Source organism: Epinephelus moara, chromosome 7, assembly GCF_006386435.1.
Source record: "Epinephelus moara isolate mb chromosome 7, YSFRI_EMoa_1.0, whole genome shotgun sequence".
NCBI lineage: Eukaryota > Metazoa > Chordata > Actinopteri > Perciformes > Serranidae > Epinephelus > Epinephelus moara.
In genome coordinates, this window is record NC_065512.1 from 18,216,933 (window position 1) to 18,289,021 (window position 72,089).

The following is a 72,089-nucleotide window of genomic DNA, read 5'->3' on the forward strand; positions in this document are numbered from 1 at the left end:
AAAGACTTGTGATGTTGTCAAGTATAAGGTCTGGAGCTGCTCCATGCACACAGAGAAGTTTTATTCTATTGTAGTGTTCTCAGCTCTGAAACAGAAAATGTACTCATATACTCAGAACATTCCCCTGTGTGCTCTCAATGTCATCTAGAGCATCTTTCCCCAGTCATTGTCTATGGAGCAGCTCCAGAAATTTAGGTTTTAGCTTTATAGTTTTGGGATTTTGGAGAGTTGTTCATATTTGCCAATATTTTTGGACTACCTTAGACCATATGAATAGCATGCATATTTTATTTTTCTTTGTTTGTTTTAAAATGAGTGCAGTTCCCCTTTAATATACCGTATTTCATTATAACGTAAGTGTTGGTCAGAAGAAGGAAGACCTCTTGGATGCCAAACAAAGTCTCTGTGCCCCTCTCAGAAGATGCAAGCTAATTCTACTGTTAAAGTTACAGCAGTTACTCTACACTGACCGTAACCTGTTCTTGTTTGTGTTGTGTGCTTGGTTGTGATGAAATGCTCCATGAAGTATATACAGTATCAGTAGTGTTAACAAACTTGATCACAGTGGGAATAATCTTGACTAATAAACAAACAGAACGGAACATCGACATTTTATATTTTCCAGATCCCATACTGTGTAATTCCTACAATAAAGTGATTTCTAGAATATTCTTTTGAATTTATGATGGTATGTTTCAAATGTTTTCAAGAAGTGTAAATTTCTAATGCAATACTTGGACAACACCACAAGAGGGCAGCACCAGCGCACTTTGTTGGTACAGTAAGTTGCTCATGAGTCATTCTCTCAAAGCTCTCCATTCATGCACATGGGAAAAGCTTCCCTTCAGCCCTTTCTGGCAGAAGCCTTTTCATTTTAACCCAAACCATTAACTCTTCTCTAAATCTAACAAAGGAAGTGCTCTCTTCTCTCAAAAGCTCCATCCATGTGGTTCTCAAGCACTCTGTATTTTTCAAATTTTACTACCACTGGCTATTACTCTAACCAGAGCCAGCAGAAGCTGACCTCAAATTCTTGAACCCTAATTTAAGTGCAGCCTCTGCACCAACACTTCCACAGTGCAGCCGATACCTCAGCACTTCTGCCGGGACTGTGGCCAACAAACCCGTTCAACCCGTGAAAACACAAACAGATCGATACGCTCTGCGAAGAACCAGATAACCCCTCCTTTCATCTCCACTCTCGTCTTTCATCTATTACCGGAATCCTATCCCTTGTTTCCTCTCTTGTCACCAGACAGACAAACACAGTCCTTGACCCCCCCGGCTATCTTCATAAACATGTCTTACAAGGCCTCGACCTCTGACCGGCTGATGCAAGGTCATTCAGGTGGGCGTCACACTGCATGCCCATACAACACCAAAAGGCCAAACAGTCAAATGACAGGTACAACTGAGAGCCGTGGCCTAATGACCACCATCAGGATCATTTGCTGCAGGGCTGGGATGTCTGTAGGTTAGGGCAAAGGCTACACTAACAGACAAATGGCTAGAGACCGTCCCTCTACTGATACAGGATCAGCAGACATCTTTTTTTTTTTTTTTTCAACTTTATTGCCCTTAACAGCAATGAACATACAATTAACATTGCAGAACAAAATCACCATGAGTGTAGGTTTTACCTGACATAGATGTGCATGTGGCTGAAGATTCATCAAACAGCACTAGAGGACACACAGTTACCCATGTGCACACCCTCCATGGACATTATTACATGCATCCATCCATATATAAACACAAATTACATGCTTACATACATATTAAACATATACATACATATGTGTGCATACATATGCTCGAATCCACCGAGAATTAACCTTAAAATAATAACATAATTAAAAAAGATTTCCAACCATATTAATTAATAACTGGTGCCCAACTCCTTTTGAAAATTGGGAGTTTTAGCATTTGTTCTATACCACATTTTTTATTTTCCTCATTTGTAAGCCTCTTTCACAGCTGTATTTAGAGGAATTACTGATGCAAATTTGGATTTAGTTGTCGTCATTTGGTGTTGGAGATTACAGTTTGGTAGTGGGTCATGTCTAATAAATCAACTTAAAGAAATAATGAGATATTAACTTAAAGACTTCATGAGGCATTTTTTCCATTATAGAGCTCTAATACTTTCGGAGCCAGGCAGTAATTATAATATTTATTGGGGGGGACACATGGTATTCAAAGTATTCAAATCTACTTAACATGTCCCTCCAAATATATTGATTAAAAAAATACTTGTATATATATACAGTATATAAAAAAAAGCCAGGCTATGAAAGGCAACCGTGCACCGCCACCTAAAAAAATCATTAGCAAATGTTATCATAGTCATAAATAAGCATAACAAATTATTATTATTACTACTGGCTCGAGTATGACAGTGTACTGCACTTCTGTATGTGGTTTGTGCAAGTGGCGGTGCTGTACCCCACCAGAGGCCATAACTCAACTGTTGTGGGTCGGTACAATTAGTGTCAAACACGATACTGTCTATTTCATTCCTTTAAATGTATTAAAAAGTGGAAACGTGTAATATAAGTGTTATGTATGTAACAGGGTCAGTTATACAGCAATAATATGAATAACAAAGTCAGATATTAAGTATTGTAATCACACAAAATTAGTTTCAGTTGATATTGCCTGACACACTTAGGCCTCCATAGTTAATGTGTGGAAGGTTTGATACTCAGTTTCTGTGCCCCTACGTTCACCTTTGGGTGTACCCCACCTAAAAAGGGGTGTCTCCCGCCTTACCTCTCCCCTTTTGCTGTTGTGCTCCATGGGAGAGGTAAGCAACATTGCTCTTGTAGCAATTTCTGTGTTTTAGCGCTGTTAAGCTAAGATAGCATTTTTCAGCCTAAACTTATTGTATAATATGCTAGCATATTCTTGTGTCACTTAATTTGTGTAGGGTCAGTTGTAAGGAATAAATGGAGATCGCCTCCAAACAAATCCACGGTCTGGGCCTCTTCATATCAACACAACATAGACAACACTAGAGTCCACCAGTGACATGAAGGCTACATCACTGTCGATTGTTATAGTCTTTTGAAGTATTAGTATGTCATAAAAAGGTCGTAAAAAAGGTCATAAAAAGTCACAGTATAGTATGTCACCAAAAGAGTCATTAGAAATGTAAGAGTATGATATGTCATAAAAATGTCATAAAAAATTCAGAGTGTGTGCACTGTTACTGTGTGGCCCTCAATCATTTGCTGGCTTCCTTAAAAACACTCAGTGATGAAAACTTTGAGAACCCCTGATCTAAGACTTTTGTTTCAAAATGCTCTTAAATTGTCAGTTTAGCTGTTAAGCCCCTAAAATGTCTCCTGGGGGAGAATTTTCCCCCTAAAACCACATATAGGTTTGGGTTGTCCCCCCAAAATGTTAAATAGGTGATACGGCCCTGCTTTGGAGTGAAATGCTGCAATTAAACAGAGCAGATAAGGCAGTAAGTCTGGGGATGTAGTTTCTTGGCAGCAAGGATGAAGGAAAATCTACATTTCACATCTACAAACCATTTACAATCAACAAAAACAATGTTAAAGTTAGTTAAATTAGGAAGCTTTCAACTATGGTCAGTTGTGTATTCAGGTAAATATGAAATGTAAGTACTTACAGCTGAGTCATACCCTGAAAACAAATTTAAAAAATCCCATTAAAACTGTACTGTAACCTCAAAGTAATCTTAAGTGTGTAAGTGTGTAACCTGGGTGTAAATCTGCCCATGAAGATGTGATTTAAGAAATAAAGCTCATATATGGCTGACATACACATGCACACATGACATAAATGCCATGTGATTAGGGTCAACACACAGCCTTGCTTAGGGGCTTTGGAGTTCAAAACATTAACCTCTAAGTATTTTAATCCTCTTGGTTGTTTGCTAACAGTGCTAAGTTGAGACCTGACTTAAGAACTACAATCACCTTTGGAGAACTGGGGATTATGCTCGTAAAATTGTAGTGCAATATTCTGGCCGTAATGTTGCTTGTGAAAAGCGCAGAGTCACTGACTGGCAGGAAATTCGTTATATAATAATAAATAGAATTAAATTCTTGATAAGTGTTTTTTATCATAAGAGGTTGCGATGAACAAACAGCATTTCAGTTTAAGGTCTGGCCTTGACCCTTGCCTAAATTTGAAAAGAGTAAATATACATGTCAAACTGAAAATGAGAGCTTTTCTAAGTTCCTGTCAGTGAATACGTCATGTTTTCCAGAATGTGTTTACGGTACAGTGCAGGAATGCGTCAGGAGGTTAGTATGACCCTGACCTTTCTCCTGAGTGGATCAAGCGCAGAGGCCACAACCTCAACCATACCCCCTTGACCTGAGCCGTGCTAAATACAGATTAGCTTGCAACACGGTCGCAACACAAAACCTCACAGGAGCCACGCAAGCCAAACACCCACAAACATACTCACACACAACTGTAAGAAAGGGACTTTGCATACCAGTGCTTTTTGCATCAGTCTGAAATCACACAAACAGCTACAAATAAACAGAGGTGAATACAGTGAGAGCTTTACTGCAACAGCTTGCCTTTCTCTTTCTTACACACAGCGTGACTACGCACTTTCTCTTTGTTACCACTGTGTCCATTCCATATAAAGCAGAATGGGTTGATACCAGCAGCTACAGGCACCAACAACATTGCTGCTGTAGTTAAAGGGGCAACTAAGAGCTGCTAAAAACATGTATAGATTGGCTGAACCCTAAAAATTGGATCTACACAGTTTCAAAAACTTGACTTTGACTTGTCTTTGATAAAGGCCCAGAAAGATATAATATATAAACAACAATCAAACTGGCTTGACATTGGATTTTGTGCCAGAGTTCAATCAGATTGAACCTGGTGCAAAGCGAACAAATTGGTTTAAATTTGTGATCAAAAGCAAATATGCCTCACCCTGTTCAACACTGTGACAAATGGGAAGGGAAATCTAATGTGACCAGACCTTGAGAGGAGTTAAGTGAAAGCAACTATGTGGGTGGAGCATGGGTGGGAAGGGGAGTACTGTGCTCTGATAAAAGGACAGAGAATTGACCTTTCTCTAAGCCCCGCCCCTTTGTGATGGTTCGACAAGCTGTCGCAGTAAACATGGAGCCCACACTGTAACAAACTGCACTCCCTGGAGAAATATTATCATATTTTTGGAAAAATGAAACAGTGATTCCAGAGAGAAGCAGACAGAGGGGTCTACAGTCTGTGTTTGAAGGATTTATCCAGGATGTCAAACTGACTGAGATAGTTAGAAGCTAAAGCCGAACTATAGGCTACAGATCACAGATCACCACCACATCACTGCTGATCACCACAGAAGACAATGAATATAAAGGGAAGCTTTGCTGATACTGAACAGCTGTGTGGCATCGCAGTGTGTGCAGATGAACGGTGTTTGGCTTCACCCTTGCGCTGCTGCCGGCGGTCAGACCTCTGCTGCTGAGCAGGCAGGGATCTCCGGGGGAAGTCAAACAGCGACAACAACAACAACCTCAACTGACCCCTTTCAACCCAAAGGAGCAGCGTAACCTCAACTGACCCCTTTCAACCCAAAGGAGCAGCGTCTCTACTCTGAGCTCACTCTGGATGCCTGAGCTCCTTACCCTATCTCTAAGACTGAGCCCAGCCACCCCATGGAGGAAACTCATTTCGACTGCTTGTATCCACAATCTCATTCTTTCGGTCACTACCCAGAGTTCATGACCATAGGTGAGGGTTGGGACGTAGATGGACCAGTAAATAGAAAGCTTTGCCTTCTGGCTCAGCTCCCTCTTCACCACAGTGGTCTGACACGGCGCCCGTATCACTGCAGACACTGCACCAAACCGCCATCTCATGCTCCATCTTCCATCTCCCTCACTCATGAACAAGACCCCGAGATACTTGAACTCCCTTGCTTGAGGCAGTAACTCTCCTTCAACCCAGAGGGGGCATCCACCGTTTTCCAGCAGAGAACCATGGCCTCTAATTTGGAGGAGCTGACTCTCACCCCGACCGTTTCACACTCAGCTGCAGACCCAGTCCCTGCTGGAGGTCACGGTGTGATGAAGCCAACAGAACCACATCATCTGCAAAGAGCAGAGATGCAGTTCTGAGGTTCCCAAACCGCTTTCCATGGCACTATCCAGGCAGGAAACACAGCAATGTCCAAGTAAAAAACACTCACTTTTTGTGGTACTATCCCCATTGGAAAAACAGTGATGAGTCACTAAATAATACCCACGTTTGGTGTCTAAAAAGCTGCTGGAAATACAACGAGGACTTGCTGAAATACAACTGGTTATGTTGTTTGTTGATCTCAAACAGTGGTCTGCAGCTTGGCAGGCATCTCGCCTAGATGTCACGCCATCCACAATCCCCTCCACCTTCTGCTGTCAATGTTAGCTCATATACTACATCACTTTAGAAACATTGATATGACAGGTATGAAAATGTAACATATTCATGGTTTGCAGAAATGTACAATACCAACATTTTCTTCTGGCAACTGGTCTGTCTCACTTTACCACAGACTGCAAAAGTGAAATAGAGCCAAATTGGCAAACATCTACAATACATATAAAATAACCTTATATTGTTGTGCTGAGGTGTACACATGCCATGTGTCTCTGCAGTTACATTACTTTTTTCTTCACGCCTTTATTTTTGATGTGACCTCACACAAATAATTCAAGATATTAAGATAATGGTTATAAAAGATGCAGCATAATAATGGGAGCTTTAATGGTTCCTGGACATGCTGGGAGTGGGCACACATGCTCGTCTGACACCTTTTTCACTATTTATCGCACCTAATTGTCTGGAAAAAACACAAGGACAATATCAAGGCTTTCAGTTTTTTTTCAAAGGATAATACCAGTGTAATTTGCTATTATCATCCTATAAACAGCAAAACAGCCTATTGTCCTGCTACTGTCTTGTTTTGCTGGTCGCCTCGAAAACAATGCTCCAATTGTTGTCGGAAAATGCATTCATAGTCACAGCATGAGGAGACATACTGCTGCTTTTACATCCTGTTAGACATGACTGAAATTAATGATACCACTAATTATATGCTGGTGTACTATACTGCTAATTATCATGTTTAATGTAACTGTTTGGCTTTTGATAGCTGTGCATTGTTAATTCAGCTGGTGGAAAAAGGTTAAAAAAAATAAAAGACAGAAAAAACAAAAAGGCAATATCCAGCTATAAACCTTCACTTTGCTTTCCTTTGCTCCTGATTGATGTTTCCATCCTTCTGCAGCTCCATTATTAGCTCTCACACACAGACCATTAGCAGCACCTCTGAAATGGGTTCCTCTCTGGTTTCCCCACCAGCTGGTTTATGAGTAAAGGATCTAGTGTTCTTTCTGACTGGACATGGTGCTACTACCGCTCAGTCCATGTTGGACTTTTTAAGCTGTCTTCCTCTATGTGGAGACATGCCAACCAGTGGGGCTGAATGGATACACATAACTCATTGAAAGCAGTTATTATTAAAGTTCCTTTGGAAATACTTCTTGATAATGTGGCCTTGAATGGCGACTGCACTGCAGTGCTGTTGTACAACTAATTTATTAGTCTGCCAGTTTAATGATAGCAACAAGCTTGGCCCTGTGGTCAAGGCTTCACACTCTGGTGCAGGAGATTTTTTGATATATTTTTTTACTTTTGTGCTTTTTCTATTTTTTACCATGTTCTGATCTAAAAGAGGAACATAGGTACTGAAGGACAAATCTACGATCAACAAAAAGAGAAAAAATCTTCCAACTGCATAAAGAAATGTTTGTTTTTGAGTGTAAAGTACGTTCATATGTCCATTAAAAAGTAAAGAATGTTTAGCATTTAAATGAAGTACATCAGTCATCAGTGTCAAAATGCGTTCTTTTAATTTTCAGGGTTTTTTTTCCTTTTCAACAGATGAAAGATTTAACAGATGAATACTGTGTAAAGCAGAATCAAAGTAAACATGAGGCTTTTTCAATGCACTGTTCAGGTCAAAATGTCATGTGTCAAGAACCAGAGCGTTAAATATAATACATTACACACAAAAATAACCATTTGAACCACACTGCTTTCATTGGTGAAGGCTATAATTGTAACTTGAGCAGTTTGCAGCACACATCCTCCCTAAACTTGAAAATGAAAATAGCATAGAGGTCTTCACGGGTCCAAAATTACGGACCCAAACCTTAAATAGGGTCAGGAAATTTGTTCCAAGATCCAATTGGATTGGATAATTATTAAAAATGTATATACCCAACCTGTTTTTGCTTGAGATATTAGAGACCTGATTCTCTGTATGTATGAGAGGAGAGAGACTCGAGACCCGGGACCAGGCCTGCCCCCAACTTTTTGGCACAGTTGCTCAGCCTTTTTTTCACTTTTACTATGGATCTTGTAATCTGATCCTCAGTCAGCCTAATCATCGTGGAAGTTACACACAAAGCGCTTATGAGTCATCAGAGGTCTTCTTGGATCCGCCCAGGTATTACGACGATGATGATGCTCCACAGTAATAGAATGGGACCTGACCCACACCTGACTGACCATGGTAAAGTGCGAACCTGAACATGTATGGGTCCCAGGTTGGGTCTTGGGGATAGATGGATTGCTACACGAGCCTACCAGGCCCATAGTGTCAGGGGGCCCTCTGGCCTTCATCTGTAAAATGTCACTCAAATTAACACATGCTACTAACCAGGAAGACACTCGAAAAAATGACCTCAAAAATACCACAAAGAGATGCAAAGGAACTTCAAAGACACACGAAATAACTACAAAACAGGCAGTACAACCACAAAGAGACGCAAAAATGACTTTAAAGTGACATAAAACAATAAAAAAAAAAGACACAAAATTACCTCAACAAGACAGGAAAATACATCAAGGACACCCAAAATACTACAAAAAGACACAAAATGACCACAAAGAGATGCAAAGGAACTTGAAAGAAACAAAATAAGTACAAAATGGGCAATACAACCACAAAGAGACATGAAACGACCACAAAGTGACACAGAACAACCAGAAAAGACACAAGATTCCCCCAAAATGACACAAAATTACCTCAACAAGACACAAAATTACCCCAAATACACTTAAGTGACAACAAAAAAGACACAAAACAACCACATGGAGACACAACGACAAAAAGATGCATAAAGACTATAACTAGATGGGGGGGAAAAAAACACAACCGCTGTGTGTCTTCCTTCCATGTAGGTGAGGTAGTGGGGCCTTTTGCATATCTGTGCCCAGGCGCCAGTTGTCTCATAATCCACCCACTGTTGTGAGTCCTACAGTTTGGGTAGACCCATGAAGGCCTCTATCCTAGAGTTTACTGACCTCTCACAGTGAGTAGTGAGATCAGCAAAGTTGTTAAGCTACATAGGCTACTTGTTTCTCAGAATTGTTGGTGGAAAGTGATAGCTATTGACCATCCTGGGCTGACATCACTGTTGTTTGCCTGATATGGACCTGGAAGAGAGGATCTAAGTTCATAATGCATCATGCTTGTTGTTTTTAAGTTGAAATAATAATATTGTATTATTTAGGGAATGTTCTAGTGATTGAAGAATATAACTGTATCATGTCTTGCCTCAAATTCCCATGTACAAAGATGACACAATTCCATCTGTAGAGCTTGGCTCTCATGTGAGGTCTGATCACGATCTCAGCATGATCGGAAATCTGAAGCCAAACATGGTGCTCCCTCCTCCTCTTCCTCCTCCAACTCAATGCACAGTCTCCACTCAGAAATATGGAAATAGCGTGGCAGTGTATGAATGAGAGGAGAGCAGAACGCCTCCACAGCCGAGCGGAGGAGTAAAAAGGAAGAGTGGACGTCACAGTAACAGAGAGTGCGTGGGCACAAGAGGAAGAGTGGGAGTGAATTTGTGGGAGACATTCCAGTATAACTCTCAATCTGTCTTTTCTCTCTATTCATCACAACTACATCACCCTTAATCTAATAAATAACTCCTCTCAGTACCTTCCTTTTGATTTATAGGTGAATCAGTGCTGCCCTGTACCCCTGCACTGTTATGTATGCATTAAATGGCGCTTGGCAATTAACACCATTAACACCAGCCAATATTTTGTCGCCCCTCCTCCTGTTTTGCAGCAACTTGTCCATCTGCTGATGAGAAACAATGTCATGAGAAAAAAATATGACTGCCCTTGTCATACTTATTCTTAAAAGAATAATATGACATACCACTTATTTGCTCTCTTGCTGAGAATTAAATGTGATAATCAACGGTTGTCCAGTAGATATAAGGCTACAGCTACCTGATACTTAGCTTAGCTTAGCATAAAGTCTGGAAACAAGAGGAAACAGTTAGCCTGCTTCTGTCCAAAGGTGACAATTCCGCTAACCAGTACCACAGACTATATGAAAATAATGGACCTAGCCACTGTAACATCACCCATTGGTTTGTGATGTGACTTGAGTTAAGCATTGTGGCCGTTGCCATCTTGGATATTTGAAGCCAGAAGTGATCAAATTTGTATAGGGGGGTGGTTCTGTGACAGTAGTGCCTCTCTGTGAGTTATATAAAAAATTCACCCCCATACAGTTGTCATGAATCGGGAAATTAGCTATTTGAGACCAAATCATGGATGTATGAGGAGAACTGGATATAGTGTTGGAGGCACGGCTCCCTGTGAAAGTGGCACATGAAGCCCAAAAAGGTTGGCTTCACAGTTATAAAATTACCTTACCTTATAAAATTACCTCCGCATCACTTGGTCTATACAGTACGCTTACTAGAAAATTTCGCCGACTGAACGATTAACTTCCGCAGGCCGTGTCAGCTACTTCCAGTTTAACCCTTTGCTAAATTGAATGGGGACAAAATGATTTAATTGTGCAGTTCTTTATCAAACCAAATCAATCAAATCCTCATCGTGAAACAAGTCAGTTGTTTGGGATTGCGGTAAAATATATCCACTGATTTACAATGTAAGTCTATGGGATAAAATCTTCTTGGGCTCAATGGAATCACATGACAAACCAGGAAGTTGTGAATCCATAGTTTGGCCACTATGTCAAATTGGCTTCAAAGCCTGGTGCAGTTCCTTGGAGCTTGGACCAAAACTTTTTTTTCTACCAGGCTGTAAACATGTTTATTTCTACTGTCCAGTTTGGAGCGTTTGGAGCCAGCCTCACGTGGCAGTTTGAGGAACTACGGTTTTGGGCACTTCTGCATCGGCATTTTTTAGTCACAGATGTTCCTGCTTGACCAGCACCTCTAAAGCTTACTAATAAACAAGTTATATCTTGTTTGTTTAATCCATACAAAAACAAAAATGTTAAACTGACAAGTGCTTTGGTAAGCTAACAGGCTGCTGGCTGCAGCTTCATATGTAATGGCCATAATTTAAAGTGGCGTCTATCTCCTCATCTAACTCATGGCAGAAAATCAAACAGGCACATTCCCCAAATGTCTCACTGTTGTATTGACTACATAAGAATTTAGGCTGTGATAGGAAGGAGCATAGCATTTAGGACTATTAACTATTGTGCTAGAATGACAGTCAGCACAGTGCAGGAGGGTCTGCCCGGCCCTTCTGGACCGTTAGTACAATCAGATGGTTGGCATTCATGGACCGTCCATGTCTAGAACTGGAAACTGAGAGAGAGGATGGGACATGATGTGTGTGGAAGTCAGACAAAAAGGAAACCATAGAAACCGGCCACAGAGATGGAGGCGTAGCTGCCAGACGGAAGAGAGAGGGTGAAAAGGTGAAGAAATACTCTGTGTGAGATTACATTCCATCCCATCACAACCTGGCTTTGACATCTTGCTTGTCATAACTACACATGCAGAAATCAAACCGCTGATTAATATGTGGAGGAAGCAGAGCAGGAATGTGGATATCTGCTGCTACATAATTCATTTATCTGCACAGAGCATCTGTTCATTGAAAAGGGCCTTTCAGACAGGAAGAGCAGCACACAGTCTGGATGTATGCATCCTTATTCTTTGGTTGCAGTTCACGTTTGTGGAGCTAAACAACGTAGAGAAAAAGGTACACTTCGTATGGTCCAGTCTTCACACCAGTGAGGATTAGTGATTAGGTACTGTTCTTTCCGAGAGCGAGAAGAGGATTGTGGGTGTTGTGTGAACATTAGCAGCTAAGGGTGTGAAGACTCATAGTTAAAATTACATTTTCAGTACAGCACAACTTTTCCTTCTTGTAATTACCCAGATATGTCATTAAAATCAGGGATGATTGGTTAAAAACAATATGTATTGTAGTGTAAGCACATATACGGAGGATTGAAATATCTCATCCGTGACTAACCAGTATTTCATGTCATGATGAACAAAACTGATGGTAACACTTTCCTCAGCTTTTCTAGTCTTCTCACATCATAATGTAAATTACCAACTAATGATTATTAAACTATATGTTGGGACAAAATGCACAATTGATTATGCATGACACTGCCATCTGTCTTAATGTCACTCCATTGTGTAAAGGGTTGGGGGAGAGCTCTTGGCTCACTGCACAGTATACATTGGCCGCGTTTAAAAGACCACACCGTAACTTACATACTAATTTACACAGCAGACAAATCTATAACGGCACATGATACTTAGTAAATAACCTTTTACCGTGTTTCATGCTAAATTACCTCAGTTAATATTACAAGCTGGATGTGGGAATCTCTCGCCAACTCAGCTGCTTCATTTACATGCTGAGTGAAGTCATCACTTACCATAAGCACCATTAACAAATGTGCTCCCACTAAAAGAAGCCCAAGTACAACAGATGAAAGGACCACGCATGCTGAAGCCTTCCAGCTACAACTACTGATGCTGAGAATGCTTAACAACTGAGTGGATGCTGAGGTTGTCAAAGAAAAAAAGAACCGAAAATTGGGTAATATTACAAACATGTCATTTTTATATATTGTGCATTGGCAGCACGGTGGTGCAATGGTTAGCATTGTCGCCTCACAGCAAGAGGGTTCCTGGTTTGAACCTGAAGTAGGGGGTTTGAAACCTGGCATGGGGGAGCCTGTGTAGAGTCACATATTCTTCCTGTGTCAGCATGGGTTTCTCCGGGTACTCTGGCTTCCCCCCACAATCCAGAGACTTGCAGGTGACTTTAAATTGGCTGTATATTACATTATTATATTATAATACTGATACTTTGGGTCCCAAAGCCTGTAACCAGTATGCCCATCAGTAAGGCATCCCTGTCTTTGAGTTGTGCCCCTGGTTATCTGATGACATTTTCTACAATGTTGTTTGCTCTCTTCGAAATCTGGATTGTTGATTTTCTCAGCAGCTGGTGAATTATTGAACAAAGCTATCATCACACCAGCAGACCAAGTATTTACAGTACTGTTAGGGTTGTTGTGGTGTTAATGGGCCCTTCCATTAGCCTCTGTGAAGGCCAGAGTAACACCTGCATCAACAAAAACACACGCACATGTACACACACGCTCGCAGACATAAATGCTGTCACACAGTTGTTGTGGGGAGGGGGGGCTACCCTCATGGGAGTTAGTTGTTTTTCAGCAGTGGTCTGAACGCGTCAGAAAATGTGCTTACACCATGGCAACGCATGCTGGCTCAACAGTATTACGGACTGTGGCTGTCCTTCAATGTCTCAGGAGACTCCAGATTAAACACAAAATCTCATACATGGAGCCCTTTGGCGACAGCATGTGTGAAGGATGTCACAGAGCTCTAAAGACTCTGCCTTTCTTGGTCGCCTTCTGCTTGTGTATGCATGTGTGTTTCCAACCTATTTGTGTGACACGACTATTTCCCATCATCATCAGGGGCAACGAGGGGAAAGCTATAAAAGACTGTAACCGTGAACCCCTCCAGAGAGATAGGGGACGCCTTTGGCCTTTCACTGCGCCCTGGAAACTTCCATGTTTACAGACTCCATCACTGACTCCTCTGCTCCTCTATCAGCTGACAAACTGTTATGTAAAGCAACATAGTGGCAACAGCATGGTTGGCTGGTATTTGATTCACTTGCTGACCTAGACGCTCATATCATTTCACTCTCTCACTCACACCTGCTTCTAAAAAACACATTTTTCCTCCCTGCCACCTGCACGTTTATAAGATTGTATGGGTTATTATGTTTGCTTTTTCCCCAGACAGTAATTTGCACATGCATACATACGCAAATATTACACTACACATCACTTTTTAATTGAAATTAACTGAAGAGACACTTAAAAATGAATTAAAATGACCCTTCACTAAGCCCCAACCCCCCTTGGTTACTGTTAGTTTGTCTCTCAAGCCTGCGTGTATGCTGTTTACCATGATATCAGTGACAGAGTTACTCTAGAACAGTGGTTCTCAAATGGTGTGCCATGATGCAAATCCAAGAGGTGCCGTGGGATTTTGTGATAACGACACATTATTATTGCAATATTCAACTGGGCCTATGCAAAAAGCTATGAATGAATTTTTAATTGACTCCATCAGTATGTTGTGCACACCCATTCATAGGCTATTGTGCACAGATATACATACGGGTGAGCCTTGAGATTCAATCTGTGTGAACAATTCTTTAAACAAAACGGGTGTTTGATTAAATTCAGAAGTAAACAAATTCTCTTTTCTAGTCAGTGTTGGGGTCCTCAGTCAAAACAAGTGATGTGTTACACATTACTTATTACTTCTAAAAAAAAAAGGAATGCATTACTTTACTTAATTACTCCCTGTAGACAGCTGTTGGTTACACTATTCATCACATTAGTATATTTTTGTGTAACATCGCATGAGATGTCATGTAGGCCCTTAACTGAGCCTTTGCTAAGCCCTGTCCCCTTTGTGATTGTCCGTCAAGTTTTCTCAGCAAAAATGAAAAACGAAATAGCACTTTTAGAGAAGCAGACGGAAGCCTTTGAAGGACATATCCAGAATGTCAAACTCACTCAGAAGCCAAAAGAGGTTAACAACACAAAGACAGATGCTAAAGCCTAACTATAGGCTACTATAGGTTCTGCCAGCTGCCGGACCTCCACCGGTGGACAGGCGAGGAGCTCAAGGGAAAGCCAAAAAACATTCATCTGCACACACTGCGATGACACACAGCTGGCTGAACAGCAGAGTTTCCTTGCTTCCCTTCACTGGTTCCTAAAAAGTAGCATGTGTAACTATACATTCAGTAGCCTATACCTTGAGTAGCTAGCTAGCTAACCCTACGCTTTTCAGGGTTTGAGTCTGTCTCTGACAGTCTGACAGTCTCTGTCATCAGGCCTACAGCACTTACTGTCGACATATCAAGAGGTCAGGCTGATCATCACAATCATCTCTACATCTCTGTTATAACCGTAGGCGTGGAAGAGATGTCGGATCCTTCAATCTTAATCAAAGAGTCACATTATTTTATGAACTAGTATAAGCTTTGTTGTTGTCGGTGCACGTGAGGGCTGATTGTTAGCTGTAAGCCTTTCCTGACTGGAAGTTCCCAAATGATCTGAACTGATGCTGACAGACCCATGCTGTGTCTAGTCTCTATTTATTAAAGGTTGACAGCGTGTAACTGAAGAAAAGACATTGCCTCTGATGAAGACAAGTGAAAGCGTGGAAGGCGGTGGTACAGTAAATTCTCCCATTTCACTACCGTCACACATGAAAGCTCAGATTGTCAACCACCCAATTTCTTGCATATCAAAGCTCCTCTCACATGCTATCACTGTCAAGGCCCGTCTCATGAGGCTGCAACCTGCAAGACCACTATTTCGTGGATCCCAAAGGCCTCCAAATGCAAATGTACATCTAATGACTCCCCCCATATATCCTTTCAATATATAATTTATTCTGTACACAAGGGCAGCCATGCGTTGACCAAATGCCTTCCTCTATACCATGCTTCTGGGGGTTTAATCCTTCTTTCATATATAGCTGTTTGCATTTTCACTACCATCTGTGTTTTGATTATTCTTGGTTGGCATTTAATATCATATACAGTAGGTCTTGCTAGAACATCTTTTTAAGCAAATTCATGCAGATTGAACTCACTTTAATATTTTTTTTCTCGGCCTACCTGCACTGTATACAGCCCAGTATGTGCAGATATACATTCCATTACCTGCATACACATGACCACATGCACACATGCACTCTTACCATCATGCTGAAACCCCATTAAACAGAGAATGGAACGAGTGAAATGTTGGTATGTAAATGTATGTAAATGAAGAGCTCTGCTACAGTTTGTGTCACACTGAATGGCGACAGACACTTTCACTATTACGGTAGCTGCAGTAACAAAACCTCAACGCCGTGGTCCTCGGGCTCCCTGCCCCCTCATGTCAATCCTTCATTCTGGGTTTCATTATTCAGTGCACTCCTCTCTTAATTGTCTAACAAAATCATTATATCTGAAATTTGGAATTGTGCTTAATGTATGCATAATTAGGCCCTATCTTAATCAATTACAGCCATCTAAATTAAACCACGGATTCATTATTGAGTAAATGATCAAGATCTTAAAGCGTCTCTATAGCCTGGTCTTATTTGCAGCACTGCTGGATGTATAATGTGTTCAGTATATTAAAAAAGATATAAAATCATACAGTCCTGATTGCCCAATAATGGACACGTTTTATTCAAACTTGGAAGAGTACGTCTAGAAGGATGAAGCTGGAAATATTCTATATTTTTTTAACTGTCAGCAAATCCAATGGAAAGACATAATCCAGCACCACATTTGTCTCTCTTTAAATACTTTTCCTACTCTTTCTGTGACTCCCAGTCCCAAGCCAATGTTCTCCTAGTCTTTGATAACAGGTCGCAAATTTGGATTTTTAAAAAAGACTGAACAAGTTTCTGTAGCACATGGGCACTGTACGTTTTAGCAAGTAAATAGTGAATTTCTTGGGGACTATTTTCAGTGAATTAATACACATTTGTGCTCTAGTGTAGAGGCTCTCAATTAACCTTTCACTAAGCCCTGCCCCTTTGTGATGGTCCATTGAGCTCTTGGAACAAGTATGGAGCCCACACTGTAACTAACTGCACTCCCTGGAGAAATATTATCATATTTTTGGAAAAATGAAACAGTGATTCCAGAGAGAAGCAGACAGAGGGGTCTATAGTCTGTGTTTGAAGGATATATCCAGGATGTCAAACTGACTCAGCAGCAACAACAGGTTAAAAAGTTAAAAGATAGTTAGAAGCTAAAGCCGAACTATAGGCTACAGATCACAGTGTAAAAGTGAACCACCACATCACTGCTGATCGCCACACAAGACAATGAATATAAAGGGAAACTTTGCTGATATTGAACCAGCTGTGTGGCATCGCAGTGTGTGCAGATGAACAGTGTTTGGCTTCACCCCGTGCTGCCAGCTGTCATACTTCCACCAGTGGACAGGCAGGGTGATCTGGGCAAAAGCAGCATGTGTATTCAGTAGGCTATACCTACACTTCTCAGGGTTTGATTTTGGTTTTGGATTGGGAAAGAAATGCATATCTCCTTCCAACTCCTCCAGGTAAGAAGTATCATTATCACACATGCCAACATCAAGGCACATTTAGCTCGAAATCCACAAACCCAGCCTGAAAATGAAGGAAATGTGAAATGATTGCATGACCGTCTATGGAGCAACATCAATGCTGTGTACATGTTTATGTGAGACTACTTTAAAATAAACTACACGTTAATCGTAAAGAGGAAAAATTACACCCTATGCAACACTGTGGCTCTTTTGTATGTTATTGGAAGAAGAACAATGGAGGTGGATGGCACAGAGGGATAAGATATCAGGCTTTGACTACACAAACGGTGCTTGTTAGTTGGAGGAATTTTTGGTTTTGGTGTTTTCATGGGATTTGTTGGCAACAAGGACAATGTTGAATGTCACCAGACTCATCGTGTGTCTGTGTTTTGGTGTCTGTGGGTGGACTCATTCAGATTTTGGTGCATTTAACAAAAGCTTAACCAAATAAAAAATCACTTTTATTGAATAAATATTAATTTACTGGTTTGAGGCAATAAGTTAAGGATTCTGAGCTCTGATCGTACACTGCTTTTAAGGAATAGAAGATGAACAAACTTCTACCTAAACCTAAAATACAGTTGATAATGGGTTGCTAGATGAAGATGTTCCAATATTGTTGATTCAGGATGCAGACAAACCTAGGTATCTGTCCCACAGGGGGTGTCCAGTACACAAGAAGGACATTTCCTGTGTTCTCTGGCAATCAGTCCACCACCCCCTCACATCCTCCCGCCCCCGTGGTTGCCAAAACCACTCCATTACTCCTCTAGCCACTACCCACACAGCAAGCCTCTGACTGATGAATGTGCAAGCAGACAGAGTATTTTACCCTACTATATACTACACATGCTATCTTCTCTGATCTCCACCCACCACACCAGCTCAAACGTTTTGAAAGAGATATGCCGCAGAAGCTTCCAGACTATATGAAGACAACCTACGAGAAAAGCTTTTTTCTCGATATGGAGATATGTCTGATTCACTGTAAAAGAGGAAGATGGACGCAGATCATTCTGAAATGTTAAATATTTAAGAGCTGCAGGCCTCCAGCCAATAGAAGGGAGGGGGGATGGGGGAGGAGGACTGAAAGTGAGAAAGATGAGGAAGGAGCGTGTAGAACGATATAAAACTCCATCCTTCTAATTTCAGTGTAGACTTCATTACATATTCATGTGATGGTGCAACCATTATGTATGTGTGTGCATCGCAGCCTGTGATCATATATATTACCCATCACTTCCACCTTAATTGCATGCGGCCGAATGAGGGTGGGCTCATATCAATAATTCTAATAATACATGAAAGCAAATATTCTCGTTTTTTAGATTATTTGCTTGAACGCTCTCTCTGGAGTGTTGGATGAATGTATTTATGAACGTAAATGTGTCTGGGATGTGCTATTATGACTGATTCTTTCATTAGCGGAGCTGGTGTGCACGCATGGCCCTGTCTGTATGTGTGTGTATGTAGCTGTGTATCTGTGTGCATGTTCACGTGTGTCCCTTTGGCTCCATATAGATTTTCATTACAACCCCTATCAACGTCCAATTTATTAGATATTATGTCTCAACTTGTAGCATGTTGCACCTCAGATAAATGGGATTACGGTGCTGTTGTGTGCCTCTGTGAGGGCCATTCAACAAATTATTTATGTTATTTGAAGTTTATGTGCCATGACTAATAAAATTTTAAAACCATTACAAAACAAGACAGATTAATTTAAGAACAAAAATAATAACTGCAGGGCCAGCTGGTAAGCATCCACCTTTATTCCACATGTCGCCCATCATGTATACTGCTGAAACAGCACAGTAAATCACAGATGATGATAATAAATACATTAAGAGCTAAATAATACACTATGATCAAACTTTGCTTTTGTTACTACACAAGTAGCAGTGATAGTTCAAAGTGAATATTCAAACCAGGGACATTGCAGTTGCATAGTACGCACTGTAGACTGCAAAGCAAAGTGTTGTTTTCCAGTGTGAAGTAAAATCAATGCAACCTGAATGGGGACACTGGTGATGAGTTCTAAATTGCTGGACATATACAGTACAACTCCACTACAGGATGTGATGAGGGTGTAATTAAAGCTGTATATCAGATGAGCTAATAACCTTCTAATGGCACCATTAAACACTAGAGACCATCTCGTATTGGGATCACTCCAGCCTCAATATCTGTGACTGAAAGTTCAGGCAAGACACGATGTCAAGCTCAGCTCACATCCCAGCTACATCAGCTGATCTCAAACAGCACAATCAACTGATGGAGCAGCTGATTGATGGAAGGGAGTCAGCTGAGAGATCACAAAATTCCTTTCTATGCTATCAATTGGCAAATCTCATTCAGGGCGCCCTATTTAAACTGCTCTGGCCTGCCTACTGTTGCTACTTCCTCTGCAAGCCACTTTGCAACCCGTCTCCACCCCAGCTCCTCCTTTTAATGCTGTGTCTCCCTGCCTTAGGCTTTCCATGTAGGCGCATGGAAGGGCAGAGAGGTTTGCTCTCTCTGCCTCAGGCTTTCCTCATTTGCATGTGGAAAGGCAGACAGGTGTACTCTCTCCAGCCTTCTATGTAGGCCACAAGGAAAGGCTGGCCATGCAGTTATTATTTTTGCTCATACCACCAAATATATCCTGCAAATGGAAATGAAGTTTTCTTTGACTTAAGTGTTCCTGACTGAATTATATTTGAACAAGAAAGTTGAGCTGTGCAGGAGCTAGGGGTGGATCTGAGTCACTGTGGTGACGCCTCGCAGACAGCTTGTCACTCAAGTGGCCCCGCCCTTAAATGCATAACTTTAAACCTTAATGAAATGTAAATGGGTGAGTTATATAAAAATTCATCCCAAGTGAAGTTAGCTACAAAGACTAAAACCGTATTAGTTTTGTACAAGGCTGTAAACACTTACATTTACGTTTATTTCTGCTGTAAAGTTGGCTGTTTTAATGTGGGTGTCTATTGGGATTGACTCACTAACTGGTGCCAGCCTCAAGTGACCACTCAAGTAACTGCAATTTCTGGCACTTCTGCGTCGTTGTTCAGCCCCAGAGGTTGCTGCTTCACATAAATACCTTGTGAAGTGCTCAAAACCGCTTCTATAGTTCCAGCTACAATAGGTGTCTCCAGGACCACATTTTGCCATAATGACACACATGCACACTCACAAGGTGAAAACTTTACCAGCCATCCATTCTGTTGCGGTAACAAAGGCTAATTCATACTTCATAACATAATTTGTGTGTGGGAATTAACACGGCTGTTCACAAACCATACATAATTGTGTTCCTTTTCACTGGTGATCCACTTTTCGTCGGGGAAAGCCCTCTTTGACCGGAGGGAGTGTCATCTTCTCATTTGTGGCAAAGTGTCATCAACATCTAATTTAAACACTTGATTGGCTAATTACACTACATGCATAATTTAACTCTGTGACCTGTCTTGCCCCCTTTTCTGTCCTGATTTAGATTAGTACCACAGCCCCACCCCCACACTCTGCACAAATGTATGCTGGGATTTACTGCATAGTGACACCATCATCTCCCAAATTGATACAGTAGCACCATTACAGGAATTAACATACCCCCCCACCCCCCCCCCCCACACACACACAGTATATACATACACATGGCTTGTTGAGAGACGATTGCCCCTAATACTTGAATCAGCCATTCAGTAGTAGTTTTTTGTCATAAACTACTTTTTATGAGCCTCTAGACAGTGTGTATGAGTGCATGTCTGTGGATATACATGTGTATGTGTGTGCTGAGCAGTGTGTGTAACAGGTCAAAAAACAGAATGCTAAAGGCCAAATAAGAGCAGTGGTGCCCCCACAGTTTTTTTTAATAGAGGTAGCCAGATAACACAGCTGAATATCTTGGGGTGGCACACCAAAACCACAAGCCATAACTATATTTCAGGAATTCTATTATGCTGTTGTAGTATTTGGGCTAGCTGATAACTATGTTTAATATGAAAGTTAAGGAAGCACATACTGATATACTGGTACAGTTAAGATTTAAGTTCCACAACAATCCTGTTGTCTTGCTTAACACCTGTTCAACGTTTTTTGTTTTTTTTTCATTTTCATTTTTTGCCTTTAATTGATAGGACAGTGAAGTGTGAAAGGGGGAGAGAGAGAGGGAGAGACATGCAGCAAAGGGCCACAGGCTGGAGTCAAACCCAGGCCGCTGCGGCAACAGCTTTGTACATGGGGCGCCTGCTCTACCACTAAGCCACCGATGCCCCTACACCTGTTCAGCGTTTTGAATGAGGTCCTCCATCTTTTCGATTTGTGTCTCTGCCTCCGCTATTTTTTGATTAACGTTTGAGAGCTCGGGTATGACTTCGTTTAACTGTTGTTTGTGTCTTTGTGAAAGTCCTGTATTTCCTCGAAAATTCTTGTTAAACTTGTCGCGTTAGCCTTGCCATCTTGTATCCCTGTGGGGGTTCTGTTCTCCGTGTTTTCCCAGGTTGCTGCCTCCCCAGCGGTGCCTTTCTTGTTTCCATCCTTCTTCCCCATTCTTGCCCCATTTAAAAATTCAGAAATATTATGGAGTAATTCTGTTGTTGATGGGGCAAAATATGTGTTTTCTCAAGGAAGCGTTTGCTTTAGGCTGCCTTTTTGGGCGATGACATCACCAGAACCCCACTGCGTCCTTTTGCGCCATCTTTATTCAGTGTTTTCATTAATCATCAAACCTTTGACGAGATGCATTAGTGATATCAGGAGAAAACAGAGTCAGTCCATACCAAGCCCTCAGCAGTCATTCTGAAGCATCTATACAAACCCTGACCTTTAACATCATGTGATCCAACAGCTGCGATCATCCTGAACCAGTGTTGTGTTTATCTCAGCCATATGCCCTAAAAAGTCATCCTGTGGCTCTGACACAACACAATAAGCACAGACTTCCATTCCGTCTGTGTTTAACTTATAGCTGTCACATGGAGCTGCTGCTAGAACATGAAATCCATGTGGAACAATGTGACTCAGACACTCTAATGTGTCCCTTACAGCAGTGAGACCTGAATTATGGTTTCCTCTGTGAATCCTTTAGATCTTGTGTCCTGTATGTATTTATCCAGATTGTTTCTACAGCCAGTTTTGGTTGATTATACTTCTGTAAGGGGAATGCATATCAAATGTGTCTCAAGTGACTTGGATTTAGCTTCCTGGCTCCCATTTGATTTTATCTATGGGAAACTGGGGCTGTTGCTGCTAAAGAGAGAGAAGAAATATACATTTTCTTCGAGCCATTTCGCTAGAGAAGAGGTATGTTGGTAGCTCGTCTTGGGTAGTCATGTGGACTTTAAAAACAACAGGGTTGTTGTATACAGTATCAACTGCGTTTCATGGTTTGTCAGGTTAAAGCACTCTACAAAGTTGAGTGGGTGGTCCTCGATGGTCAAGGACTCATTTGCTTTCACACTATACTGAAATATGGTCACATACACCCCTGACCGCCTCTGAATGTGACACCAGACCTGTTTATTATGAGGGGCCCTGCTGGGTCACCAGTGGCACTGGAAGTTGTGAGGAAGAATTTATTTTTGTTGTTCCTTGCTGTTTATTTGTTGGTTGTTATACCAACTACCAGATTTAATAAGCTGGGCACTCATGATCCTCAACCATGTTCATAGCTGGGGTTGTAGGCAACTTAGGCCCCTTTAATAAGACCCTTGAACACATTACTGCATATTTTTAGGTCAGTAAGTCTCCATGTAATGTGATGAGACGTATGTATGTTACTGAAAATAACTCAATGTTGACATTTGGTTTCACACATGACATGAATAGCAGCCTCCTGGGTGAAAGTCCTGTGTTAAATTGAGCCATCTACCACCCCAACCTACTGCCTTATGCAGACTTACTCACTATACTACATCACCCAACCTCCTCCTTTGCTTCCATAGTAATTACTACGGATTACTAGAGCTTGCTGCCAGCACTAAACGTAAATATGAGTCTCAATCAAGCCCACAGGAAGTGCATCAGACTTTAAATGCAATTTTACATAGTTGCCAAACTGTGTAATTACAACGTCTGGGTCTGTCACATGATGCCATTGGTCCCTAAGGACTTTTTCCCATAGACATTAGCCCTATTTACACAGAGATCATGCTAAAGGGCTGCGACAAAGTCCCCTCTATATGCCTGCTTTGTATTTTGACACAGAACCAAACAAAGACAGCGCGATATTCCTGCCCTGAACAGGCGATGTAAAGGGGGCTTTACACTGAGAAAGAGATGTCTGTAAATCACTGGATAATTTGACTCATTTCACTTTGGGATTTGATCCAATTGGTCCAGTAACATTTCGATACTCTAGAGGAGCTGCACAATTAAATCATTTTATCCCTATGTAAGTTAGCGGAGAGCGCTAAACCTGAAGTAGCCGGCTTGGCTGGCAAAGTCTCTAGTGAGCATGCTCTATGGGCCAGTTGATGCAGAGGATTCGGGTAATTTCACATCCGGGAAGTCAAACTTTTTTGGCATCCTACACCACTGAGCAACTTAGGAATGAACAGGACCCTGCTTTGAACACTATATCAAGATCTCTTTATACAGTCTGCTGCTTGTGCTATCTTATGTTGTCATATTAGGGGGGATCACAGTCTCTTTTAGCTGCTGTATTCAAATCTGTCCTCCTGGAATCTGCTCTTAACACTCAAAATGCTTTTAAGTGTAAATTGTAAATGCCTTCGTTTACCCAGTATGTCCCAGATTTAAATCTAAATATTGTAGAAAGTACTTGTTTTAACTGAGGGATCTCTGTTTTACTTAATATTACAATGTAAACTGTTTTTAAAGTACTTGATGTCTCATAATTTATTTATCTATTATGCTTTTGTTTGCTGGTGTTTTATTGTGTTTATATGTATATTATTGTTTTTCAGTATCTCAGTGGGGCTTAGCCTATCAAATAAAGGTTGCATTCCAGAGCTCTTTGTTTTGTCTCTACCAGTTGTGTTGTTTGTTAATCTGTGGGTGGGCATTTAGCTGAGGTGTTCATTCAGAAACACTGGAATGAGTACAGAAGAGGACAAGCCAGACATATTATTACACTACAGAATGTGCTACTTTAAATGGACTAGTGTCTACAGCATTGTTCGTATTTACCTCATTTACCCTCCACTGGCATCATTTTGGTTTCATTATCAGTGCCAGACGCTCAAAAGCACAAAACAGTGATGAGTACTACTGCATTCTCCTGTGTGTGTGTGTGTGTGTGTGTGTGTGTGTGTGAGAGCGAGAGAGAGAGAGAGATGGAGAACAAGAGAAAGACTGTTTTGGAGAAGGGAATGAATATTAGATCAGCAGGTCAGTTGGGGCTAAGTCACAGTAAAAATCAATGCAGGCTTAAACTACACACACACACACACACACACACACACACACACACACACACACACACACTGGGATGGTTAACTTCCTACACACTGCTTTAAATACTGTAGATGCCACCCACGTTCCTTTAATCTTCCTTCCGCTGGCGTGTGGACTGTGTGATTTACTCTCAGGAAAAAACATCTACACATTGATTATCACTTTGCTGAAGCAGACAAAAACTATCACTACCACAACCATCTTGAGTCCTGTGATAACCTCAAGTGTCCAAATGGAAACTGTTGTTTCAGTCACTCATTTTGACTGTTATCACTTGATCAAAGGGGCATCATTAGTAGTTATCACCCTGATAGATATGCATTAGCAGGGTTGTGCTACACAGGCTAGTGGGCTCAGTGTTATGAGCTCATTAAATGGCCTTTGGCATTGGGAGTAGTTTCGTTACTTTCACATTTGTTAGGTTAAGGCACAGATACTGCAAGGTTAGGACTGACAAAACATCATGGTTTGGTGTAAAATACGTATGTTCTATACTACTGTAAACTAACATGACATACCTTTTAGTTAAGCAGGATTTATACTTTTGTGTCGAATTAATGCCATATCTACGGTGTAGTCTATGCGACGACATAGAGCCTACACCATACCCTACGCCATAGCCTGAAGTGCACCTCGCCAGACATGTAACTACTGTACACGTCGCAGGGACGTAGACCTCCTGTCTGTTTCTGTAAGCTGAAACCATTTTCCTCAGTGGAAACAAAGCTTTCATTTACTATTTATTTATTTAGAGAATAAATTGTGAAGACAATAAAGCCTCCACAAAATGTGTGTGATTTATCCTAGCTTCATATGAGTAGAGGAAATCTCAGCTGTTCACTAGGCTAATTTCTACAATGGAAAACGCCATATGCTTGTGCTAAAAACATTAGCATGTTGTATTTGTGGGGAAAATGTGTCCAGCAACAGATAAATGCTTTGTCTGTGAATGCTGCGAGTTATAATGAAACCGATTTGTGTACTTGTGTTTGAAATTGTCGCTATTAAGCCATGTTTAATGTGTGTTTTGGGTGTCTTTTGAACCGACAAAACTTTACAGCACTTCACAGACACCCTGCTGCTGACTAGTGTTGTGGAGGTGTAACTGCAGAGTGACACAGACACACCACTGTACAAGTATAAATGGCGTAGGCTACGTATAGGCTACAGCGTAGGCTCTGCATAGAGCTGACGCACATATATAAATCCCGCTTTAGAAGAACTCAGAAATGACAATGCTGACTTCCCGTTTTTCACACGTGGCATTAAGTACCCAACGTGACGTTTTGTACATACAGAAGATGTTGACTCAGTGTTGACTTTTGGTTTCACATGGAACACAAACCCTGGTCTTCTGGGTGAAAGTCCTGTGTTTGTTGGACTCATCCACCACCCCAACCATCTCCATATGTGGACTTTATTGTTCTTTATACTATCGTTACATCACTTGACTTCCTCCCTTGCTGCATAACAGAAAATACGGCCATTTAATGGGCTAATAAAAGTGTTCTTAACCTACTAGTCAGTGTATCAGGACCCTTCTAGCTCATATCTATGAGGCTGATAACCACTAATAATGCTTGTTTTGTCTAGTGATAACTGTCAAACCAGGTGTTCTGTTTGAACATAGACACACTTGAAACTCATATTTCATTCACTCTTTCTGTCCCAGTCATAATGTTCCTGTTCTGACCCAGGCAAAGAAGGAGCTCATGTATCATTGTCATTTATATCAAACCACGTGACCCTTGATAATGCATAATTATGACAAATGACTGATGATGGCATTATGGAGCCTGAATATCATATGCATTCATATCTGTTTAATCAAAGCTAAAGAGAGCTAAAATTTCAGATGGCAGGCTGTCGTTACATCTCCTGTGCGGCCAGGAGAGTAATTTGTTGAGGGAAGACGTGCTCATGAATAAATATGTTGTATGTCTTCAGCCGACATAAACATATTATCATTGGTTTCTCTTCTGGTCAAATGAGCATGCTATGGCTGCACCCGCCTGATATGTCTCCTGTCCTTTCTAATGACTATATCAAATAAATATCTGTGTCAGTGATCTGTGAAATGAGAAAACGCAAGTCATTTTGAGTGTCTGTACAACAAATTATTTAAAAGAGGTGGACACATTATAAAGGGATAAAAAAGAGATAACAGTAAAGAATAAAAATTTTCACAGTATAGAAAGGTCATGGGTTAAAAAAAAAGCTCCATAGTTCTTCATTAAACATACACAATACACGATGTAGGCAGGGCACTGAATATAACACAGCAACCACTATAATTGACTTTCTTGTACCTTTCTACACAGCCGTGTGCTCCCTGTGTCCAATTTGCAAATTAATCAGAAATAGATTATGTCCATTCCAATGAGTTGGTTAACGTAATCAAAACTGTAATCACTTGTGCTGTGGCTCAATACAGGCGCGTGCAGTCATGTCCAATAACACAGAGATCTCCATCTGCACATGCTGTTTTTCCTCCAGGTCAGCCCGCCTGTGATCAATCAGCGCAAAAATTAACTAGAAGAGAAATTTCAATTTCGCCTTTGCTGTATTGATTAGAGAATCGAGTCAATTATGGGTGACAACATGAAATTGAATGGAGCGATCCATATTGTATGTGCTCAAGAGGAGAGAAAACAGCCTCCATTATCATTACCTGGTTACAATGTCGGCTTTAAGACATTACAGGGTTAGGGAATTATTTTAAAATGTTTAAAGAAAAAGAAATTTAAATGGTTTAAATGGTTACCTGTAATGGTTATCACTGATTGTTGTATTTATCTTTTTTTTGCATCATTTTTTCTTCTTCTCACCCCATTAAAACTCAATATGTAGGATAGTACTGACCCTTTCCTTTGCTACACACTCAGCATGCATTTGATGTCAGTAGACAGAATTTGGGGCATGGCCACCCTAATACAATTGCTGGCCCCTGCACCGGCCACCCCTGCTGAAATAATTTAAGACCTACATTACTGTCTGTAAGAAGCTGTGGCACACTCATTTTTAAACTAGCTTGAGATAGTGATATCTAGTGAAACTAGGCAACCTAAGGCATCCATTAGTGTCAACCATGTCAGCATAGCTTACCGGAAAGGGGGCTGAATAACACTCCAAATTTACAGAGGTACATTTTGGCGAGGGACCAACTGGCATGGCCACTTTCAGAGGGGTCGCTTGAACTGTCACCTCAAGATATCTGAATGAAAATGGGTTCTGTGCTGTGGGTACCTATGAGTCTCCTGAGAAGCCTTTTTCCCAGTAAAGGCTTTGTTCCTTACAAGCAATGTCCTCCAAATTAAAGCTGTATATTTGAATTTTTAAGGAAAATGACAACCAGTCTATTTGAAGAACAATGAATTTGCACATTTGCGGTGTTCACACAGACAATGCTGCTGCTGCTGCTGCAGAGCTGCCTGCTACTATAACTACTGTATTTCCACAATTAAAAGCCTGTACTCTACTTATTTGTGGAATCATGCAAACCACTGCATTGTCAACAACACGGTCTTACCAATATTTCACAATAAAAGCCTTGTGTTAACAAATGAATGTCCACAGGAACGATCTCAGCTTTTATTTTGTAACAGATAGAGGAAGTGTTGAGTTTAAAAGAAATATTCATATTTTTTCAAGTCTGTGACAGATACAGACATTGAAACTGTGGTGAAAGGCGGTATGTCAATGTGATTCTCATAAGACCATTTTCACTTTCTATTTTTGCTGATTACTGCGCACATCACATGGAAGAAATAGGAGAGACTCCCATTCTCTAAATGTTCTGCCGCTGAGCAGCAGTCGTGTTGTGCCTGAACAGCGCTGCTCATAGCAGCAGTGTGGCTGCTCTAACCTGTTAACATGGGCGCTGAAAAAAAAAAACACAAGAGGTTCTGCAATGCACAGACACTGCTCACGCAGGCAGTGTGACCCCATTCAATCCAAACAGCAGCCTCCAGGGCTGAAAATGAAGCCAGCGTGGAAATGCCAAAAACTGCAGTTCCTTGAATGGCCACTTGAGGCCAGAAGCCAGTCAATCCCCATAGACATCTATGTTATGATGCCCAACTTTACAGCAGAAATAAACATGTTTACAGCCTGGTACAAAAAACAGTTTTGGTCTGTAGCTAATTTTTCCATTCATGAAAACTGCAAGGCAGGGGAATTGCTGCTTTGAGTGACAGGCTGCCTGCTGACAGTGCCCTGAGCTTTTCAGTCAGAGACACCCATCACTCCTCCACAGTGCCAGCCTCTTGTCTAAATATGGTCACTTCTGGCTCCAAAGGAACAAGATGGCCATGTCTGAAATGCCAATCTCGAGGCCTCAAAGCGGGAATCCACACAAACAGGGATGACGTAACAGTAGGCTATGTCCATTATTTTTAAGGTCTATTGTTCAATCATTGATATTAAACATACAAATTTCCATTGTATCTAACAGTGTTTTACAGCTGGGGTCTCTGTCTCAGTCATTCTCTGTAACAGACTTTTGAAACATGTCATCAGTTAAAAACAATGTTTATAAGCAATTCTCATAAAAGTAGTAAAATGTTAAATACGATGGTAAAATATGTTCTTCAAGTCATGAAAGAGGGTCCAGGGTCTCCTCCCAGAAAATTAGGGTTAACTGAATGCATTGCCATTGCAACAAGAGTAAATCTATCCAGTTCTGTCTCTGACACAACACAAAATAAAATAACACAAAATATCCCCTGCCCAGGACAATAAATAACAACAGGATATTCAGATCCAGAAAACATCAAAACAACACTACCACAACAATACGAATCAGACACCCCCAGACTTGGGCTATAATCTGTTTTGCCTATGACTAATGAGATGAGGCAGAGGTGGGGTGAGGAGTGTGAGATGTTTGGATGCCAACAATACATGTTTGTGCTGTTCATTTGATGGGGTCTTACATGGCAGTGAATGGAGTATGACTGAGCCTAATCTTTACCCCCGCCCTTAATCTTATCTCGTCAAATCGGCTATCCTAATCTGCTTTATGAAAGCTTATGAAACTAATCGTTGCACACAGTGACAGCGGTGGGTGACTGAGACATTATGTGCTTGTGACTCAGCAAATTGGGCAAGAGAGGCTGTTTGTGTTTGAACACCAGCCTTAAGAGCCTGAATGAGATTAGGTCTTCAAAGCTACAGGCTACTGAGTGAATTTAGACAATCGATTATGCTTTGCTTATTTAACCTGATTTGATTGTTTGCTCACATTTAAAAATCTAGCATTAACTTCACTTGCACTTAAAGAAGATATTAAATCCACAGAATTAGAAGGACCAATCTGTTGTGAGAGGATGCACCTTTAAAGTGGAAATAGACTTTTTTTTTTTTACTTTAACTTCTTATCATGAGGTAAATGTTGATTGCACAATGTAATGGCTAAAGAATAATAACACCATCTGTGTTTAGATCGGTGCCCTATAAGCCTTTGCGACTTTGCGATTCTGTCTGCCACCAGATTAATAGCACAATAGAAGTTTGTCAACTATTGCGCAACCAAAACAGGAAGAGGATAGTGTTTCTGTTGTTTTTCCAGGTAGTGATCCCCATTTACTTGAGAGTATTGTTAGGGTGTGTGTCCATATGGTGTTTTTCTCTGGGAAAAAAGAACTGGCAGGTCGCAAGAGAGCACTTAAGCCCAGCGCCAAGCACTTTTATGATGATGGGCTAAGCATGGTTTTTGTTTCTATGACAACAATGTCCTCCTGAGACCCTCTGTCCACGTATGAGGACATCACATTTTGGGTTTCTTGGCTTCATACTTAATTCTACTTAACTTAGACCTGTTGTCCTTGTTCATGGACACTTTTTGTGCCATCTAGTGGTAGTAAGAGCACAGTACACTAATCCATGTAAAAACAAGATGGCAGCCATCTCTGCCAAGTCAGTCTGCAGCCAATTCTGACACAAAAGTGAACAAGGTCCAAAACCTGACCGCATTTTATGGTTGTTAATTTATGCTTAATAATGTTTGTAGTTTGATATGACAGTCATTTTCAACAAATTTGACCAATTTTAGCAACAGTAACACACTAAGACACTGTTAAAAGACATTGGGACTTTAATATCATCTCATTTGAGGACATTGGGACATAATTATCATCGACAATGTTGAGTTTTTTATAATTATCAGATCCTACTGATCCCAAATAGCTAGGAAAAATTAAAAATGCATACCAAACCAAAGTTCAGGTCTCAGGAGGATATTTTGAAATTAACCTTATTACCATCATAAGTACAAGAGCAGCTCACCATCCTCGGCTACAGTATCAATTTGAGCTGGTTTGGGTGGAAAGTGGTGGAACAACTGCAGTAACTGTGGACACTGTGGTACTTGCTAGGCCCCCAAGAAAATGAAAAGCGATCCAGTCATCTTTATGCAACAGCACTGCAAACAATAATACCTCTTGGAAATGCTAATGGCGAAAAAGGTTGAAAAGTTGTCATTTATTTGCTTCAACTTTTCATCATGAAGTAAATGTTGATTGCATGATGTAATGGCTAAAGGATAATGACACCATTGGGCTTCAGACTGGATCCCTATCAGCCTCACTTTCACTGTGCATAACATCTGCCACCGGCTCGATTTCCCAGGAAATAAAGGCTTGATTTACAGCACAAAGGAAGCCAAAGGAAGTGTGTCAACCATTGCACAACTAACTAAGGAAGAGAACAGCGTTTTTGTTTCCTCTGATGGCTTTCGCTACTCCAGAGAGTATATTCTTTGCAGTTACTATCTCCAGTAGCAGAAATGGCCGCCAGTGGAACAACCAACGTAACTGTGTAAAACAAAATGCAGTGTGTCCTGTATTGCTGGTGGTTGCTAGGATCTGAGGAAAACAGAAAGCGATCCGGTTGGCTCTTTGCGACAGCGGTGCCAATGATAATACCACTTGGAAACGCTAGAGGGGGAATGGTTGAAAAGTAGTCTGTTTCCCTTTTAAAGTCACGCCCCTATCCCTCCCTAAATAAATAAACCTATAAAGACCTAATGGGTTCATACCAGGAGACGATGAGAGGGCCCATTTAAAGCCTTGTAAATCAGCTTCAGCTGGCCATTTAATTAACTTGTAAATTAATGCACCATGCTGTGTAAATTGGAGGGTGATAAATATTCATGTAGTTACCTAAGAAAAGGGCAAGGACGCATCACAGACACAACCAGATTGGGTTTGCAAGCAGCACAGTTTATGGGACAGGCGCCCACCTTAGTGGTGTTTTATAGACAGCTGATTTGCATTTCTTATGCTTCATGGGTTATGCAAAAAAGAAAGAGTCACTCCTTCTGCCCCTGCTTTCACTTCACACTTCCCCCACTCGATTTCTGTTTATCTTCCCAGAGTCAGGTCGTGGTATTATACAAGGCGAGCTGTCGTGGACTTCAAATGCTTCTTACAGGAACAATTTATTCATCATTTATCAGAGGTTTAAACGACTGCAGGTGCTGAAAATGATACATAAAGCATCACATTCACAATATAGTCACCCCTGCAGTAGTTGTTTGTGATCAGAGAGTGTGAAAGTTCAGATCCAAGCCCACGTCTGTCATGTAGGAAACCTAATATCAGCAGACAGGGAACCCTCCTCATCCTACAGGGAGATATCTGAGCCTAGGAGGTTTAGGCAGCCAGCTCTGCTCCATCTATTTATATCAATGTGCCTCCATAGCACTTAAGGCAAAGCTGGGGTAAACACTCACATAATGAGGAGAAAACAGCTGCACAGAACATAAAATCTGTAAGCTAAAGGTTATTTGAGGGACGGGTCCAAAGAGGTCGTTGCCTTATTTGATTCCTTTCTCATAGTGGCAGTAGTCAAATCATTGCTTCTGGTGGCATAATTGACCTGCGCAGGGCATTGTAATTGACCTTGCTGCTGAGGACAGGGTGGTGCTGAGCCAGCACTGTGGGATCTGAAGGAAAATGGGGATGTAAGGCGGGGGGTGTGGCATGTGTGTGTGTGATGTGGGGGGTAGTTTTGTTATCATCATGGGACATATGACTATTAATAAGTGGCAGGGCAGTGATATGACCGATTATTGACAGATAATGTGCTCTGAGTGGCACTTGGAATGTGGACTAATCTCCCCTTAATTACAGTTCAGGATTCAGCTTCATTTCCACGGCTGTCTCCGTTCACTGTGTCTACATTTGACCTGCATATTTTACTGTCAGGACACACTGCGCAGCCTGTTTTCCCCCTGCTGGACCGGAAGAGGTGAATCTCATTCCCTCAGGAAGTTGAAGGCTATTGGCTGTCAGTTACACACTCTCATCATCATCATCATCACAACCTCACCACGGTACCCAGCTGGCTCCCGCATTTCATCATTACGCACATCACCAGCATTGACGCATCAAGATCAGGAGAAATTTTTTTTGCGTCATCATTGTTTTTATTTTATTTTTTTTATATATATAATACATAAATACAACCTTATATGGGTCACTCCTCTGTTTTGCTGACAGGGGGTGTCTATTTCTTCAAGCTTTAACCTACTTAAATGTGTTGTTGTCATCCTGAATTATATCAGTCGCACCGCCACGCACTATTTTCTGAATGGGAAGTCAAATATACAAATAAAGCAGTCGGAAACGGACCTAGTATCTATCTTGGGAGCTCCAGGCAAACATGAATAAAGCAGTAGGCGACCGCGTTACGCAATAAAGCACATTGCACTATATCTGCCCTCCTCAGATTCTTACACTTGTTATTTATCACGGACACTTTGAACACTTTCTGAAAAAGGGGGAAAGGCGCTGGAATATCCCGTTTAAATCGTGATTGTATTCGGGCTGGGCGACGCACGGGGAATATTAAATTCCTGTCACAGAGCTGCAGTCTCGACGAGGCGATGCTTGTTTACCAGTTGGGGAGCACTGGAAGGACTCCCTCTACAGACACGTTAAAATATGGTCATGGGGCTGTGAAAAATATCACTGGGGATAAGAATAGGCAATGAGAATAAAACAATAACAGGAAAAGAATTAAGGAGAAATAAATCTTTGCTCCTTCAGCCTAATTCAGGTTACTATTTATTCTGGTGGGTTTTATAATCCACCTCCTTAAATGACGCACATGTTTATAGGTCAGGAACATTTCCTTTGGTGTATTAAAAATCTTCACAGTAGTCTAATGTTGGCTCACAGGAGCAAAGCTGCTATAAATAAAGTCCTGACTGACTACGCTCAAATGAGTCGGAAGAGGGCAGAGTGATAGTAGGAGGGCTTTTTCCTTCTCTCTCCCTCTCCTTTGAACGGGGCCATCTCACTCCAGCATTCATCCCGCTTCCACCAATAAGCCCAATGAGCTGAGTGCGCACCGCCCACTGTCGGTGTGTGTATTTTTTCTCCTCCTTTCCCTGCTTTTTTTATCTACACCAGAGCTGGATGTGTACTTCGTCACATGTTGTTTCCCCTCCTCAGTCCGGACACTAGCAGACATGTGTTATTTATTGCTCAGCTGTGGGAGAAGACGAACGCACGCACAGCCGGCTCTTGAAATAGAGGATTAAAATAACGCGCGACGTTTCTTTAGCAGCTCGAGGAAAAGGAAAAGCATTGTGTCTGATAGCGAAGGACACGAGAATGGCGAGTCCGCCAAACACTGGAGATCAGCCGATATTGCCCAGCAATACGACAGCGAGCAACAATGTCAAGAAATGCGGATATCTGAAGAAGCAGAAGCACGGACACAAGCGCTTTTTCGTTTTAAAAGAGCCGAGCGAAGGTTTCCCTGCCCGGCTGGAGTACTACGAGAGCGAGAAGAAATGGAAAAACAAATCGGCCGCGAAGAGAGTTATTCCTCTGGACTGCTGTCTCAATATCAACAAGAGAGCGGACGCAAAACACAAATATCTTATTGCTCTTTATACCAAGGACGAGTATTTCGCCGTAGCGGCAGAAAACGAGCAGGAGCAGGAGAGCTGGTACCGGGTGCTGACGGATTTAATGGCAGAGGGGAAAGTGTACGACGGCTCAGCGTCCAACTCTGCGTCCTCGCTGGTTGGCTTCGACGAAGCGAGCTACGGTGTAATAACGCCGGTCACTGCCGCCTACAAGGAGGTATGGCAAGTCAATCTGAAATCCAAAGGTTTGGGACAAAGCAGAAATTTGACCGGGGTATACAGACTGTGCCTCTCCAGCCGGACTATCAGCTTTGTGAAGCTGAACTCGGAGGTTGCCTCGGTCATTTTGCAGCTGATGAATATCCGGAGGTGCGGCCATTCTGACAGCTTTTTCTTCATTGAGGTCGGTCGATCTGCAGCCACGGGACCGGGGGAGTTCTGGATGCAGGCTGATGACTCGGTGGTGGCGCAAAATATCCACGAAACTATCCTCGAGGCAATGAAAGCCATGAAGGAGCTGTCGGAATTCCGACCGCGCAGCAAAAGCCAGTCATCTGGTACAAACCCCATCTCCGTGCCGACACGGAGGCACCTGAACAATCTCCCCCCCAGTCAGACCGGGCTTCCCCGGCGGTCACGCACCGACAGCATGGCTATGACCTCTCCTGTGAGCAAATTTTCCTCCTGTCGAATACGCACAGCCAGCGAGGGCGATGGCACCATGGCACGCCCCATGTCAGTGAGCGGCAGCCCCCTCAGCCCAGGGGTCCACAGGACCCTCCTGAGCAGATCTCACACCATTTCAATGCGCCCTTGTCGGACATTTGAATCCTCCTCCCTTCAGCACAGTAAGTCCATGTCTATGCCTCTGTCTCCCTCCCCACCCATAGCCACCCCGAGCCTGGGAAATCTGTCATCCTGCCCAGACAGCAGTGCTCCTCGCCCCTCCAGCTGCAGTGCCTCTTTCTCAGGCTCCCCCAGTGATGCTGGTTTCATATCATGTGAGGAGTATGGCTCCAGCCCTGCGGACGCACGAGACCTGAGGCTACCTCTCACTCTCCGTAGCAACACTCCTGAGTCTCTCAAAGCTGACACTCCCCCCTCCCGGGATGGCAGCGAGCTTGACGGCTACATGGTGATGGAACGGCAGAATGGTTACCGCCGGTTACCAGAGCTGGACAAGGCTTATCGAAAGCGCACATACTCCCTCACCACTCCCCGCCAGCAGAGGGGTCCCCCCCAGGTATCCTCAGCCTCCCTGGATGAATATACTCTTATGAGGGCCACGTACAGCAATGGAAGCCAGCCTTCTCGCAGGTGCCACACTGCCTCCCCTAAAGGGATCTATCCTGAGGATTACAGGGATGTTCAGATCGGCGTTAGCAGTCTCCAAGGTGACAGTGGCTATATGCCCATGATGCCAGGTGTGGCACCACAGACACCAGGGTCCAAGCATGACATTTACATGCCCATGAGCCCCATGTGTGTTTCTGCTCCAAAACAGATCATCAACCCCCGTACGCACACTTCAGCTGGGCTGGCCCAACACACAGAATTCCCTGGGAGTGTTTCTCTGGAGGACAATGGCTATATGCGGATGTGGTGTGGAACCAAGATGTCAGTGGAGAGCACTGATGGAAAGCACACCAATGGAGAGTATCTGAATATGTCCCCCGTTGACCCTCTGGTGTCTCTCACACCCCCAGACTACATCCTCAGTCCTCCAGGGGGAGATCCACATCCCCAGCAACATCACAGACAGCCTTATTCTTACAGCTCGCTACCACGCTCACTTAAAGGCCAGTTGCAGCGCAGTGGGTCCACAGACAAAGACCAGTATGTGGTGATGAGCTTACAGAGACAGCGGATAGAAGAGGAATCCAACAATTGTCCTGTCTCTCCAGGAGACTCTGTGGCGAGCAGCTCTCCGGGGACACCAAGCACCCCTTCCTCTGTCCTGTCTCCTCTCAGAGTGGCTCGGGTTGATGGAGGTCTGGTACACCGGAGTAGGGTGTGTCGGCCCACCCGCCTGGCTCTGGAATCCCTCAGAACACTACCATGTATGAATGAACACCCGCTTCCCTCAGAGCCACGCAGCCCTGGAGAGTACATCAACATAGACTTTAGTAGTGCTGCTCGTGACCCGCTGTCATCTACAGTGTCAGAGAGCTCTGAGTCTTCTGTGAGTTTAATGTGTGCAGAGAAGGGATCCCTGCCACTTTCAGACTATGCTAATGTCGACGTCAGCTCCACGGGTCACCTTGGCTCACACCAGCCTGGGGGTTCCCCCCCTGCAGGGTGCCTAAAACACAAGCCTGAAGTCTTATCTTGTCCTAGTCTGGTGAGCGCCCAGCAGAACATGCAGGGAGGCGAGGAGAAAGAAGAGATAAAAAGCTTAGAGAGACAGGCAGAGGAGAGGGGGATGGTTGATGAATATCCTCTCCAACAGCAGGTGAGCCTGGTCTGTCAGCCTGCATCGGTCAAGGATGACTACACTGAGATGACTTTCAGTCCCCCTGCCCCTCTACCTGCTCTCTGCACCACTGATGCTGCTCCCCTTCCCACCAGCCCCACCGCCTGCGTCCAGAGACTCAGCCTTGACAGCACCATTGTGGACGGGGTGCCCCCTGTGCCAGTGGACTCTTTTCTCCTCGGGGGTCCTTCATTATCTGTCACCCTCTTGGATCCACACAGGGGTGCCAAAGTGATCCGAGCTGACCCTCAGGGGCGCCGGCGGCACAGTTCTGAGACCTTCTCCTCCACCACCACTGTCACACCAGTGTGCCCATCCTTTGCTCATGACACCAAACGGCACAGCTCTGCCTCTGTAGAGAATGTATCCCACACTGTTTGCAGCTCTGAGGGCTCTGACGAGGACTATGGCAGCAACAGCCCCATGTGCAGGGAGATGTCAGCTGGTTATCAAAACGGACTCAACTACATTGCCTTAAACTTGATGGAGGGAAACCTCGGAGGGTGCCGGTTAGGAGGTTGTGATGGACTGCTGAGGTTCAAGAACGCCTGTGGCTGCAAAGGGGGCATGAATGGTTTCAACACTAGCCCCTACGCCAGCATGGGATTCAAGGAGACTGCTGCTGCTGTGAAAGGTGAGTGTTTTCATGTATGTCACACACTCATTCATTCAGTAGGTTTTCATTCATGAAGGGAGTGGTGTCAGGGCTTAGGAGTAGGATAGAGATCCGCCTCAGGGCTACTGTGTACCCTGCAGAGGTAGGCTGCTCGTTGCCAAGCAGCACTTCCGAGCTCATTTTCATTCTAAAGTTGAGAATCATGATTAAGGGAACACGCTGAAACCAAACAGTTTCGTTTGTGTGTCTGCAGCTGAGTGTGTGTCTTTAACACTGACTGTGAATTTAACCCACTGACTGCTTATACTGATACAGAGTGTTTGTTGTTTTCCTGGAGAGCAATATTACATCCTTGTCCACATTAATTTAAATATCACACTACTTGTTTATGTCTTTGCTGTTAAAATTAGACATGAAGCCACTGGCCATAGTCGTTACAAATAACGACCCATAGTGTTACATAATCAAAAGAAGCAACCTACTTCCTCTTTACATCACCAGTGGTTACATACCGACACATGGTGTGTCTTAGAATGGCAGTTTTTTAGTTTGTAAACGCAGGCTACGGGAGCCGAGGGAAATAAAGTTATGAACATTGCTGTTGGGTGTAGGCTGCGATGTTTAGATAGGATTAGTCACCTACTTGTCACACCCATGACACATCGACAAATCGCAAGGCTGCTTGATACTGAGGAGGGCTGTTTGCTCGGTCTTTGATCTGCTACATATTGCAGAGAGATATTAGAGCAGAAGCACCGGAATACCAGGATGTTTCCTTCCAAATTAAAGCTCAGACATAAAAAGCGAAGTGTGAAAAACAGCAAAAATACATCCACATTCTCTGGAGCATTATGCTTTTGCACTCAATGGGTGTCAATCTTCCTGTAGGGGGTCGTTTTTCAATTTTAAGTCAGGATTCACTTGATGTATATAGATGCTTCTGCAACCTTATTTTGAAATCTATGGCCATACTTGTTCTATTTTACTCTGACTGACTTGCTTGATGCTGCTGCTGTGTGTTTGTGTGAATGGTCTGCACTGGTCTTCCCTCAGTGACGCAGTTTTATTCCACGTCAGTATATCAAAAAACATCTAGTCTGAGCCAGTGACGCATGCAGCGCTACACATGATGCGCACATGGAAGAAGCTAGAACAGGCAGAAAAAAACAACTTTAGTTTTGATTGTATAACAGTATATTGTAGCTTTTATAAGACTGGTATGTGTGTGTGAACAAGCCATGAAATCCTTATCACTAAGTGTCTTTGTGAGGAGGAACAGTTGACATCTAAATATTACCTTTCACCTCATTTTGTTCAGAGATGCATCGGTGGCTTTTCATGTATCTGTAAACGGCAGGGGTTATTTACAGGGATAGATGACCTAGCAGGGGCATGTCAGAAGTTGCTGTTGTTTGAAAAGAAAACAGTCAGTGTCAGGATCATCGTGAGTCAGGAGGCAGTGTTCCTGATGGTGAAATACAAGAGTTTAATTGCTGTTTGTGATTTCACAACGAAGTTGTCTCTCTTTGTCTCTGTCTCCGCTGGCTCTCATGCTGTGAGTGCAGCCAGCATGGGGCTTGGTGCAAGTCATCGGGTTCCCCAGAAAAACAAGTGAGTCAGTTGTTTATCAATTGTCAGGTACTGGGTTTCAGGACTGGAATGCGGGCAGTGTGCAAAGGTTGCTGGGAGAGGTGAATGCTCACTTGTTTTTCTAACCTGGAGGGATGGACTCAGAGGGGGGGGTGGGGTGGGGGGGGGGNACAAACACACTAATGAAACAGTTTTACACAGGAGGGGGCAGTGACTAATGTTTGTATGTATACATGACTTTTACCAGGCACATGCACATACTGGTGAGCCATACCTACAACTTATTGTCCAATTGTGTCCCGGCACTCCTGTGTGTTAGAGGACAGGACCCAGATATTGAACTTCTGTACCCCAGCGGGGACGTTTGTCCAAGGTTACAAGAGCAGGGGAGGAGGAAGGTGAGGGAACAATAGTGAAGGATGGATGACTTGTTTTGTTTTTCACGTACAACAAAATAGACAATTGAGCTGTTGAGAGGGAGGGAGGGAGTGAGTGAGGGGGAGGAATGGAGGAGTAGCAAGGAGAGGAAGAAAAGAAACACAGTAACAGATAGAGATCAGTGTCGTTCTGGTAAGAACTGGCCTTTGCTACTGTATCTTGGTTACATAAGCCCTTCGTAACAAACAAATACCCTTGTACATAATAGTGAATGACTCGGCTCTCTGATCAGGGATGTGACCAGGGTGGCTGGTCATTGATGCTCTCACTGAAACACAAAAACCCCTCTGTTGCTTAAGTGTGTGAGAGGAAAAAGAGGGCATGACTGTTCATTACAAGATGACAGGCTGTACCGCATTCTCTTGTCATCACTGAGTGAACTATAGTTTGCATTCCCGGCAGTACATCAATTTGACATGGGTAGATTAAGGAAATCAAATCACCTGTCCTCATTTGACATCTGAAGTTGTCCGGGGGAGGCAGAGAGGGAGGGAGACATTGCTCCTCAGCTCCTAAGCAGATTTTGCCTTCTGGAGGTTTTTTCATGTGGCTCAGTTGGGTGTGTTAGTTGAGAGGTTATACTGTTGTTGTTTGGGTTTTGGCCCTGACATGACGTGCAGGGAGAGGGGCTGTGATGGGGCAGAGGAGAGGGGCTGTTTAGCTTTCAGTGCACGCCTCCTGGCCCTGTCGACAATGTCAGTTTCTTGACCTTTGAACTAGCGCTGCGTGTGTGAGAGACTCTGAGCGGGGGGAGGGCTATCGCAAGAGGGACATTTCCAGAAATCCACACACCTCTATCTCTGCTGCGAAAACAAAACCGGGAGTTTACAACTTTTCACTCCCATTCTTTAGCTGTTCTCATCCTTTTAGAGTAAATCTCTCCCGCGACTTCTCTTTTCTCCATTTAAGCTGCCTTATCATCCTCCTGTCACCTCCTATTCCCACCTCTGTCCTCATCTATCTATGTTTCTCTCTCTGGCTAAAAGCGTGGGTGCAGACAGGGGAGACTGACTCACACTCTCCATGCCTTTCATTTGTGGACCCAGACTGCCCCACCACCACCACCAAAACACACACACACATTTCCACTTTGTCTGTGTGTCTTCCTCTCCTGTGTGCGTACATGTACGCAGGCATCAGCAGATGGTAGAGGGGTGGGGGGGTCAGGGGTTTTTTGCACCTGCCCTGCCAAGCAGTGCTCACTGGTTATCTGGCCCTTCAGAGGAGAGTGACAATACGCTAATGGCTGGCCACCATCTGCCACAACAACAACAGGGGAGAAGGTGGGGGTGTGGCGAGGCAGCTTCAAGAAGCCATACACCAACCCCCCCCTGCATCCTCCTCCCCCATTTCTCCCCATTTCTCCCCTTCTTCTCTCCAGGCATTGGTTTCTGTTTTTCCGAAATCATGTGATCCAACTCCCTCCCCCCCTAAACACACACACACACCTTCTCCACACCGGTGTGTTTGAGCCCTGTGTTTTTCCTGTTGTAATCTGACCTCAGTGGACTGTCTCTGATTGGCTTTTCACACCAGAGGCCACAGAGGATTGTCTAACGATGCATTAAACAATTAGCTAATCATATCTGATCAGAGCCACTAACAAGACTCTCACACATCTTGCTGCTTTGTTTATTTGACACTGCTAACAACAATAACTCACAGCTAATTGCGAACTGGTTTGAAAGATTGATTTGCGATGTCAAGACCTGCAATGATTAATGGATAAGTCAAGTGACAGAAAATTAATCGGCAGCTATTTTCATAACTGATTTATCATTTAAGGCATTTGTCAAGTAAGGCTTAAAACTTTCTCCGCTTTCTTCCTCCTTCACAAATATCAGGGGAAGTTTCTTGTCTTTGGTTTTTATCATTGAATTGTTTTGGACAGTCGATCTGATAATGTCACTTTGATTTTTTTCGCAATTTTGTGGTATTTCTTTAGACAACATTTGTCGGAGTATCCAAAAAACAATCATCAGATTAATCGAAAATCAAAATAATACCAATAGCTGCAGCCATCTAAATCTTTTGTTGTGATGTGTTCATGGGCTGACGAGAAGGTCTGACAATCAAGAGCGGGCTGCTAAACAATAATAACGCAAGAGGGAACTGAAGTGACATGATTTTCTTCTTGGTTTGATATTTTTTGGCAGCCATGAATGCAGCGAGTTTGTGCACATATCATTATCGTAAATACCGCATGTCACATAGAAAGCGCTCTTTCTGGTGAACCTGTTATGCAAGTAGTAGGTTTTCATTTTGCAGCCAAAGAGTCTATTTTAAGCCGAGAACATTTGATTCTGCCAACAATACCGCTACTCGATTATTTGATCATGTACTGTATTTTAAAGAACATACAGTCTTTGTCCTCACCTGTCCCGTACACCCCTACCCTGCAGGCACACACACATAGCGCTCCCGGTCGTCTGATACATAACTCTTGGGAGTAAAGTAGGGCGGGATGTTCCAGCGCTAGATAAAAACAAAGTCAACCTACCATATCCTCAATTTAGCTTGGAGGTAAGACGGATTACATTCACTTCAGGATTAGACATTGTTGAGTAGCTTGTTTTGTCTAGAGGATGAGGAAGAGATAGAGCTATGTAGTGCTTACACACAAAACACACACACACACCCACACACACACACACACACACACACACACACACACACACAGCAGGTAAGCTCAGTCTAATGACATCTGGCAGATTTGTTTTTCATTCATAAATAGTCCAGCTCGTCAAACGCCTCACTATCTCACAGGTTCCAGATACTCTACTAATGAATCTCCATAGAGGTATAGTATATTGTTGAGCATATGATAAGCTCTCAGCTGTGAGGACTTTCTGCTTGTCTTTGTTGTATGTGATAGTCAAATTAAATTATTTGGGTTTTACACTGTTGGCAAGACATTTTCATTTGTCAGCTTTGGCTCTGGGAAACTGCAATTAGCTGTAAATCAAGAACAAATGAAAGTAATTGGTAGTTACAGCCATTGGTGTTTTAAAGAATACGTCACCTACAAAGTAACCATTTGTATATCAATCAATTACCGCACTCTCACACAGCTTGTGCAGTATAATTCAAGTCATACTTCCATGAAACACATTCATTTTCACTACAAACGTAACAGTATCAAGCACTTCCACCTGGGAGTAGTGTGCCCTGAGTGTGCCTGAGCATGCATCCACCTATGAGCACCACTTGAGTTCAAATTGCACCCAATTTGGCCGTACATGAGTCTTAAGTTACAATGTTTCAGGAAAACTGCATGTGTTTGGGAAGTATTGTGCATGCAACTGGATAGGTGAGACTTGGCTTATACTGCACAAGTTGTGTGCATGTTGGTAAAGACATGTTGTGATATAGTTTTGCTGTTGTAATATGCGGACCCCATTTACTTCAATTCACAAAGAATGTTCACCTTTTTTGGATTCTCCGTTCACCGTGGAGGCATGCAGGAAAAACAAAGTTTTCTTCATTATTTCAGGGTAACAGGCAGTGGGTAATTGATTTACAGTTGGTCATATTTTTGGTGAAGTGTTCCTTTAAAAAAAAAAAAAATCACAATAATTAAATGGAATGTATGTAGTAATGAGTCATCAGGATAATAGAGTTAACAGTGGTTGTTTTTGTGGGAGGTCAGAGGTGAAGAGTCAGTCACAGTTTGTTTGATGGAGCGCTGCTGTAGATCAGGGATGAGCCAGCAGGGCAGGAATGTAAACAGAGCAGATCTGAGCCTGCTGATGTGTAGGAGGAAACCTGCTCGTAACATCAGTTTCGTTGTTTGCAGAGTTCCCAGCGTACCTGCAATAAAAAACGGTTGACGATCCCCTTCCTCGCTGCTCAGAAACCAGAAACGCAGTTGGAGCGGTTCCCTTAAAAGCTCATTCATTAAGCTTAGCAGCAACACAGAGCTACTCGAGCAGGCGATGCATCAACAGACATGGGGACGTGTTTACTCTGCTTCTGAAGCACCAGAGTGTGTGTGTGTGTGTGTGTGTGTGTGTGTGTCCTAGTCCTGAATGGAGCATGGCTAAATTTAGCCTGTGAGAACTAAATAAATAATGAACAGAGCTTGAGTGTGTGTGTGTGTGTGTGTGTGTGTGTGTGTGTGTGTGTGTGTGTGTTGGGACAGGGGGCACAGACGCGGGTTGTTGGGAGGGGTGTGTGTGTGTGTGCTCCAAAAAAGAGGAGGGGTTGAAGCCATTGGGTTCATTCTCCCGCTGGACCACTGTCCCCTTCTCTCAATAACACCCCCTCCCCAAATCTCCCTGCCCACCCACACTTTTCTCCGATCAGCATGTGTTTGAATAGCAGTGTGTGTGTGTGTATGGCGAGTCTGCATACGCCACATTGTGCAATTGCGCCATTGTTCATACAGTAATAATAATGTTTTTGAGCGCTCATGTACACGGCTACACCTGGTTGCTAATCTGAGCTGTTAGTGATTCAGCTCTCCTTCCCGGCAGATCTCAGTCATTCTCACCCAAGTGTCTGCCTCTACAGGCCACTGACTGGCCCAGCCCCTCCAGAAACACACTCACACACCCACACACACCCCCACACACACACACACATGGATTGTTATGGACCGTCGGTCCCATGACCTCACTGCATTCCCGTTCCTCTCTGTCAGGTTGATTCTGTTACTGTGGTTTTTCCACCACTTCCAACCCCAGTGTTTCTATTTTCTTCTGTCTCTGATACCCATGGCAGCGTGTAGACAGAGCTCAGCCAGCACAGGTGGCCTCGGGAGGAAAATCAATTATTTTGTCGTTGAAATTAACTCTGTGGCTCCATATTTTTACATCTCAGACATCCCTTAACATCTGTGGAAATGCATCTTCAACTTGTTGTTTTTCTCGCTCTGATGTTTTGGTTTTGTGTCAACTGTCCATAAAGCTTTGACATTAGCTTCTGATTTTCCCCTACAGCATGTATGTATAGGCCACAGAGAGAGAACAGACGTGTGTGTGTGTGTTTATGGTGGGAGTAGTTGAGGAGGGGGTAACAGTGAGGACTCTGAATGAAAGGTTTGTTTTCGAGAATGACGGTCACATCCAGCTTTGTGAAAACAGCTCTTGTTCATGGCTGGGGAAGAGGGAGAGGAGACAGCGAGTGAGGGAAGAAATGCAGCCGCCGAGAGGGGCTTTGTGCGTGTGTGTGTGTGTGTGTGTGTGTGTGTGTGTGTGTCAGCCAAGACTTCCGCTCCCATTTGATAGCTCTGCATGCAAATGAAACCTCACAAACAAGTACACCGGGGCATGGGTCAGCACAGCTTTCCACTGGGAGAAAAGTGACACTGTGAAGACCCAGGGTTTTCAGAGTATTTGAGAATATACAGCTGTAGTGTGTGTGTGTGTGTGTGTGTGTGTGTGTGGGAGTGAACCTGGAGGTTTTTTTTTGTTTATTTGACTTCCGTAGGTATGCAGTCAGGAATACCTGGGTGTGTGTTTGTCGGCGCGTGGGAGTGTTGTTGCTGTCTATTTTGCCATCACTGGAGACTGCTCTGTGTCAGCTGCACAGTGCTAAATGCCACTCTGTTTTTCCCCTGCCGTGAAAGCACCTGCCACTCCAGTGTCTACCAGCTGAGGAATACAGACACACTCACACGCACACACACATACACACAAAGGCAGGCCGCTTGGAGAGCACTTATTCCTTACTTGGTAACAGAGTGGGGTTATCCATTTGAACTCCACCTCTGCCTCCATTACTCCATCCTACGTAATAAATCACATATACTGTACGTACACACGCTTAAATTAAGTTTCTGAAGGGAGTATTGAACAAGAAATCTCATTCAGTAAGATTAAACTTCATGTCTGTGACTCACTTTTGTTTTTTTCTTCTTCTTTCAGAATGAGGGCTGACGGGCCCCCCCTCTCCCCCCACCTTTTCCTGTGAACGTAGGGTTTCGCTGCAGCCAAGTGACGAGGTCGCCACAGCGACAGCTGGACCATGTGCTGCAGTCGATGTCCTTTGACCTCTTTGCCGCCTTCGAGGGTCATGGGGACGGCCATCACCATGGCAACACGGACACTTGACCCTTGCCCCAAATCTTCCCTCCGCTTTCCTCGGCACCAAAACATTCAGGCGCCATCGCTGCTGCTGTACTAGATTACTTAAAAGAATAACAAGAACTTAAACGGACTATTAACTCTAACTATAGATAGGTACTATTTATCTCTGTGCATAGGCCTGCAAAATTATTCTGCAGTATATTGTTATTTTACTTATTGATTATTATTGTTATTATTGCCATTCACACACTTTCAGCTGGTCTTTTGGCTTCAGCCAATAGTTGCCGGATACTCTCACCTGAAAAACCTGTGAACCAAACCTGGAGAGCAAAGTGTGCACACACATACAAGCAAAAAAGAAACAAACCCTTTCATGCATACAGATTACATATATTTATTTATTTATCATGTATGTATGCATTCAATGAAGTGTGTGTGTGAATTTGTACACAGATTGTACTGCAAAAAGAGGTGGCATTTATGAACATATTTAAAAATCAAAGTTAACATTTGCTCAAAACAAACAAAAAAAAGAAAACCCTACCTCAGCAAAACCCAGGTTGGTACCAATTCACACAGTACAAATATATATAAAATATTTATTTTCAGAGGTGAATGTTTTTTAAAAATCACCAATCCAAAGCCTTACTCGAGCCATCAGCCCCCGTCTGATGGACCTTTTTAAGTTTGGACCTACAAACACGCAGTATATCAAAGATTTAACCGATCATCTTGTAGACTGAATGTTCATCAGAGCCGAATGAGAGGCAGCCTCTCTGAGATTAAGTTCCTTCTTTCTCCACCTTACATTTATGACAAGATTATGTATAAAAGATCCAGAGTAATATATTTATTAATATGCCTGAGATGGAGGATTCATACACCCCAACAGAATACTCAGAGGACTTTAGAGGAACGCCTGACATTGCATGCAGGCGTCACACATCCAAACACTGCAGCATGGACCAGGTCTAACTGGACCTGAGCACCAGATCTGTGGCCTATCTGAGCCCAAGTCTCAGCACATTTACACACTTTACCTACTCAGCCACTGTTCACCTGTGATACCCTGCACACCCACACAGCCTGCAGGATGTTATGACCTGCCAGGAAAAGGGACATGAATGTTTGAAGTTATTTAAGTAACTGGACAGCGTAGAATCGTACGTTTTTCTCACCTGATGCCTCATTGCGGAGCTCTGTCACACAGCGCTGAACAATGTGGCAAATGCATCGAGCCGCTCAGTAGCTTGAATCCACTTTGAGCTGAGAGAGAGCCAGACGGGACACGCCGGAGCTAATGCATGGTCTTGCACTTACAAACTTTCTAGATTGTAACACAAGACACATTGAATGTAGTACACGCTGTGTTCCGAGCTTGGGAACACACAAGCCAACAAACACTACAGCAACTGCAACACCAACAATGAAACATGCAGAGGTACTGAATCGAAACTATGACACAGATACAAGCCGAATACAAGAAACAAAGCAGGGGAAGTATCTCTTTATTTATCTGAATTCACTGGTACTTAACCGTTGCCTATATACTGTAAATAGTGCGGTGTTACAGAGAATTACATTTACGCAAACGCTGAGAAACTTTGAGAGATGTTAAGTTAAATAACTTATGTTGTTTGTACTGTACATAGTATGTGTTTGAGTGAACTTTCTGATACAACAAAAGCACTAATTAAGTTATATGCTAACCAGTATGGTTTTGCTTTGACTTTTTTTTTTTTTTTTTACTGTCATGGGATAGTCTTGTGAAATGGATGCCACTATGAGGACATTTTCTAATGCTGTAATTCTGAAAAAAAGATTTTAAAGAAAAATCATTAATACTTGACATAATTAATTCTTGTTATTTAGGTACAACACAAATGGCATATATGCAATATTTACACTTTTGAAAATTAGTTTACAAAGACGTACCAAATGTATAAATACTGTTAATAATGTTTGTTAAACCTTAAAAATCAGATTTTTGCTGTTTGTACATTTTTTTCCTCCAAATTTGAAATGAAAAACTTTTTTTTTGTGTTTGTTTTTTGCTAATCGAGCCTCTTGGTGTTTTGAGCAGTGTTTTGCATTTGGATAATGTTTCAAGTTTTTATTCAGCATCTAAAGGTTACGATATGGGCTTCTCTTTGCTGTGTCTTTCACTGTAAATATTTCATATCTTGCATATTGTGATGCTACTAAGAGATGATAATTTAAACTTAGTTCATTGCTTTAGATTGTATTGATTCTTTATAGACACATGCAATAAATAATGATGTTATTTAAGAAAGCCACTCGCCTCTTGTGTTTTCGTTCCCCTCCCTCTCCTGCTCCTCCTCCCCGTCACATCACAAACAAGCACTAGCTTTTCATCTTTCATTTGAATGGGCACACTCGCCGGAGCAGATGTTTCAGTTCAGTTTCCTGCCTCTTTCATTAAGAAAACCCTCATTAGGAAAGAGAGGACATATCTTGATTCTCTTTCATTTCCCATATCCCTCCTTGTTTTTTAAAGCCCTGCTCCCTATTGAGAAAGAGTGCATTAAGAATTGGGTGTAGGCCTAACCTTGCGTTGCCTCCAGCATTAGCATTGTTATTGTTTTTCTGCGCTTGGCTCCCAGTCCCCACCCCCAGCAATAGTAATTAGACCAGCATGTTGAAACAGCCCCTGGAACTGGGAGGGAATAAATAACACTGTGATAGGATTATGATTTTGCACCCTTAGCCATATGCTGTCAGATTATTCATTCTCACAGCCTTGCTAATCAAAATGGTAATTAATGCTAAGAAAAAGGTCTAATTGTCTATACTATATGGCCAGTGATATGTGTTTGGAGAGGGAGGGAGGGGTTATGTCTGTGTACATGTGCAGGGCGAGGGGGACTTGACATGTTTGTACGTAAATCCCAAGTATGCGAGCAGTAAAGACGGAGCAAGTCAAAGAGGAGTGGATGAGAACAGCTGGAAAGGAGTAGCAGGTTGTGGGGAAATGTGCAGGTTGGCCGACGGAGGCAGGGCAGAATGATAGCCTGAGGGTAGATCCCTTCCATTAGGAGGATCTGTCCCTGCAGCATACGTAGGAGCTAGGAGACTAATGAGAGAGCAAAATCCTAGAGAGCAAAGTGTGACATATTCTCTGTAAACCAAATGTCATCCATCACTGGTCTCTTCATTGCTCCTGTTCTGCCTCCTGCTCCTGAAGTTTAATTAAAGACTCTAATTTATCTCATTAAATCGTAAAGGAGGGATAGGGAGTAAGCTGCAGGCCATTTAGTGAGCCTGTCTCCTCTGTTCTTTGCTACTCAGTATGAAAGGACGGATCAGGAGGAGAGGAAAATAATACTTCCGTTACTGTATGCTGAAAGAGTCACACAGACGATAACACCTGAGCCTCTATGTACCATGCAAATTGCTATTACAGAGATATAAGGCCAACACAGTGAGATAGCTTGACCGTGAATATCGTCTACGTGTCAGCTGGTGTGTGAGTCCTTATGTGTGCACGTGGCAATGTGTGTGTGTTTGTCAGGGGGGCGGGTTGTGCAACAGCAGAGCAGCGTAAAGTAGCGAGATGCCCCAGGGAGTCATCAGCCTTATGGACAGAGACCTCCAGTAGCTCCACAGGAAATGGCATGTTTCCGGAAAGCTGTCTGGGACACCGCCACTACATTAGTGGCCACGTGTGTGTGTGCCGGTGTGTGTGTGTGTGTTTACTTTTAAAAGGGTTTATGGATGTCCCCCACAGCAATCTGTCTTCAGCGCAACATCTTTTCTGCATTACAGGCTGAGAGCACAGAGAAAGGGAGGTTACCTTGAACACAAACACACTGTAAACATACACAAACCGATGTATTCTTCCTCATAACAAGTGACTGAAAATATAAAATGACATCACCATTCTAATCTCCATGAGAATTTAGACCCCTGCACCTTGTGTGATAACCGCAATCTTGTAGGTTCATGGCATGTCACACTGTGTGAGATTGCTTTAATAAAACCTTGGCTGTAATCTACGGCAAACTGTAAAATATAATAAGAGTCATGTCAGCTTATGTGACAAATGCTCAGAGTATCTTTATGCTACAATTTAAATAGAAAAAAAATCATATTATATCAACAGAATTTGTTAAACCTTTCTGACACTGAATTTTGATGCTGTTTTAGTTGCTAAAGCTCTAAATCAGCCAATGGCAGATGTTTCTTGGAGTGAGATCTAGGACCTTTGTTTGTAGTGAAGACAAAAGACTTTGTCGTCCTTACAATTGTTTCGCTGATTGATTGGATAGCCTAAAAATCACAACGTATAGAGACTTTTTGCTTTGGTTTCAGTACTAGACCTTCATCAGGCAAAGGTCTAGTACTGAAACGTCGCAAATAAATTATATATTGCAAGTTAGACAGTGTGTGGGAGTCCTTTAGCAAGTTTTTGGTCTTCTCTCTCCAACGCACCTGTCTTGCTTAATAGATGTGCGAAGTGTTTCCTTTGTTCTAAGTGTCATGAGGTAAAAAGTAAAAAAACTGGCTCAAAAATTCAAAACTGACCAATCAAATTTGAGTGACCTGTATCTATTTGAAGTTCTGAAACTTGGATTTTTGGATCTGAATTTGTGAAAATTGAATTGCAAATCAAGAAATTTCATATTTCAGTTTCAAAGAGGTCAACTGGCTTTCAGAGTTGAAGTACGCTGCACATACAGTTGGTGAAAATGTAGTTACCTACCATAGCTAACGTTAGCTGTCTTGTTTTTCCCGGTAATATTAATGTTGATATTAATATCGATGTTATGATAATGACATTAACTTGTCTCTAGTGGTCTGCCAGGCTTTTAAATTCATGAATCCTCATTAAAAGTGGTAAGTGTCATTAATTTATTAAAAATATTAAAGGCTCAGTGTGTAGGATTTAGGGGCAACTATTGGTAGCAATGGTATATGGAATTCATAACTGTGTTTTCATTACTTTATAATAAGATTCAATGTGTTTTCCTTACCTTAGAATGAGCTGTTTAAATCTTCACATGGACATATGGAGCAGGAGCTCTTCTAGGGAGTCCGCCATGTTGTTTCTACCATAGCCAAGAACAAACAAACCAAACACTGGCTCTAGATAGGGCTATAGTATAGATTATTAGAACTCCACCCACCACTACCTGTAAGTAATGCCTTTGAGATCTGCATGGATCTTTCCATCAGGGGTTCCATCAGTCTTTTCCAAAGGAACCCTGCTGTGGATGGTAATGCTGTCAGTATTTGATTTACCTAGCCTTCTGAAGTCATTCATGATGACAAAGTTAATGATCTTGTTTGCTGGAGATGGACTTGGCTGAAATCCATACAGGTGACACCACAATAGGTGCCTAACGCAGGATGGAACATGTTCCTCCCCTGATCACAAGCCAAATATTTGGATTCCGTCAAACTCTGTGACGCTAGCTTGTAAATGACATATGTGTTCAGGTTCCCAGTTTGTTCCCACAGATCCTACAAGCAGGAATGTTTTCACCAAATTTGTAGATATAATGCACGAAGGAGAGGAAAGAGACACACAGAGAGAGCATACCCTGAGGGACACCCATTTTACCTATGTGTGTGTGTGTGTGTGTGTGTGTGTGTAACAGATCCCTCTTTAACTGTGGGAACCTACACAAATAGCACTTTCTATAATGTGTATGAGTTTCCACCATGATCAGTGACTAACGACAGCATCTCTCTCTGTCTCTCTGTCTCTCTGTCTCACCCTCACACACACATACTGTAAACATGCAGTGCTGGAACACACGTGTCATCTTTTCGGTGTTGCATAATCGACTAGCAAAAGTGCAGTAAACAAGAGTTAACTTCCTCTTTCCAGTGTAATCTGAGAACACACAAACTGTTTCTTCCCATCCACTTTTACAGACACAAACACGCATACACACATGCATACACACATGCACATACAATCACACTGTGTGCATACTAAAGCGAACCTCTGTCAGTGTCTGAATCAATCAATCAATCAATCAATCATTTATTTATCATGTGGAATTATATTAGTCATTTTTTGCATCTTCCATTGTTGGCTACTGCTTCATAATTGTCCATGTTTTCCAAATGGTTCTAGTAATCCACGGTTTCTGATTGTGGAATGATTTAAAACAGTCCAAACTGTCCAAACAGCAAGATAGCCGCATGGTTGTTCCTCCTGAACATGGGCAGCATTGCTCTGAACTGCTATAGCAGTGATCCACAGCAGGAACGGGACAGCATCTCTCATTCCAATCGTCACATCAGTCCCTATCACCGTAAAGCACACAACTCATCTCCTTCTTCCTGCCAGTGCCCTCCGCTCTGTGAGATGGGCATATAGAAGAAGATCTTCCTGGTTGAATGGTGCTGCCAGGAATTTGGATTTCAGGAAGTTAAGATAAATTTAGAGGATATTACAGTCCCTGATATTACAGTTGGAAAGTGATGCAGCATGGAGGTTGTCCAGTTGATTTTCATTCACCTGTACGATGGCTAGCAGGATGCTAGTCCAACAAGCACCTGTCTTGTCCATCTTTTCTTCGATGTTTACTGATGTTCACATTTGAAAACCTTGATCTGGCTAGCCAGCAGAAGTCGGCAGTAGGAGAGCTTACAGACTGAGCTGGTTTCCTCATTCACTTGCCACCACTATCCAAAGCCAGCCATTAAAAGCATCACCAACACTTCCAAAATAGACATAAGAGCATAAATTTAGCACAAATTTAGCGGTGCTGACCAAGGCAACTGCAAACGTCCTCGCCTACATCATACATACTATGTATTATACATTGGTGAGGACAGGATGTGGTGGTTACAATGTTCTGCAAAGTCATGTTTAATTACTGTGTCACATTTGATTGAAAGTCAAAAACATGAAATGAAGGAATCTAACTCTTCTGTTGTCCACAAGTTCCCAGACCATGAAACTATGATTCTTGAGAAATGAGTCAGTATGGAAGTCCCAGCTGGGTCTGACCCAGCATGTATTTTACAGGAATGCGTGTGTAGGAGTGCCTATTTCTCACTTGCATGTATCACTGTGTGTGTGTGTGCGTGTCTGTGTGTCCGTGTGTGTGTGTGTGCATGTGTTTCTAAGTATATGCATGTGTGTTTGGTCAGCCTGTTCAACAGACATTCCCAGCTGTTTTCCAGGTAGTGTTCTCACGCTTCTTGTGCATCTCCTGTTTCTCACGCTGGCTGCTTTGACTGTAATCCTTACCAACATGCGCACATACACACACACACACTCACACACACACTGCCCCGCCTCTTTACCTGGCCACCAGGTGAACAAAAACCCACCTCACACACTCACAAACGCACCCCTTCCTGCTTCTGATGATAGAGCGGCAGCCACAACAAAGACTCCCAAACAAACACACGCACACACACACACACACACACACACACACACACAATGGAGGAGGGAATGGGACGAGTAAGAGGTGAAGAGGGAGAAACAGGAAGAGGCAGGTAAGAGAGATGGGGAGACAAAGACAGAGGGAACAGGGGGAGGCGGAGATGAGATGTGGGAATGTGCGGGAACCAACATGATGAGCTCATGCTCTCTCTGCTGGCCCTGCCCACCGTACTTTGACTCATACTTGGCAGGTGCGTCTGCATGTGTGTTTACAGCTGCAGGTCAGCTCAGGGTGTGTCCTCATTACACTGCTGGGGAACATGTTTCCTCAAGCACAGGTACGGCTATTCATCACACCAGTGTTCCAACAGCTTTGCTTCTTTATTACCGCTCTGCATGGCCTAATCAAAGTGAGCGTGAGCAACAGAAAGAGAGGCTTTCAAAAACTTTCTGGAACATACATTCAGAGAACAGTAGCCACGCAGAGTGTATGATGTAAGGATTACAAATTTGGAAACCCCGTTGAAAGTAACCGCATCCCCAAGAGCACATTATGAGTGAGATTTTTTTTTAGGAGTGGGTCCCCCGCTACAAGTCTCCTGCTCCCCTCCCTGCTTTCGCCTCAGACTGATGGATGTGGTTAGTGGAGATGGCACACGACCTGCAGACGGCCACCAGCTCCTTAGAAGAAAACACCATCTGCTTCTTTGGCTGCTGAGTGTCAATGAGCTGCATGTGTGTATTTTATTCTTGATCATGTATTCAAGGAAAACTCAGGTATTACCTGTGTCAAACTCACTAGCAAATAAATATGCATCGCCCTTATTGGTTCAGCTGATGCTTCTCTGCTTTGAAAAACAAAAATCCTTGTGTGTTGAAACATGCAAGCCCATTTGCTTCTGAATAGTAAAAAAAAGAAGACAGCACACTATGTCATGGACATCCTAACCTGCCAACAATTCACTCTTCCAACACAAGGTCAAACTTGGTGAAATTCCAGTTGACAGACATCGTGATCATACCAGCCTTTACAAGCCTGTTAAACAGTTCATTCTGAATATCTGTCAGTATGAAAATATCTTTATTAATCTTTAGTATCCTGCAAAGCAGAGAACAAAAGGTCAGATAAGTGTGTACATGCCAGCTCTCACTCAAGATTGCAATCTCAATGCTGTCTGGTTCACTTAGTGTTTGGATCGCAGAGTGGTTTAGGCAGTGCGTGGGGACAACCATTACCCAAAATTACAAACAGAATGTTGCACCGTAGTCAGGTATGCACACCTGACTTAATTGGGGGGGACTTGGAATTCCTCTTAATTTGTCTTTGTTCTATAATGAGACACTGGGAGACATCATCACACTTATTCTCGAGTACTGTACAGTTAAAATTGTGGGCAGCTGTGGATCAGAGGCTCAGAGGTACAGCAGGTCGTTCAATCCCCAACTCCTCCAGTCCGCATGTCAAAGTATCCCTGGGCAAGATACTGAACCCCAAATTACTCCCAATGGCTGTTCCATAGGTGTGTGAGAGTGTATGAATGGTTACTGAGTAGCAGGTGTCACCTTATATAACCTCAGCCACTAGTGTGTGACTGGGGGAATGGGACTCAGTGGTGTAAAAGTGAGTGGTCGGAAGACTAGAAAGGAGCTATACAAGTGCAGTCCATTTACCAAAATCAAGATGAAATTGTAATTTGGCCCTACATAGACCATCAGCTTCCTACAGTCATTTCAAACTGACAGAGGATATGATGATTAGTGATTTAAGTGACAATTCCCATTTCATAAATGCATACAGTCTTTCAGAATGACACCTGCTCCAATGATTTCTGTCATGTCTTTACAAAGAATTAATGTGAGACAATATAACTTTTGCTGAACTGTGACCACAGGATGATGGCACATTGGATTTCCCCATATTTCCCATGATTCCCTGGAGTCAGTTGCTTTAAAGACACTGGGTATCATGACAGAGAGAGAGTTGAATGGGACAACAAACAGGAAACCACAAACATGTCTTCTGCTGAGGTACAGTATGTTTTCTTTTTGTTTGACTTTTGTGATAATGTTTGTCTGTGTAACAGGAGCACAGGAAGGTCAGTAACATAGCAGTCATATCTCTGTAAAATTAGCTAAAATTAGCTAACACTAGTCATCATAAGCTACTGGTCATACCAGATCAAGTGCAGCTACAGTGGGAAACTTCCTTAGTGTATTAAAATGGGCAAATGTGTGGTTTATAGCTTATGAATTTCACTTGTTGTTTATAAAAGAAATAGATAATGTACGTTACATATTCTTGCTTTAAATGTCAACAAACACAAACCTGTGGCAAGTAAAAAGAGAGAAAAGAGATCCCACCATCACTTGCTTCATTGCCACTGCATGGGTCAGCTCGACTCGACTTGACTCACTTTTGGTTTGTGCAATGACAATTCTAGTGACAATTAACTCGACCATTCAGTGGTCTGCAGTGCTTTAGGATGCTTTCACACCTGCCCTGTTTGGTTTGGCTCAATCCAACTCAAGTTTGTTTGCACCCTAAGTTCGGTTTGTTTGGGCAGGTGTGAACACAGCAATCACACTCAGGTGCGCACCAAAACAACCAGACCGAGACCTTCTTGAAGAGGTGGTCTCGGTCCAGTTACCAACGAACTCTGGTGCGGTTCGTTTGTGGTGAGAACGTGTTGCGACCTCAGTCTGAACCAACTGCAGTCACATGACACATTGTTTGGGTTAAACATGAGCATGTTACAGTCCTGGAGGATTATTAATGTGCACCTCCTCCTGTACTGCCTTAATATGCACATTCAGCACATCCAATGCATCAAAACATTGTTTTCTAGTTGGAGCCGCGCCTCGTTTTCAAACTGTATGGTTTGACTAAAATGAACAATGACAGCAATATAGTCCACGATGAGCAGCGCTAAAATCAACCTGCGTAGTTGTCCCTCCATTGTGACATTAGAAAGTGTCACATTTATCTTGCAAGTGTACTCTTCTTCAACGTTTGCTTTACTTCCTGGATTTTTCCCACATGGAAATTCTGACCAATCAAGAGCAGCTTTCTCGTGCAGGCATTTTATCAGGTTCGCTTGTAAATGCTGCCGTGAGAACACGAACCAACTCTAGGCAATTATGCAATGTTGCAACAAAATTAGTCCCTGATTCAGACCAAAGCAAGACAACTGTAGGTCTGAAAGCACCCTTAAATCCACTTTCTAATATCAGCTCAATTCACTTGGAACCTTGACCAAGATGGTACCAATAAAAGAACCAGGCACTAACCACAACCTTTGCATATGGAAACCAAGAAAGAGCTAGTCGGGTTGAGTGGAGCTGAGCCATGCATGCAGTGGAAATGAAGCATTAGAGATACAAGAGACACCATTTATGGTTCTACCATTTCAGTACCATGACAACTTCTCCACAGAGCCGCTAATGATCTCTTGCCTCTACACACATGCTCTTCAAATTACAGTTAAGAGTTGGATGATGTTCACACTGTCAAACAGTCCAGGAAGCAACAGTGAGGTAATTGCCATTGTAGTTCAGGTCTGACAGCTGCATGGCCAACCATGAAGCAGAGGCGAGCTAGAGCACTGTAGTGTCTTTGTTGTTGTTAATGTCACATCACTGTACCTGTAACAGTTTGCCGTTATTATCAGTCACAAGTTTCACAATCTTAAAGCAAACTAAGGCGATGACATTAATGTTATGTATATTTAGAAGGATGAATGGTTACACTGTGTCATGGAACATTTATGTACATGTCCAAATGAACCTCAGAGGCTCAAATTTGTTCCTTGTATTCCTGAATAATGACTTTTAGACTATTTGTCTGCTTGAAGGTCCAGCGTGTAGCATTTAGTGGCATCCAGTGGTGAAACTAAAGCTTCTCCCATTTACCAAGCATGTAGGAGAACTATGGGGGGTGACGCGAACAAGTAAATGGCCCTATCTAGAGCTATTGTTTCATTTGTCCGTCCTGGTCTACCGTAGAACAACATGGCAGATTCACTAGGACCGGCTTTGTATGTAAATAAATGGCTCATTCTGAGGTAACAAAAACACAACATTTGTTATTTTCAGTTGATTATGAACGTATAAAAATGTAATCATGAATAGATTTCTGCCAATAGATGTGACTAAATCCTACACACTGGACCTTTAACTGATGAAAACAAATGCTTAGTTCCTTTAATTTCTATCTCCTTTCTCTAAATACTGTCACTTCATCTTTATATACAGTACTTACTGTTAACAGAAATCTGTTTGAACGTTTATTTTCTCTCATTATGCATATACGTTTACTCCATTCCTGTTTACATTCAGTTTAATAATTTGCAATACAGTCTATACGATTAGCCCTATATTTTAACATGCACTTTTTTATGTAGTGGATTCAGATTTAGCTTTTACTTGCATTGTTGGAGGGAGCCCGAGACCTCAGATTTTCATCTCCAGCGATCGCTTCTCTGTAATTGTTGCACATATAATAAGAATAAAGAACTTGAACTTGAACTATCTCCATTTTTAAAAAAAAAACCCATCTCTGATAATGTTCTGAGTTATCAAGGCTCACGTTTTTATCTCTGCTGCTCTCCATATGACGCACAGAGCAGAGCAAGGACATGCAGTTCACTTAGACAATGTCGTCGAAGTACCATCTCAGACGACTCTTTTCAAATGCTATATTTGAGAGCAACGGGCAGAGAGGAAAAGAGATAGAACGTGAATGAAAGCTGAAGGGCAATGCTGTCATTGTTTAGATTTACATTTTGAGCTATAATACCTCTGGTCACAAAAGACATATTCAGCCTGTGCACTGACCCCTGCGTGGGGTCATTTATGTGTGTGTGTGTGTGTGTGTGTGTGTGTGTGTGTGTGTGTGAGTGTGAGAGAGAGAGAGAGAGAGAGTCACACAAAAATACACAAGAAAGTGATAAACAGGGAAGGTGGATGGGAGCAGAAAGCAGGGCTCATGAAGAGTGGGAGGAGAAGTGAGGGGGGATGGGAGCCTCATTTGGGAATTACCACATTATTATATGAATGATGGAGGCTGGTGGTGGTGAAGGGAAGATAAATAAATAATCAGGGAAACACACAATTGAAGACCTTTTCTTTACACGACTAAGTAAGACAAAACAGTGGAGAAAAAAAAGGAGCAAAATCATTCATAAAACAGGCTTGGATTGATTTCCCCACTTGAATATTCATTTCAGTGACAACAATAACAAAATGGGATTCGAGACACTAAAGATTTGGTTGTTTGGCTTCTCCTGTATCACTGTAATGAAAGCTGGGTTCCATCATTGAGATCACACAGCAGGTCTACTGAGCGCCGCAAAGACATTGACACTGTCTGGAAGTGAGCCATCAGTTTCCTTCAATCACCCTAATGTGGAGGTCCGTGAGGCTGACAGCCATCCATAGGCGAGTGATACCCCTCCCCCCGAGCGCTAATAAACAAACACACAGCCTCCCCTGGAGTCCCCCAGGTGGTCTCAGTCAACAGATTGAATGGAGCATCACTCAATGATGGATCAAAAGAAAGACTGTCCACCCATCGCTCATCTTCTCTTCCCCCGTCCTACCAGCTATCCTCTCCACCGCTCCTCTTCTCTCCCACTCTCGTTGATCCACCTTTTCTCGTTTAGCCCCCCTCTCATCCATCTTGGGTGTTCCTGCTGCCCTGCTCTGAGCTCCAGACAGGCCGAGGAGCTCTAGACCTCATCCCTCACCCGCCTCTCCCTGCTGGGACAAATAGGTCCCTGAGTGCCCCTGGTGAAGGATGAGCCTGTTACACATACACTTTTTTTTTTTTGCTAATTCGTCTTTGCTCTCTCATGCATGCACTCACACGTTCAGATAACATCAAACTCAGCTCATGTATTCCATGCAAATGCGTGAATGGGGTCCATTACTAAGCAATTTGTTAGAGATATAGCTGATGTCCTCAATGCATGTTACATTTATGTGGGCTAAACAACCCATAACATCCTCAATTGATAGCTACACATGGTAAGTCATGTTTTCCTGCAGCTATACACACCGTTGAAATGATTTTAAACGTGACCCTATTTGCTGTTTACTTTACAAAGCAGGATATGTGAGGTGTAGATGATCCTGTGTGTCTCTGACATTTAGAAAAATCTTGGAAGACAAATTCTGTGGAGTTACAATCACAACTAGTGCATTTGTCTTCATTTTTGTGGCAGTGAGCATCAGGCAGAACGCTGCACAGCACCATTCCTGTCAGACAGGTACATGTCACTGTCAGCGCAACAAAAGGACTGTACCTTGCTTCAAAGAACATCACCTAACTACATGTTATGTCACCTCACGTATCCTCATGTTGCTTAATGAGGCTGGTGATATTCTACATTTTTCTGATTGGCCACAAATCCCATCAAAAGACCAGAACTAACAATACCTTAGTCTGTTTTTCAACCCTCTGATACCCCTGGCTTGTCTGCCCCTTTTACACTGCCTGTTCAAGCCATTCTGTATTAAAGATATGACTGTGGAATGGGATGACAGTTGTCTTGCCTTTGAGCTGGCAGTGGAGGTAGTTACAGAGCCAAATCGACATCTGTGTAAAGTGGGATTTATACTTGTGCGTCAGCTCTATGCAGAGACTACGCCGTAGTCTACCCTGTTGCAAGCATTTATACTTGTGCGGTGGTGTGTCTGTGTCACTCTGCAGTTACACCTCCAAAACAGTAGTTGGCAGTGGGGATTCTGTGAAGTGCTGTAAAGTTCATTTGATTCAAAGCACACATTAAACACACATTAAACATTGCTTAAAATATATAATACAAACAATATAAAAATAACTACACAAATCAACAAGACAAAGCATTTGTCTTTTGCTCGACGCCTTTTCCCCACCAATACAACATGCTAATGTTTTTAGCATAAGCCAATGGCATTTAACATTATATAAATTAGCCTAGCAGCTAGCAGACTTTTCCTTAACTCATATGAAGCCAGGGACAACAGCAACATTTAACAAAGGTTACAAAATTTGGCTCCATTACAACTCACAAGGTTCACCGACAAAACTACTATCTTAAACTAAACATGTTTTCCACACAAATATACATGCTAATGTTATTAGCACAAGCCTATGGCATTTTACAGTGTATAAATTAGCCTAGCGACGAGTAGAGATTTCTTTTGCTCATATAAAGCCAGGATAAATCCTGAAGTATAAATCCCTGAAGGATAAATCACACACAAGTCCTAAAATATTATTTTGTGGAGGCTTTATTGTCTTCACAATTTATTGTTTCTTATCTGTGAAATAAAAGTCAATAAAAGCTTTGTCTCCACTGAGGGAAATGGTTTCAGCTTACAAAAATTAGACTGGAGGTCTGCGTCGCCGCAGCATGTAGTTACATTTCTAGGGAGGTGCGCGTCAGGCTACAGCATAAGGTATGGCCTCGATTCAACTTAGAACTATAAATCTCACATAAAAGGGACAGCTGACAGAACGTGATGGGTGTAGCTTTTTGATGTTGTGTTACGGGTGCTACCCACCACTAGGAGATTTAAAAGCACCTAACTGCAGTTAGCAGCTAACTCGAAGAAAAACAGCAGCCAAAAATGTCCACAAATTGGGGAAACAATTAAGAGCTCATTACCCTATAGGAGCAGAAAATGAGATCAGAAACCATATAACAGGGATGGAAACTGATTGCTTTTGCCATGGTATTCCATTGTTATCATTTAGAAAGTGCTGCCCGGTGCTTATATATGTCACACTAAAGGCAGACGTTGTTGTGTTTCACATCAGGCACGTCACGCCTCTTTTACTTCTGGAATGCCGGCATGCTATCTAAAATAAAACTGCTGTGGCATTATGCCTACTTTGTCTGGTCCTGTATAAAAAAGCAAAGGCAGTGTAATGAAGAGTCTTCATTGCAGCCCTGTTATTTTTCCTTCTCAAGATGTCAAACAGGTCATGAATATATACTCTGTTAAACAGCCAACAGTTAACTGTCTGCATGTACATTCTGCACCTGCATGAGAAGAAATAACTAGCAGAGTCTGTATTTGTGCTCAGAGAAAACATCATGAAGAAGTGAACAAGACAAACAAGCCAACCATTTTCACAGCACAGTGGATCTGATGAGACTGTCTCATCACATGCATGCTTCTTGACTTTCCACTGGCATTCTCAATCTCTGACTTTTGCTTTATGAAGACAAAGCGGTGGATACAAAACGAAGGGACAAAATACAGTGAATTTGATCAATGTCTCAACTGATCAGCCAACCATTTACCTCTTTCTCCCCACCTTTTCAAGAAACTGAATTGTCAGCTAAAGAGGGACGGTTAGAACCAGCCAGGCTGGACACGGGTCTGCCCCACAAGATTTGCTTTTGTCTCACACTCAAGGAGTGGAATGGGAGGAGTAGTGTGTGTCAGTATGCTTTCATCAAAGTGCTTGTCGGATGGTTGGACAGCATCTGACACCCCCTCCCTTCGCACCTATCCAGCATCGGAGTAGAGAGGGCCGTGTCCATTAATTTTGACACAGACAGTAGCCACTTTAACACAGAGAATCTGCAATGCTACCATAAAGAAGATCCGCCATTACGCCGGCATTGCTTTTTACACTAAATAAAACAATGCCAGCATAACGCTGCTCCAGTGTTTGATTTTAGACAGCATGCTGGTGTCCTGGAAGCAAAGGAGGCACGATGTTTAACACAACAGCATTGCTGTCCAGAGTGTGTACGTGTAGTTCCACCATGTAAGCTGTCCCTTTCAAGGCTCATTTAATCTACCTTTACGTACAAAAATAGATATTTTCATTTCAAATGTAACCATCACTGCCCACATACTTCCATGTGTACTTTTTGTTGGCATAGATACATCTAACACCCCTTTTCAACAGTCATGGGCTGGCTTGGCTTGGCTACGTTTGGGCCATCAGCCCAGCACAGCAGGGCTTTGCATTTCCATTACAACAGCGCTACCTTCTTGAAGGTGTGTCTTAACATGATGATGGCTTGTCTTGAGTGATGACATTTAAAAGCAGCAAGCTAAAGTCCCGTTATTTTTGTTGCATTTGTTTTTCCACAACAGGTCAGGTAAAAGAGGTTTACCTGTTGGAGGTGAGCTGTTTGCAGAGGTGCAGTAAGAGCCTGTTGTCTGCAGCTCTTCATCAACATCTCACTGTGGCTGTTTCTGCTTTCACTTTACTCCCTGCTGCACTATTAGACTTGTCTTAATTGAAGAGAAGCTGCTAACAAAGTTCCACTGATTCAGTAATAACATATTTCATTTCCTATAGATTCTTCACAATAAAAGTCTCTGGTTATTTTGTTACGTATAAACTTTATTGTGAAGCATCAAAATAAGGAAATTTGAGTTTCGAGCAGCAACTTCACACAACTTCTAATACTGCTGAATGTGAACATGAAACAGTTAAATAAAGCAGATATGGAAAGTAAAAACAGGACGCAGGAGAGAAAATAATCTCCAAACCACAAAGAACAGGGGTCATTGGGGGTTGGCTGCAGTTGGCAAGACGTTACCGCTACCTGCTTGAGGGTGGGCGACCCGGCTCTTGGACCTACTCCAGGGAAGGTCCATCTCTGGCCATCTTGGAGTGGCACGGTGTGTCTACACTGACAATGTAAACATACAGAAAATGTGTACAAATATGGGCGAAATAAACGCAGAGTAAGGACAGAAGGTTTATATACGTATGTAAAAATGCCTCAGCTTATTTTTTCTTTGAACAGGCAGTGTGAAAGCGGCTGTAGATGGGCCAGGCTTGCACAGGTAAGAAAGTAAAGAGGGGTTAAACTTATTCTCAAGCTGTCTTTATTAATTCTTCACACATTTCCATCTCTTTTTGTATGTGCAAAGTGCAACACCACGAATGTGTTTGAGGAACGACTGTCCATCTGGCTTCTATGCAGGGCTGTTGAAATGGTAAAGAACATCAGAACTGTACATTAAAAAAAGCCAGAGAGAGCAGCACAGTTTACACTAGCAGGCCAATAACAGGCAGGCTGTTATGCAAGTGTTGGCCTGGCCTGAGCACGGAGCATCATAACAGCTGTAATGAAAACCAGAGACACAGAGAGGGAAAGTAGACCAGCAAAAAGCAGCAGAGCTCCCATCACAACTCCAACCGCACCGGTGAGAATTCACTACTCCTGGTTTACCCTTAACAATAATAGGCTGTTTTACTGCAACTACTTTTGGCCTGAGCCACTTTTACTCTCTTTTTACATCTCTCCCCCCACTTCTCTTTAAATGGCTACTTCACTCTCTCCTCTTTCTCCTGCCTTCCTCTCTTCTTTTTTCCTCGAGCATGATAGCATGATAGGTTTTTCTCCCTCTGAGCGCTAACAGAGCAACAACACATTCCTGTCCGCATTCCAGCCTCAGGAAAAACAGTGTCCGGAACATAATAAAAGGCCAAGCACGTCATTTGTTTTTAAACCCACTTGCTCGCTGGAACAAAGCTGTGCTGAGGGCAGGCTCAGGCAAATGTGTTTGTGCATAGGAGAAAGAGACAGTGAGAGGGATGTGTTTGTGTTTACATGAATCTGTGTGCATGTGTGTTTTCTGTTTTTCTCTGTGGTAATGACAGCGTGATGAGCTTACCCCTCCACCACCAACAATATACCGCACGGCCTCCGCCCCAGCCACACGACCTGAAATACAAATGAGTGGAGAAAAAAAAAAGAGCATGGCAGACAGACTCTGATAAGCTCATATCTCCAGTCATACAGCCTGTCAGCACTTTGTATGCTCTCATTTGTGCCATTTCTCTCCTCTGCCTGTTGTTATTGGCATTTTGTCTTGTTTATTTTCTGCACTCCGGGTCACAGGAAAATCCCCAGGTACACTGTGACCTTGTTTGGGCTACCTGCACTCTCAGGTATCTGCTGTTCAAACATACGCACTGGACAACGGCACACAAAGACGGATAGATACACGCACATATTTGGCTGTACACACAATAATTATCATCAGACAGCTGATAAGAGGAGCGCTGGACATTTTGGCGCTGTCCGGGTTAGGGGCAGAGTTGGGAGAGGCTTCTGAGGCCCTAGCTTCAAAATGTTTTTTTTAAAAGCCCTGAATCTATGCTACTCCCCCCAGAAATCTAATATAATTGAGTAAACATTTCTCTGTTGGACTAATATTCAATTGAGAGTTTTGAAGACCACATTTTTCTAGGCATTGTTTTGGATCTTTTGTCAGCTAAACATTCATTCTGTGAACTCCACTTCAATACAGTGCAACAAAAATAGGTTTTTGCATTTTTTTTAGGCAGGAATGAAAATTAGTAATGTGACAAGTGATGTGCAGAATTTTAGGCATTCTATTATGGCTTGAATTTTTAGTAGTTCAAACAGTGCATATGGGTTGGTGCAGGTATGCAAAAAATTGTCAGCATTTTAGCGCTCCAAGCTCCCTCATCTTAAAGGAGCAATAAGCGAAATTCATCATTTCTAGATTGAAGGAATTAAAAAATTGCTATGTGAAGAACTAGAGGTGTAATGGCATCTGGTGTATAGCATGACCTCACACACCCTCTCTCTGTGTTGATCTCCAGCCCATTGTTTACAAGCCGGTCCGGCTGCGCGTTCATGTACGTTCATGTGAAACCCCCCCACTCCTCCTCCTCCTCCTCTCGGAGCCCTTGGCCCTCACTCCCTATAAAAGGCTACAGCCAGTGAGCAATGACAGCGTGTATTTTCAAAATGAAATGGCAGAGAGCGGAACGTCCACCTGAAGACGACCAGGACTCACGGGCTCACAGAGAAGAGCTGGAACATTAGCATGGCAGCCGACTAGTGCTAACGCTAACGTCCCCACGCTTAAGTAGGCTCCCGGAACGTTAGCGTGGCAGCCGAGTAGTGCTAACGCTAACAGGAAAGCAGGGAAATAGCTAAACACAGCAGAGACCGAGAGTGAGTGAAAGACAGTGCTAACTGCTAAACTAAGTTGGCTGTTTAGGTTTTATTTCCTCGCCCCTGTGGCGAGTGAATCTGCCTGCAGTGAAAGCGGGGCTAACCGGTGCTTCCTCCTCATGCTCCACTTCACTCAGCTGCTAACACAGCCAGTTAGCCTCCGCTAGCTTCCCAGCAAGCGGCTCTCCATTTGGATCCAACCGGAGCACCAGCCCTGGTTTGTTATTCAGGTTAATGTGGGAAGAAGCAGCGGGTATATTGGGCAGCTGAGTGAAGCTGAGTGAAGCAGAGCCTGCGGAAGAAACACCGGGACCGTCTGGATGTGATAGTCCGTGGAGATGTTGCGGTACTCGCCGGCACAGACGAGACGAGTCGGGGGTGTTGGAGAGCAGAGGGAGGAGTGGCTCATGACACACTTTGTTTTGCTCTACAGGCAGTGCACAACAGCGAACCTAACAGTGAAACGATTTCGCTTATTGCTCCTTTAAGTGTCACTGGCTGAAATAAGGTCTGTGGTTAGCATAAGTTTAAAAGACCTTCACGTTTTGTTCTAAGAGATGATAATACATCAGTAAATACCCCACTGATGAATTCTGTTGCCTTTAGGTGTCTTAAAAAAGATGCTTACTAACAAGTGGCTAAATGGGATTACAGCCTTGTTGTGATGGCAACGTTACATCATGCAACCGTTGTGTAGTACATTCATAGCCTAACGTTAGTTCTTTTACGTCTGGCAATGGCATTTACGCTTCAAATATCATGAAAGGAATGTTTATTTGTGAAGATTATCTTGCTGAACAAAATGTGCAGAGTTGTGTTCACACCAGGCGTGAATAAAACAATTCACGCCCGATGTGTTCACAAGTGAATTACATGTAAAGTCAATGTAAAGACACAGTAAGATGCAAATCCCTCCTGACGGCGTGATGGACGCGACACAAATCACATGAAATAAACAAAGTAAGTGGCGCGGATTAAGCGAGTAGTGCCATTACGCGTCATACGCCTATTTGCGAGAGTTGAAAAATCTAAACTTCAGTGACCAATTTGCGCTACAGTATCCAAAGAGCATTGAGATCCTCCAGGGGCGTATGACGCAGAGGACGTACCGGTGGAAGTTCATTCATCGATTCAGCAATTTCATGCGTGTATGATGCGAGTTATTCACGCCTATGAAGTGAGTCAACACAAAATATTCTAGCATTCAAACTCGCACAAGTAACAGTAACAAGAAAATTTACAACGCGTTTGGTGTGAGGACAACGTAAGTGTCAAAAAGTCTGGCTTGCAACAGAGCTTATTTTCTGCAATCATCCAAAATCCAGTGGAAAAATACAATTGGCTTTTTGTCAAGGGAACCAGGGTGATGTTAACTTGTGCAAAAAAAATGTCATCCCTTGCTGCCATATTTGGAGGGAAAAAATCTTCCTGGGAAGCACGCCTCCAGACCCCCTTAGGTCTGGGCTAAGCCCCAGTTGTTTACAACGTCTGGCTCCACCCCTGTACCAAGTCTCTCTTACAGTGGTGGCAGGTTGAAGGTCAGGCCAATTTTAATGGAGTGTTGTGGCCATGGTGTATCCTTGGTCAGAGAGCCTCTTGACCTCCACTTCCTGCCTGGAACAATATCACTTTCACTCTCCTTCCTCTGAGCCAGCCATTATTCTCCAAGAATGACTGTGACTGATTTCAGTGCCAAAGCCTCAGTGTTGATATTTCCCATCATTCATCCTTGATATGTCTTTTAATCCACCCAGTCCACTACACATTCACTGCAACCCCCTCAAACTCTCAATATCTAAATGTCTCGAAGGTTGTGTGGTAACTGATACCGAGAGCTTCCGACTAGCCAATCCATAACACTGCTGACCTCATCCAGTCCTCCTCATTGTCATTGTCTGTTGATAATCACCTTCCTGTATTTGTCACAGAACGTGGTGGCTGGCGAAGTCGATGCCTTAAGGAGGTGCATGTCTGAATGTCGTGTGTGTGAGGTGAGTCTTATTTTTCCATCTTCACCTTATCGTATCAACCTTGACTCGCTTTAGAAAACTGTCTGTACACTTCGGCTCAAGTATGCATACATTCCCACAAAACATTCTGTTTTTATGAAAACTATTTTACATTTGGGAAATGGCATGTGCATGGTTTTATAGGGCTTTGACACCCATGGAAGAAAAGCCATTTTCAGAAATAAAAGTATGTGCAAGTAAGTGAAATATTATAACATGCATATCTCCAGAAGGGACGAAAGTTGACTTGCTTTGTTGGTTGACATCAAGCAAAATATAGAATAACACCAGCCTTATCTTTTATCCTCCTGGTAGCAGCTTTAATACGCATGAAATTGTAACAGCAAAGGTACGGCCACTATCTTTGTCCAATTTTAAGTGATCTCACACAGGAAACATCAAAAGGCCAAAGTTTAACAACCTACCAATAAACCAGCAGTTCCTACAGCCCGTTTTCATATGACCCAATGTCACACTACCACTCCGTTAGGACTTTAGGGACCAATAACTTGTGTCATTAATGACCACTGTTTATCCTGCCTCTTGACCTGGACATCTCTCGTAAAAGAGGAAGAAAAAAAGTGAGCCCCACCCATTTTCCCCTCCCTCTCTACTGTTTAAGCCAATGCCTGTACCAACCGTCCTCTTTTCCACGCTTTACCACACACACAGATTAGTTTACAGTAGTCTACATGTTGCTAGGCAGCTTCATCTCTTCATTTTTGTTGTTAATGCCTTGGTTACAAATAGTGCTATTTCACGGAGACAACAAGGGAATATGAGGTGTTACGCAAAGGGGTGATAAATTCTGTCTTGCTCTTTCTGAGCCTGTCGCTTTCTCTCGCTACTCCTCCGTCTCACCCCGCTTCTTGTTTTCCCTGTAGTGGTCTTGATGTTGTAATCCACACCTGGACAGGCGCCAAGCATGTCTGCAGACACCTGCGTCAGACTGACTGAGAAAAACAAGAGTGAAAAGAACAGGTCCCACCCCTTCATCCCTCTGCTCTCTGAGTCTCCCTCTGTGTTAGTGTGTGTTTCTCCACCCTTTACTCTCTGTGAGTTTCAATGGGTCATGTGACTTCCTTCCTGTTGTTTTGACCCTGGGGTCAGTCTGCCTCAGGGTTAGTGTATCCACCCCCCCCCCTCACACACACATAGACTTAGAGCAGGGCAGAGAGGGAGAGGGAGAGTGGTGGGCCTCTGCTGAATCTGATTGAACTTTAGGGGAACTCAATGACCACGCTTTACTCCTCTTTATGGTGCTCTGCAGTTGACCTTTCTGTCTGTAGAGGACGGCAGACGGTTGGGGGGTTGGGCACTGGCCTCTTGNCCCCCCCCCCCCTCTTTGTCACACACACATAGACTTAGAGCAGGGCAGAGAGGGAGAGGGAGAGTGGTGGGCCTCTGCTGAATCTGATTGAACTTTAGGGGAACTCAATGACCACGCTTTACTCCTCTTTATGGTGCTCTGCAGTTGACCTTTCTGTCTGTAGAGGACGGCAGACGGTTGGGGGGTTGGGCACTGGCCTCTTGTTATGGCTAACTCAAATAAAGAACACAATGTTTTGGGTCCAAACATTAACTACTATTAACATCCGTCAGCCACAGTAGATACATCACATTCCAGCAGCGCTGGATGAATGTTCTGCACACCGCTCTGTATTTCATACAGCTTTTCATCTCATCAGCCAGGGCAACCATTGTTTTTGTTTTTGAGGAGAAGGTGCTGAGGTCAGTACGAACAATCCAATCCAAGGTCATCGGAGCATAAAGTGCACCCAGAATACTTCTGGATTTTAACATTATCAAAGGTGCTGCTATCTCACAGTTTTCCCACAGCAGCAGGCTTCTGTTCCTATCTGAACACCATTGGCGACACTTTGCCGATTCAGAACAGGCGTCAGAGGGCCCACAGTGAATCCAGCGTGTTGTCATGGTTACAGATAAGGCTGTGCGTTATCACTCTCTTCAGCCATGGAAAGCACATGACTATGAATTGTAGTACAATTGGCTTATTGCGCATGTGTGTGTGATTATGGGTACTCATGCATGTGTGTGTACACAGTGGCAGCGTCACAGGCTGCACGGACTGAATTCTTGAGGAGGAAAAAAAGGGCAATCATGCAATGAGAATTACGCTCACTGAACTTATCACTAAGCTCATAGTTTTCTCTATGAAATAATCAGCGTGTATGAACAACATATCTTCACTTCTGCAGAAACTTTCCTGTCAGTGATGAACCTGTATTTGCAGGCACACTCTGTCTTGCTCTATGTTTAATCTTTCTGTGCGTGTTTGCATGTGTGTGTGTGCGTGTGCGTGTGTGTGTGTGTGTGTGCGTAATGGCAAATGCTTCACTCCATGTACTAGCTGACTGAGAGAAAGGGGTGTTCTCCACACTGCTTTGACAGCCTGCGGGAACGCAGGGTGCAAAGGAGTCCAAATTAAACCTGCCTTCAGCTGCGTAACGTTCTGTTCCCAGCCTGGGAACGGTAAGCAAACATAAGTTTGAGTACCACTCAACACCTTATTCAAGCAGAGCAAGGTGACCTTCCAGTGTCAGGTCAGCCATTTGTGCAACAAGAAGAGTTGAGAGGACGACTTTGTTCTTGTGAATGCTAAGGTTGTGTGCTACCACTCATGAGGGAGATAGATATAGAGACAGAGAGAGAGAGAGAAACAAACAAATAGAAAAGCCTTTTTCATAAATATCTAACACTGCTGAATTCATCTGTCTATAAAACTAATGGCTTTTGGGCTTTGAAATCTGTTACGGTGCTCTGTAATAGCTTTATGCACACATGGCAGGACCTAGATAGCTAACTTGCTGTAGTATTAAATAAGCAACATTTAACACAACATAATAATAAAACACTTTTTTGATTACAAAAAAAAAAAAAAAAAAAATAGAAACCCTGATACCAGATGATCCACATTTGGTAAATTCCTTGACAGTCATGTTGGTGAGCAGTCAACCCAATCACCAGAATACATGTTGGCATTGTAAGTTTCTGCAAACCATGGATATGGTAAGTTTGTATGTTTCATATGTAGTGCATGCATATGGTGAAACTTTACATTTCAGTGTTTCTAACCCATTCTGGTTGTTGTCTGGTTATTTCCTTAAAAACTATGACTTTATTCTCGTAATATTGTGACTTTTTTCTCATTAAATTATGACTTTATTCTCATAATATTATGACTTTTTTCTCAGTTACGACTTTATTCTCAAAATCTCTGAATTTTTTTTTCTTCAATGTGGCCCTAATACTCCGTCGTACTCTTCTGCTGCTGTCAGCCGTCAAGTGATTTAGAACTGTAGTGCCCTCCTCCACCCTGTTCACCTCCAGCCGATGTATCCAGAGTCCAGGACAAGCTCAAGCAAAGGCTCATTCCTCTACTCATCCAGATCATCAGCACTTCTTCCTCACATCTCATCTTCACCACCTTTACCACCACCACCGTCTAGACCTCTTGGGGGTTCCCTATTGGACGATGGATTCATCATGCTCCCTAAATCATTCCATCTCAATGGGGTCTAATCGCCAAAGATTTTCCACATTTTTCATTTTTGAGTCACTCCTGATTGACATGGTAAAGCATGTCATATAATCTCATAAAAATTGTCATACTATGTCACCAAAATATCATTAAAATGTCATAGTATAGTATGTCATAAATTTATCACAAAAAATGTCATTGTACAGTATGTCGTCCAAAATACCATAAAAAAAGTCATAGTGTGGTATGTCATCGAAATGTCATGAAAAATACGTCATAGTAGAGTATGTCATCAAAATATCATTAAAAACGCCATGTCGACAAAATATCATAAAAAAACGTCACAGCATAGTCTGTAGCCAAAATATCATAAAAACATTTCAAAGTAAAATTTATCGTCCAAAAATATCATAAAAAATGTCGTAGTATAGTATGTCGTCAAAATATCATAAACAATGTCAAAGTAAAGTTTATCACCCGAATAACAAAAAAAACATCATAGTGTAGTATGTCTTGAAAATACTATATAAAATGGCATACTAAAGTATGTCGTCAAAATATCATGAAAAATGTCATATATTCAAATGACATACTATAGTATGTCATTTGAATATCAGTAAAAATGTCATAGTATAGTATGTTGTCAAAATATCATAAAAAACGTCATAATATAGTATGTCGTCAAAATATCATAAAAAAATGTCACACTACAATATGTCACCAAAATATCATTAAAAATGTCTTTGGATATTATGTCATCCAAACATCATAAAATAAAGTCACGATCTAGTATGTCGTCTAAATATCATAAAAAATGTCATAGTATAGTATGTCATCAAAATATCAGAAAAAAATGTCACACTACAATATGTCACCAAAATATCATTAAAAATGTCATAGTATAGTATGTCATTTGATTATCATAAAAAAAAACGTCATAGTATAGCATGTCGTCAAAATATCATAAAAAAAATGTCACACTACAGTATGTCGCCAAAATATCATTAAAAATGTCATAGTAAAGTATGTTGTCAAAATATCATAAAAAACATCATATTATAGTATGTCGTCAAAATATCATAAAAAACGTCATAGTATAGTATGTCGTCAAAATATAAAAAACGTCATAGTATAGTATGTCATTAAAATATAAAAAACGTCATAGTATAGTATGTCTTCAAAATGTCATTAAAAACGTCATAGTATAGCATATCATCAAAATATCATTAAAAGCGTCATAGTATAGTATGTCGTCAAAACGTCATAAAAAAATATTGTAGTATAGTACGTCATCAAAATGTCATTAAAAACGTCATAGTATAGTACTAGTG

At 42.5% G+C, this 72,089-nt stretch overlaps 2 protein-coding genes across 2 annotated transcripts in view; both read left to right on the forward strand.

Moving 5' to 3' along the window:
- The window catches only part of col4a1 (collagen, type IV, alpha 1), a 54,198-nt gene extending 53,535 nt beyond the window's left edge, over positions 1–663 (forward strand). Inside the window, exon 52 of the mRNA XM_050049535.1 lies at positions 1–663. This exon is cut by the window's left edge and continues 1,947 nt beyond it. The gene's annotated coding sequence lies outside the window, so the exon portion shown is untranslated.
- Positions 664–34,135: 33,472 nt separating this feature from the next.
- irs2b (insulin receptor substrate 2b) lies at positions 34,136–48,217 on the forward strand. Its single transcript, XM_050048005.1, has 2 exons — positions 34,136–37,885; positions 45,763–48,217. The coding sequence occupies exons 1-2, from the start codon at positions 34,519–34,521 to the stop codon at positions 45,765–45,767; spliced, it is 3,372 nt and encodes a 1,123-aa protein (XP_049903962.1). The 5' UTR covers positions 34,136–34,518; the 3' UTR covers positions 45,768–48,217.
- Positions 48,218–72,089: the final 23,872 nt, after the last annotated feature.

Coding starts and splice junctions, on each gene's coding strand:
- irs2b (XM_050048005.1), top strand. CDS start 34,519: ATGGCGAGTCCGCCAAACACTGGAGATCAGCCGATATTGCCCAGCAAT.